This window comes from Tachysurus vachellii, chromosome 1 (genome assembly GCF_030014155.1).
Source record: "Tachysurus vachellii isolate PV-2020 chromosome 1, HZAU_Pvac_v1, whole genome shotgun sequence".
Taxonomy (NCBI): domain Eukaryota; kingdom Metazoa; phylum Chordata; class Actinopteri; order Siluriformes; family Bagridae; genus Tachysurus; species Tachysurus vachellii.
The window spans coordinates 20,116,610-20,179,220 of record NC_083460.1 but is presented as its reverse complement, the minus strand read 5'-3'; the positions used below and the strand labels follow the sequence as shown (position 1 = coordinate 20,179,220).

The following is a 62,611-nucleotide window of genomic DNA, read 5'->3' as shown; positions in this document are numbered from 1 at the left end:
TTCTTTCACCTTAGGAATATTGCCAAGCTGAGAAACATCCTGTCTGTATCTGATGCTGAGAAGCTAGTTCATGCTTTCATGACCTCTAGACTAGACTATTGTAATGCATTACTAGGTGGTTGATCTGCATCTTTAATAAATACACTACAGTTAGTACAAAATGCAGCTGCCAGAGTTCTTACCAGGACAAGAACATATGATCACTCTCACTCTCACTCATTTTCTACCGCTTATCTGAACTACCTCGGGTCATGGGAGCCTGTGCCTATCTCAGGCGTCATCGGGCATCAAGGCAGGATACACCCTGGACAGAGTGCCAACCCATCGCAGGGCACACACACAACATATGATCATATAACCCCAATTTTATTATTTATTATTATTGTTATTTTAAAAAATTAATTGAACTGAATTGAACATTGACATACCAAGAGCACCACTGGATAGGCAAGATGGAAGGTGGAGACTCAATCAGTACTCAACAGAGGTACCTGGGCTTTGCTACAGGTGGTGTGGAACTGAGCTGAAACACAGAGCTTTACTTGGAAAGATCGTGATGGAGGTTTGTGGAGGCTCAGAATCGTTGGAGATGGAGAGCACGATACAGAGCATGACAGCAGCATGGTGCCACTGACCTGTCATATCTTCATAGGTCCGCAGGATAATGAGGACCAATGACTGTACCATCAAGGCACTGAAGCATCAATCAAGAGACTGAATGGTGCATTAATCAGTAACAAAGCCCTTCATAAATTGCAGCACAGAAATGAGAAATAACAGGCTACCAGGTTAATAATCGAACCCAAATCTTGCTGGTAGCAAAAGAGTATTTTTAAAGGCTCCAAAATTGATGAAATTCACTAGAGCAGATGAAGTGGATGACAGAACATTGTAGGAGGCTTTCACCAACTTTGCAGGATAACTCTTACCATAGTAACACAGAGAGCGCATGTTGCACAGGTCTGTCATTTATACAAAGTGAGAATAAATGGTTGGTTTGACAACAAAACAAACCATTAATTAATTAAATACTAGTTCAGATGGTCAGTGCATGTGTCATTCTCTTAACATGTATTTTGCCCATGGTGAAATGTAATAGAATGCTAGTATACCATCATGCTTAGTGAAGTATAGTGGTGCTGCTGGTAGCATTGGTGTTTTACAGATCCAGGGTCACCTGTTCGACACTGAGCTATGCTAAATCACCCATATGTGAGTGAATGTCCATGTTCATGGTTTCACATGATGAACTGGTGTCACATCCAGGGAGTGTTCCAGTGTGACTCTCAGTATTCCTGGGACTGGCTTTGTAACTTTAACCCGAATGAATTAAAGTATGAATGAATTATGCCGTGCTTGTCATGTACCATGTTCTTGTATATATCCTTCATGAATGCTAATGTACACATTCATGGATAAACACATATGTGAAGCTTTATACTGGACTTCTTTGGAGTAAACAATTTATAGTTTGTTTTATGCTGCACTGGAAGTACAACTTTAACCATTTAAATTAACTACTGTCCTTAAAAGGACCAGCGACATAACTCAACATTCTTTACAGAGCTTTTATGACCTTCTCTTATATAAACCTATCAGTGCAATCACTTTCAAGAACCGCAGCAAGGTCTAACCTTGCTGCGTGACCCTGAATGCTCTTTCCTGGCCTTTGACTAGTCACTTTACTTAAAATGGTACAAATTTGTAGGCTAATTAAAATGTTGTGATTTCTTTGTTTTTGTAAACTATTGAATGTCTGATTATTCAGTGCAAAGACAGCAGTCTTGTGCAACATTACACGCTAGAGTACTTAACATGTGAAAATAATAAGATTATACTTTACTTATTCAAAGTCATGTTAATAATAACATCTTCAAATAAATCAATGAAAATGAAAAGACAAATATTACAGTAAAGGACAATTTACTGTTGTTGCTGACCCCAGATTCCACTCCACACACACACACACACACACACACACACACACACACACACACACTCACACACACTCACACACACACACACACACACACACACACACACAAAACGAATGAAAGCCTGCAGCTGCCAGAATATCTCCAGATTTACACTGAGCCTCCAGCATTAAATACTGATTAGTACCAGATGGCTTTTTCTTTCCTGTTCTTCTCTCTCAGTACAAAATGCTTTCATGGGTTGAAAGCAGAGAAAACAGCAGAAGCATGAGATCAGTGGAAAAAGCCTGCACTCTCCTGTAATAGAATTTTCAAACAGAAAAGAAATGCTGCTTTGGGAGAAATCTGTTCGCCTAATTTCCTACATTTACCACCAGGCAACAGTTTTCCTCAAAAAAAAAAAAAACACTAAACAAAGCAACAACAACAAAAAAAAAAGGTCAACTCCTCTCGATGACTCATACTCACTGATGCCTGACAAATTTGCATGCACCAATCTGAACATGTTGCACATTCATCACCTGCTCATGATCCAGTGGCTTTCCCTGTTTATTCGTGTAACATCGAAACCCAAACTTTCTCCTTTACCTCATCTTCCTTTGCAAGAGCTCATAACGTCTTCATTACTCTCAGACCTCACCGTTGACATTAACATGGGAAAATACTGTCCTGTAGGAAAGTTTGCTAAGTTTTTCCCTCTGCTTTATTTAATCACAAGGTACAAAGTGCCCAGTGTGTCAAGGCTCACTTGTTATTCATTCATTCATGATGTACACTTTATGGTGTTTTATAATTACACTGTTAATGTCATAGGACCATTACATATTATTATTATATGCATATATATATATATATATATATATATATATATATATATATATATATATATATATATATATATATATATGTATATATTAGTGAGAATCTTGAAAAATCTCACCACTATGATTCCAATAGTGAATAATAATAACAATAAAAATATTGCAAAATATAATTGCAAGGGCTTAAGGGGAAAAAAGAAGAAAGAAAAAAAATGTATTAGATTTATTGTGCCTTGTTTTTTTTCACACATCAACATCCAAACGCATCATTCAGTTAACAGTTTACATAATTATGACTCATACTTCTGACTACAAATTGGTGGCGCTGTTTCTCTTCCAGAAACAGGTATAAAAGCCTTGGGTTGTCTATGGTTTTTTGAATCTCATCCCAGTCACTCCCATTTTGGCGTTCAGTGAGTTCAAGGTTGCAAGTCTAATGTTGAAGAGAAGCAGATGTTTGGAAAGCTCTTCCATTGTGCAGCAAAAAGATCTATCATCAAACAGCCTAGTTCCTCTTTCTCACATGCCCTGTCTGAGAATCCTTTTCTCTCTCTACAACTTGTCACCTCAGTACTCTTAATATTTAACATGTTCCAGACACAAATTCTTCTGCGTCCATTTTCTGCTTATTCTTGATGAGACCAAGAATTAGACTGAATTCACTAGTATTTCTCTTACACAGGGAACAATTAAAGGAATCTGTAAAGGAAGTTAGTTTAGATTAGTTTGAGGACAGAACAGTGCAGAGACAAGGAGATGAGAAACATGCAGTGTTCAGTTTCAGCAGTAACCAAACATCTTCCTGAGGTCCACTACGCACCAGCACCATGTGCAATCAGCACCATTTTATTTTCACAATAAATTGTGGATAGCACTAAGGATTTCGCCATTATGTCTCTATGCTTTGCAGTAAAAAAAAGTAAAGAATGAAGGGAGGAAGATGATGATGAACTCCACCTCCTGAAATCTTGGGCTGGGCTTTAAGGCGCTCGTGTGGACCTGCGTTCTGAGCGGACGCGCCATCCCGCCGTCCTTATGCGCGTTTGCATCCATTAAATCCAAGCAAAAGTCACTGAAAAAAAAAACCTTCTCTCCGTCATCACTGCGTTTCCCCGTGTCTTTCCCGTCAAAGCTCTGCACGGTCACCGTGCAAAGACTTGCAGAAGGACCATGGCGCACTATGGGTTTATTTTAACGTCTTTTCTCTTTTGTGCGGCGTGGTCAGGACTGATGGCTGATGACAAAAATAAGTTCAGAGGTAACGTTGTTGTCTCTCTTTTCTCTTTTCTTCGTTTGAATTGTAATCAAGAGATTGGCATTTGAACAGTTGCATGATTTCTGCTTATTTGGACATGTTTCTTGCGTAAAGCTTCCTGGAAGCGATACTTACTTATGTAGTAAGTATAAAAATATATCATCTTGTCTGTCATGGTGATAGAAATAATCCATCATTTAAAGGATTAAAATGTGTTTTTAAAAAAAATTGAGAAAATGATGAAGGCGATGCGCTCTGAAGACATGGTGTCATGGTGAGATATTGGAGAGATGGTGATGGTGTCATGGTGACATATTGGAGCAGCAGTTTAATGCCCAGGTCCTGGTTTCATTATTGATGCGTTAAGAGAGTTTTTGTTTAAGTTTATGCAGATAATAAAGTTTAGCACATTGTGCGTTGATTTGTGTTGAAGTGCTGAAAGTACAGAATACTACAGTAAAGGACAGGCCCTAAAATACATTTACGTTCATTATACTACATATTGTATTATATATGTTGGCCAAATATGACAGGAAACAAATATTAATGTGAAGTTAATGTAATGTAAAGACTGCTAAGATTTTTTAAAATTGTACTATCAATTATGAGTCATGTGAACAGATCATGTGATCATATACATCCGTGTAGGCAAGATGGTGGCTTAAGGCCATGATTTATGGTATTGGATAGTATTTGTTTTGGGTTTATTCTACTGTAACTCATACTGAATGAAATGTTCAGATAAACACATTTGTGCTCATTCAAATACATCAAATCAATATTTTTAATTTTATATTGACAACACAGCAGGAGTATTGGTTTCAGAATTCCACACACAATTGGCTCTTCAGGATTTCTTTAATCTATCACTTCAGTGTAAACTCCACAACATACACTCACTCACTGTCCACTTTATTAGGAATGCATGTACAACTGCTCGTTTATTCGGTTATCCAATTGTCGTTCATGTTGCAGCAGAACAAGACAAAACCTCATGCTGATACAGGTAGGTAGATAGATAGATAGGTAGATAGAAGATAGAACGGGGGCATAGAAGCTCTTATTATCACCACATATACTGTACATTACAGCACAGTGGAATTCTTTTCTTCACATACCCCAACTGAGGAGGTTGGGGTCGGAGTGCAGGGGCAGCTATGACACAGCGCCCCTGGAGCAGGGAGGGTTGAGGGCCTTGCTCAAGGGCCCAGCAGTGGCAGCTTGGCAGTGCTGAGCCTTGAACCCCGATCCTCCGATCAAGAGCTTCAGTTAGTGTTCACACCAAATATCAGAATGAAGAAAATGTTTGATTCTTGGTACCAAGATGGCTGTTTGAATATTTTAGAAAGATATCCTTGGATTGTCTTTAGATCTTAGACAGAATGATAGAAAAATAAACAAAAATAACTGAGTAGATTAACGTGGTTGAACCTCTTTACAACCACAGTGGGCCGAAAAGTGTCTCGTGATTTCATCGGACCGTGAGGTGGATGAGCTACAGTGAAAAAAATGAAAAAAATGTAATGTCTGCAACACTGTTTATACTCCCATATTTATTAAATCATTAATAAAAGCAATGCTTCAACCATACTGGGTCTTCTTCAGGTCGATGAGCCACAACAGCAGAAGATCATGGATAACTCCACTGCTATCAGCCAAGAACAGGAATCTGAGAACCATGGGCACAGAAACATCTCACAAAGGACTAAAACTACACAGAAAATATCCACGGGTCATATTCTAGTCTTCACCTGTGCAGTATAGTTGAGTCTGTGTCCCTGATGACCTCAGGTTCCTGTTCTTCACTGACAAGAGTGACACTTGATGGGGTCTTCTGCTGTTGTATGCCAACAACTCACAGTTATATATGTTGTGTTTACTGAGATGCTTTTCTGCAAAGTGCGGTTGTAATGAGTGATTATTTTACAGTAGATCTTATAGACTTCTTGTCGATCTCCTCTGATCTCTCTCATCAACAAAGTGTTTAAGTCTGTAGACGCTCTGCTCAAAGAGCTGCGTTTTTTGGGGTATTCACACTATTTTATTTTTTGTGTGAAAATCCTGGGAAATCATCAGTTTCAGAAATACTCAAACCAGCGCAACTGGCACCAACATCCAAGTCACTGAGATTAGACTGTTTGATGTGAACATTAACTGAAGCTCCTGACTTTATTCTGCATGACACATTGTGTTGCCGCCATGTGATTGGCTGATTTGGTAACTACATGACTGTACATGACTGTACGATGTGTGGAGTGTAATTAAATCAATATTCTTCTTGAATTTCACACAGTAATTGATTATTCCTCTCACTACAGAATGCCCTGTGGACCTGTTCTTCGTGTTGGACACATCAGAGAGCGTGGCACTCCGAGGAGTCGCACACTATTATTTCAACAAGATCAAAGAATTTGCCACGCACTTCATCGATGAACTGAAGGATACGTACGTGACATAGATCGATATGATGCTAGTCGTTTAACAATGAATTATATTCACTTTTGATCTCTGAAGGAACTGTGATATGATCTGATCTGATTAAAACTTTCCTCAATACATCGTCACAAACTGCAATTCTAATCCAACTCATTCATTCATTCATTCATTCATCTTCTACCGCTTATCCGAACTACCTCGGGTCACGGGGAGCCTGTCTCAGGCGACATTGGGCATCAAGGCAGGATACACCCTGGACGGAGTGCCAACCCATCGCAGGGCACACACACACACTCATTCACTCACGCAATCACACACTAGGGAAAATTTTTCAGAGATGCCAATCAACCTACCATGCATGTCTTTAGACCGGGGGAGGAAACCGGAGTACCCGGAGGAAACCCCTGAGGCACGGGGAGAACATGCAAACTCCACACACACAAGGTGGAGGCGGGAATCGAACCCCGACCCTGGAGGTGTGAGGCGAACGTGCTAACCACTAAGCCACCGTACCCCCCTTCTAATCCAACTCATTACGCCATTTTTTGGATATTATTATTATATACATATATATAACATTAACATACAGACAAGCGTTCTTCTGCTTTTATTTATTTATTTATTTATTTGTTTGTTTTATTTTATTTTATTTTTTTCCAGTCGCCAGCCATGTGACCGCTATATAACATGGAATTCTGGAGCTTTGCACTACAGTGACGAGGTGGAAGTGGTGAAAGGCCTGTTGGAAATGACGCCTGGTGGTAAAAGTGCACTTAAAAAAGCCATAGATAACATTAAATATATCGGCAAGGGGACATACACCGACTGCGCCATTAAAAAGGGTGTTGCAGAGCTGCATATAGGGTATGTAATGGCACACACACGTACATGTCAGATTCAAGAACACTGATTGTCTGTATATTTGCTTGACAACGTACATCAGTCTAACAATGATACATAATCTATTAAAAAAACTGTAATCAGTAAATTGTCTAGTAGAACTAAAAATAATCCAGTGTTCTTTTACTCCAGTGTTTTACTGATAAATTAACAGATTGTCTAATTACTGAACACTCAGTGATAATGAAGATCCATCAGAACAACTTTATAAAATGTTAAGGGTTTTATAAAAGATGTGTGAAACATAACCCTTTATCAAAGCTGTTCTTATGTTATGAACAATTAGCTCTGGTTGATTTTTCATATCAGAATCACATAAAAACTTCCAGAATTAACACAAATTATGCAGATTTGTGTCCAATTTGTACTTATTTAACTCTGTAGGTTTGTTGAGTGAGATTGAATACTATTTTTTTATTACATCCTATACAAAGATGTTGATGATGGAAAAGGCAAAGAATATTAAACAAATTGAATTTGTTTTAGAATAATGATTTCATAATAATTGAATAACTTGGTAATAATTTTCATATAAAGACAAATCTTCCCAGTAATAAAGCTAAGATAAAATTTGCAGTGTGAATTAGATGAAATAATAATAATAATAATAATACAAATTACAAATAATAATAATTTGCTTGTATATATGCAGTCGGTTTTAGACTGTTAATGAACCTGTTGCTGGTTTTCTTTGTTTTTACAGTAGATTAAAATGTGGGTTTAAGCATAAAAACTCTTAGAACTTTATTCTAAGTGCATTGAGTACATGGAAACAGTGAAATTCTCCTAAACTGATATTGTTGATCAATCATAGATTAGATTAGATTAGATTAGATTAGATTAGATTAGATTAGATTAGATTAGATTAGAATTGGCTGCGGTGGTCCTGTCTCGTCCTAATTCCACCTACTGTTTTTCTTTCCAGTGGCTCTTACTATAATGAGAATAAGTACATTGTGGTTGTAACTGATGGTCATCCTATCAGCGGTTATAAAGAGCCATGTGGAGGGATTCAGGAAGCAGCAAGCGAGGCCAGGCAACATGGCATCAAAGTGTTTTCTGTAGCCATCTCCCCAGACCAGGAGGTACTGCTTTCTGACTTAATCATTATTTCTTGAATTTGGGAAAAAAAGTTCATGAATGAATGAATTATTTAATTGAAAATTGATAGTGGGTGTGACTCTTTGATGAGTCTCAGTATTAACCACATGCATTTAGATGGAGGCATGACTAAGTCTTATAATCCTTATAACTGTTCTTAATGCTTTTTTATTTCTGTTACGTCTCTCTTAGGAATCCAGATTGTCTGTCATTGCCACAGACTTTACTTACAGGCAGAACTTCACCGCTGTGGACAACACCAGTGACCTACACATGCACACCATTCGCACTATCGTCGAAATGATCGTGAGTCCCACTTACAGAGAACGTCACCATGTTCCTCTGAATTGAAGTGAATGAGTAAAATAAGTGATTAGTGATTAGAGACCACTGTACTGTATAGAGCGTTTGGATCAATATTTTATTTTTGATTTGTTTCTCTTGTTATTTCTGTTCTCCCAACAATGACCAGACCAATGAAACAAAGGATGTGGTACGTTCATTTAACTTATTTTGTTTTACGATCATCTGTGCATATATTATATAGTATATATTTATTCATGTAAAATGTCCTTTTTTCTCTCCTCTTCTTTTGTTGCAGTGTTGCTCTTTTGACTGCACAGTAAGTATTACTGCTGATCCTCATCATACACCTGAAGAGAGTCTATATTACGTTCATTGCTTTAACGTTATTTTTTAAATTATTTTAAAAGGCAGCCAGCGGTGATCCTGGTCCACCTGGTGAAGCAGGGTACAAGGTAAACCCATCATTAACTACCAATGGCGTTTTTCTTCTTCATTTATTTATTGTTTCTGCACCCAGATCATTTTTGCGAGTCCTTGAGACAGGATGTACATGGCTAATGTTCCTGTTATGTCTCGACAGGGGGAGCCTGGTAGACAAGGGCTACCAGGAGAGAAAGGAGAAGCTGGACTACCGGTAACCACCAATGACATCATACTGCCTTGTTTTTCTCCAGGAAATGTTCTCTCCTAGCTTCACAATACCTCCAGAAGATGTTCACATTCACACCTGGTGGTGTGAGTTAGATAAATGAGTCCTGAATATTTTCAGCAGTTGTTAAATGTCCCTCATCCTGGCTGTCTAATTCCACTGGAATGACTTATCAAAGTGACAGTTTGCAGCACTCACTGCTGTTACAGTAAGAGTCACTCTTGTACTCATGCAGTTCTGGAACAGGACCAGCTTCCCCATTAAACAGTATATGTTTACTAAGCCAGAAACTCCATTACGTTAAGGCGATGGTTTACAATTGCAGAGACTTGGTGTAATTTATAGTAGAGGGCAATTCTAAATAGAGAGACACACAATCCTGGGTAAGCCTACAAAAATTTAGGGATTAGATATTAAAGACCAGTTTCTTGATGAGAATTAGCTTATACATTCATAATACATACAATTTATCCAAAAATACATCCAAAAAAAGTGTCTTTATAGACTAACCAGCCATGGATTTCCTATTGCAAACCTGTCCTGGTGATGTTTATTGCTTTTGTTGTTTTTTATCTGACAGGGACGGCCCGGTGACCCTGGACCAGTTGGTTACCAAGGCATGAAGGTTTGTCTTTGTAGATATCCTAATAACGGAAACATTACCGGTTTAAGATGTAAGATTTTATTCATGTTCTAATACTGTATATTTGCTTCTGGACTGACTTTTAGGGAGACCAAGGAGAAAGAGGACATAAGGTGAGAAGTTTCACTGTCAAAGGAAATTTCTTATTTTATATGAATACTTATTTATTTATGTATTTAGATTTATTACCTGCTAATCTAATCTAGCTAATCTTTTTACGCAGGGAGAAAGAGGTCACAAGGGCTTCAAGGTGAGGCTACAGTCACTGATTAGATCTCGTTAGATTTTCTGTAAATTTGTACGTATATTTTGCTCATGTTATAATATAATATTCCTCCTTCCAGGGTGACAAAGGATTTCCTGGAAGAGATGGAATTGATGGGCGTAAGGTGAGTGTGTGTTTTCTGTTTTTGTCCTTTTTCTTTAATTGTGTAGATTGTACATAGTAACATTATAGAACGGGGCATAGAAGCCTTTATTATCACCACATATACATATACACAAGGGCATTGATTTGGGTAGGGACGGTAGGGACCAATATCCCTACCAATATCCAGGGAACACTCAATTGTCCCTAGCAATAATTCGACCAAGCCTATATATATATTTATACATAACCACTGATGTCCGTCTGTGTATTGTGCTTTTTTACTTATTTTCATTTATCTCATTTAACATTTATCCAGGAATCATTAAATAAGATGAAAAATATTTTACAATGGCGTTCTGTAAAAAATAGCGCAACTTGTGGAACACAACCGGTTAACAGATCTACCCCCTGCAATGAATCCCGCCTCTGTAACCTCTCTAAAAGGATTGGTCTTTGCCTTTTTTGAGTCCTGCCTCTCTAACCCACGTCGCTGTTTGATTGGCTTTGTCTTTCTCGCTAATGTGTTGAGGTAGGCTGCAGCTATATTCCGTTGTATGAAGCAATATGCAACTTGATTATGCAGCTACCGGTATGTGAGTAAGAAAGTATTCTTATAACAACAGTTTTATGCACAAAATACGGGGAATGTTGTCCCTACCAATGTCAAATAAATTATGTCCCCACCAGTGTCAAATAAATTATGTCCCCACCAGTGTCAAATAAATTATGTCCCCACCAATGTCAAAATCAAACTTACGCCATTGCATATACATTACAGCAGGATTCTTTTTCCTCACATACCCCAACTGAGGAGGTTGGGGTCAGAGTGCAGGGGTAGCTATGATACAGGGAGGGTTGAGGGCCTTGCTCAAGGGCCCAGCAGTGGCAGCTTGGCTATGCTGGGCCTTGAACCCTGATCCTCCGATCAACAACCCAGAGCCTTAACCAGTTGAGCCACCACTGCCCCATTAGTGTTCCTCAAGTGTATAGATGCTTTGCTTCTCTGTGTCTGAGAGCTAGAACTACGTAATAAATTTAACAAAAAGGTGTTGAGTGTAGGGCGGGATCATGTAAGAAGGAAAGAGAAAACGTAACATAAACCATGTGCTGTAAAGTGCAAAAACCGACTGGAGACGCCTTCACTAACGTAACAGCGTTGGCACTTTTATTTAAATCAGCGGGTTATTTTAAAAGACTGCTGTTATTTTTTGATAGAGGTCGATGACATTTATGCTTCATCTGCACGCATGAAAAAGGACAGATGCAACAAGACAGATGGCTAGTGTTTGTTCCACAGCTGGTGCACATTTAAATGCTTGTTAAAATAGAAGCACAACTAAAAAGAAGATTCATAAAGGCTTTCTGTTTGAAAAACGTGTGCATAAGAAGAGCCTGTCATTACAGCTGGCGATAGAAAGTGAAATCCACTAAAAGTTAAAAAGCAAGAAGAATATACAGTAAATAAGCGTATAATACAATCCTATTCTACAGTATTTTTCCATGAGGTTTTATTCCTCTCCTTAGTGGGATCCAGTAACCTTCACCATCTGTATTACAACTGAATTTTATGCAGCAGCCACATTGAAATAAATAAAAAAATCATCAAACCCACAATAAAATGAATTAATAAACTTTCCCAGCACAGATACGTTCTAGCCATTTGTCCTGTATCTTACTGTCTTTTAGTAAAAGGAGCTTTGTAATGATTTTTGGAAGTTTGTAAACGTGGATGAAGGAAGACAGAACGGATGACGCTATATTTCTATAACGATAAATAAGAATTAAAGCATGTTAAGAAGAAACCTGTATTATTGTCACTTCTACATTAGAGTGCAGTGAAATTATTTCTTCGCACATCACAACTTTGGAGGTTGGAGTCAGAGCACGATACAGCGCCCCCTAGAGCAGAGAGGCTTAAGGGCCTTGTTCATGGGTCCAACATGTGCATAAAGTGAACCCTGATCCTCTGATCAATAACCAATTGAGCAAGTTGCAGCATTTTTAATGCGTTTTTTATTGAGTCCAGTAACGAAATACTGATTTGTGTGAAAAATCATTCAAACTTCAAAACAGTTTAAAGTTTCCTCATTTCTGTAAGTTAAATTTAATCATGTCACACTTTGTAAACCCCACAATATTAAGTAGATTTGTTATTGTGTCTTTAATGTCAGTTATAATTAATTGTTTGTCCAATGAGCAGCTGCTTTAAATTCCTCCAGAGGCTTCTTTCCATACTCGAGCTGTACTATGTGCTTCTCAGTGTTACACATTTCCTTCATCTTGTGCTTCACTGTTATCCATATCAAGCTCAGTATTTATTGTGGAGTGTGTTTTTGTTTTTTGTCTTACAGGGTGAGCCAGGGTTTGATGGTCTACAAGGTTGTAAAGGGTCGCCAGGACAGGATGTAAGTCTAAAACCTTTTAGGATTTTGAAGTGTGAATGCGTCTTCTTACTTTTTGTCATTTTATTTCTGTGTAAATGACAGTGTGAGATGTTTTGAGAGGATGTCCTTCTGGATGTTGACGTTAAGAATGAAATAGAAATTAAAATGAAATAGTTTATTACGTTTGTGACATCGTTAAAACTAAAATGCTAGAAACACTTCGATAGAAGGTTGCTGTTAGCGATATTTCAACTAAATATTAAATTGTAAACTGTGTTTAATATTAATAATAATAAGAGCCCCAGTGAGTTTCAAGGAACCCCATAGGAACCCTTTGAGTTTCAAGGAACCCTATAGGAACCCTTTGAGTTTCCACGAACCCTTCTATATACATAAAGAACCATAGTAGGATGGATAGAGAGTCGGTTCTCATTCATTTGAAGAGATTTAGGGTTCCTACTCTTCAGCATGACCTCACTGGACCATAACGCTGCAGAAGTAATAATGTATTAGTAGAAGTAATGCAGTGTTGCCATGGCAGCATGATAAATATTTATAATGGACATATCCCCCCTCTGAGGATTCAGTGTATATGAGGGATTTCTTTCCCTATTAAACACCTGCTGCTGAAAAAAATCTAGCCGTAGAGTCTGTTTGAATCCGTAGCCGATTGGATAAATCTATAGAAGTCCTGCCCCTAAGCCAGATGATTGCATTTTTCTTGTCAGTCAGACACTATGTACTGAACAGCTGTTTATGCTCAGCGTGCATCTGGAGCGCAGGATTGAGGATGTTTGCCTCTTACAGAGCCAAACATTTACCAGACCTGACATCCTGGCCACTCTCTGAGATCATGCACTAGACTGTTTATACTTTATTTACATTCTTTAATGAGTTCGATCATAGACAAGCGTGGCTTTTCACTCCAGATCTGGTGACAGTGAATTACAGTTCCTAAGCAGTCTAATGGGACATTTTTTCTTTCTTCATTAAAGGGTTCACCAGGAGAACCAGGCCCAAAAGGAGATCCTGGTCCTTATGGACAAAAAGGAGCAAAAGTAAGGAAGGGATTGTAAGAATTTAACATTGAAGTGATGACACATTGATGAAAGTTTTCTGCTATCTGAAGCTGAAGGTTTGTTCCTCTTAGGGAGAGACTGGAGCAGACGGTGGAGCAGGAAGACCTGGTAACTATGGAGCCCTCGGACCTAAGGTGCAAAGCTTACAATATTTACTATAGTTCATTGCATCTAACATCATTTTAGTTGCTCAAGGCTGTGAGAAATCTTTATGACCCATAAAAACCCCTCAACTCTTCTGTGATTTTATTTTAAAGGGTGACAGAGGACCAAGAGGAGCTGATGGGGATAAAGGAGAAAGAGGGGATGATGTAAATGATTTTGTTCCTTCTTCTTGTTTTTCTTAGCTGTATGTATTTGTATTTATAGGTTTTACATTTTATAGACTAATGATAAATAACAGATTATATGCTTTCTGTTTTTAGGGACCACAAGGACCCGACGGCCCGAGAGGCGATAGAGTAATATTTCTAATATTATTTTTATTGGTTACACTAATGCTTTTTAGTGGTAAAGTAGATGGTGTAGACATGTCTTGTGGAAATGGCAGGATTACCGTGAATAACATGTTTTGTTTCGAATCTCTTTGTAGGGTATAGCAGGTGAGAAAGGTGAACAAGGTGCTCGTGGGAACAGAGGACCCAGAGGAGATATTGTAAGTTTTTACACCACTCTAGAGTTATAAAAGAAGTGTATTGTCATAAATGAGCTCCATCATCAGGGATATTATGGATGGAATGAAGCAGCTGCAAAAAAACCCAGAAATATTGCATACCAAACTTGAATATCTCAGCAGTAAAGTTTTTTGGGTGGAGTTTTGATGGCTTTAGTCTTCAGTCGCTACTATGGCTTATGTAAAAAAGAGATGGAATTTTGTACTAATTAGACCAGTAATGTAATAATTTATAATAATTAAATTTGGTGACCTTTGTCCTTTCCAGGGCGAGCCAGGTCCCCGGGGCGAGCCGGGACGTGAGGGATCTGCTGGAGCTAACGGTGACCCAGTAAGTGAGAAAGTTGTGCATGCGTTAAACATGTAGGTTTTAGAATCCTTAAACATCACCAGCAGCTTTTATAATTCTCATTACAAAGAAGAATGTTCTTTAAAAACATGCTTGATATATTTAAACATGAGATCTGAGGATTTGTTTGACTAGATGATGATGATGTGAGTCTTCTATTCTTTCGAAAAAGTTCTGAAAGCTTGAAGCTGATCTCAGAGCTCAGGCATGTTGTGAGGCTCCCCCATGTGTCTAAAGTCACAGATGTTGGATGTTGGTTATGAGCCACTCTGTAGAGCTGATGGGGAAGAGTCCATTTCAACTGATTTAAATGATAAGATGATAAGATGAAAGGGCTAAGAACAAAAATAAAGGTTTTAAGATTTAGAATTTCAGAAGTTCCCAGATGTACACAGTAACTCAATCCAAAACTAAGAAAATGACTCAGTTTAAGCTTTAGATATCAGTTATCATAGATCATTTCGAATTATCTCAAATTATCTCAAATTCGTCATAGTTTTTCATGTTCATGTTTTTCTAGTACACACATGTCTTTTTTTAATTGCAACAGACAAAGTATTTAGGATTATTACTGACTGATTACAGTTTTACTTTTTTTTATTCACTGGCACAGCATTTTTTTCCAGTTGGAAAGGATAAGGAAGTAGATGAAATTGGAAATCTTGATGTGTTTTTGTGATATATGAGTAAAAGCCACTGCTATTTCCAAATCCTCCATTTGGTTTATTTTCTCATGTTACAAGGTTCCTACTAAGGAAAAATAAAAGCTGTATATAAACAATAATGAGGTTTCTATGGAGTCAGAAGGGTATTTCTGGCTTATGACTAGATTCAAAAATCTAGTCATTCAAAAATCGGTAGAAAGTTGAATGCAAATTTGTGATGGTTTCCAAATGGCATGTAAACCTTAATTTTGGATTTTAGGCTTGAATACAGATCCCTGCTTTAGATGTTAGACGGTAATGCTTTAGATGTTAAGCCATGTGATAGCCGTCGACAGTTCAATTCAATTTAATTCAGTTTATTTGTATAGCGCTTTTAACAGTTCATGTTGTCTCAAAGCAGCTTTACAGAAGTATAAAAAAGAAGAGAATATATATATATATATATATATATAGCATCTAACAGAAGTGAGTACACCCCTCACATTTATGTAAATATTTATATAATTTTGTTAGTATATTATTTCTTTTTATGTGACAACACAAGAAATGGCACTGTGCTACAATGAGGAGTGAGTGTACAGCTTGTATAACAGTGTAAATTTGTTGTCCCCTCAACACACAACCTCACACATAAATCAACACACAGCCATTAATGTCTAAACCGCTGGCCACAAAAGTGAGTACACCCCTAAGTAAAAATGTCCATAATGTGCCCAATTAGCCATTTTCTCTCCCCAGTGTCATGTGACTCGTTAGTGTTACACGGTCTCAGGTGTGAATTGGGAGCAGGTGTGTTAAATTTGGTGTTATCGCTCTCACTCTATCATTCTGGTCACTGGAAGTTCAACATGGCATGGAACTCTCTGAGGACCTAAAAAAAAGAATTTTTGTGCTACATAAAGATGGCGTAGGCTATAAGAAAATGGCCAAGACGCTGAAACTGAGCTGCAGCACTGTGGCCAAGACCATAAAGCGGTTTAACAGGACAGGTTCCACTCAGAACAGGCCTCGCTACAGTCCACCAAAGTTGAGTGCACAAGGTCAGCGTCATATCCAGAGGTTGTGTTTGGGAAATAGACGTATGAATGCTGCCAGCATTGCTGCAGAGGTTGAAGGTGTGGGGGTTCAGCCTGTCAGTGCTCAGACCATATGCCGCACACTGCATCAAATTGGTCTGCATGGCTGTCATCCCAGATGGAAGCCTCTTCTTAAGATGATGCACAAGAAAGCCCACAAACAGTTTGCTGAAGAGAAGCAGACTACAGTAAGTACATGGATTACTGGAACCATGTCCTGTGGTCTGATGAGACCAAGATAAACTTATTTGCTTCAGATGGTGTCAAGCGCGTGTGGCGGCAACCAGGTGAGGAGTACAAAGACAAGTGTGTCTTTTCTACAGTCAAGCATGGTGGTGGGAGTGTCATGGTCTGGGGCTGCATGAGTGCTGCCGGCACTTGGGAGCTGCAGTTCATTGAGGGAACCATGAATGCCAACATGTACGGTGACATACTGAAGCAAAGCATTATCCCCTCCCTTCGGAGGCTGGGCCGCAGGGCAGTATTCCAACATGATAACGACCCCAAACACTCAGGTTTACCCTCAGCTTCTTTAGCAAGGCAGTGGTTGCATGGACTGGCCAAGCATGTCTCCAGACCTAAACCCTATTGAGCATCTGTAGGGCATCCTCAAAATGGAAGGTGGAGGAGCGCAAGGTCTCTAACATTCACCAGCTCTGTGATTTTGACATGGAGGAGTGGAAGATGACTCTAGTGGCAACCTGTGATGCTCTGGTGAACTCATGCCCAAGAGGGTTAAGGCAATGCTAGAAAATAATGGTGGCCACACAAAATATTGACATTTTGGGTCCAATTTGGACATTTTCACTTAGGGGTGTACTCACTTTTGTGGCCAGCGGTTTAGACATTAATGGCGGTGTGTTGAGTTATTTTGAGGTTACAGCAAAATTACACTGTTACACAAGCTGAACACTCACTACTTTACAGTGGAGCAAAGTGTCATTTCTTTCCCGGCAGAGTGACCACTAGGCAACGAGACTCCAAACCGGGGTAGAACATCAGGATTGACGAAATAGCTACGTAAGAAGAGACAATCAGACTACGAACTCGGAGCTCAGGAGGGGCATATATAGCTCAACAGAGAGAGTGTGTGAGAGAGAGAGAGAGAGAGAGAGAGAGAGAGAGAGAGAAAATTGTTAGGTATGATTTTAATCAGGTGAGGGACAACGTAAATTATGTGCAAAGTGCAGACAAAGACTCCATCAAGACTAGCTATGACAGCATAACTAAAAGGCTAGAGCCAGAAGGTGACACAAACATGAGGGCTTCCTGTAATGTAAAGCATCCCACCACTCCACAGTCTGCAAACCTGAGTGACTTGTGAGGGTGGTAAAGAGACATCCAAACACTCTATGCCCATGAACCCTCCAGATCTGCTCCTTTTACCTAAGAGAAACTATTCATAAAAAGCTAAACTAAACAAATGTGTTTTCAGCCTGAACTTGAAAACTGAGACTGTGTCTCAGTCCCGAACACTAATTCGAAGTCTGTTTTATAACTGTTGGGCTCTATAAGAAAAAGCTCTGCCTCCTGCTGGAGCCTTTTGTACTTGAGGTACCAACAAATAGTCTACAACTTTTGATCAATGTAGGCATCACTCAGGTACTCTGGTGTGAGACCATTAAGTGCTTTATAGTTTAGTAACTGTATTTTATAATCAGTGCAAAACTTGACTGGGAGCCAATGCAATGAGGATAAGATAGGAGTGATGTGTTCATGTCTTCTAGTTAGGACTCTAGCTGCTGTGTTCTGGACTAACTGGAGCTTGTTTATGCTCCTACTGGAACATCCAGACAGTAAAGCATTACAATAATCCAACCTAGAGGTAACAAATGCATGAACTAGTGTTTCTGCATCATGTAATGACATCATATTTCTTATCTTAGCAATGTTTCTGAGATGAAAGAAGGCTACCCATGTGATATTATTTATGTGAGCTTCAAATGAGAAACCGGTATCAATAACCACACACCGAGGTCTTTTACTGCTGCACATGATGTAATAGAAAGACCATCCAGAGTTACTCTGTAATCAGAAAGCGTACTTCTGGCTGCCCGTGGTCCTAGTAAAAGCACTTCTGTCTTGTCAGAGTTCAGCAGGAGGAAGTTAGTAATGAAATTACTGTCTTAATCTTATTAAGCTGGTGACTCACATCTGACTTAGCTGAAACATATAGCTGCGTGTCATCAGAATAACAGTGGAAGATAAAACCATGTTTTTACGAATAATTGCACCAAGGGGTAGCATATATAGGGAGAAAAGCAATGGGCCTAAAACAGAACCTTGTGGAACACTGAACATTACCTTAGTTTGTTTAGAGTAGTAACCATTTAGATTTATGAACTGATACCGATCCGTAAAATAAGACCTGAGCCAGGAGAGGGATGTCAGTCACCAACAACATGTTCCAATCGACCCAGTAGGTTAAGCCATGTAGAGAGGGGGGATGGATTTCCAGGTCACCACACATACATATATGGTTGTTTTAGTCATGTGTAATGAAGTGTAAATTGTAAAGTGTATTTATTTTTACACCATTGGATTGTTGGTAACTACTTAATGCACTGTACATAATTTATCATCATGAATGACAGAACTCCAGAGGTAGAGGTTGTGCCAGAATGGACAATTATCACTACAACAAAAGGAAAGTTTTAAACTCTGGACTAAATGAACTGTATGCCAAGAGTTACATCATCGGGTGTTAAATTCTTCAGTCTCTACATTGAATTACAACATTTATCATGGGAGGCTTGTCAGGATTTAGGGAAATATCAATGAAGCACAATACAAAGATATCACTGATGAAAACCTGCTCAAGCTTCACATTTCTACACAAAAATGAGCTGAAATACTAAGCCCAGCCATGACATATACGTGGTACAGTACAAAGCTCTGTGCTTGTTAAGACTCAACAACTTCAATGCCGTACAGTATGAAGAGCATGAATGCTCAAAATTAACTTTACATTTACTCTTCATTAAAATGTACATTTTTATTAACTCTCAGGGAGAGACAGGAAAACCCGGGCTTCCAGGTTACCGTGGAGATGAGGGACCCCCAGGACAAGAAGTAAGAGATTTTCTGCTTTCTTTCTTACGGATCCCAAAAAACACACTCACTGTGTTTATCCTTTCTTGTCGTTTAGGGTCCCAAAGGACCCAGAGGAATCAAAGGCGCCCCAGGAGACAGAGGCCGTATGGGAGAGAGGGTGTGTTCACTTTCCGTGTAAATTAAGCAAAGATAATAACCAATTTCTACAAACAAGTCTCCAAAATGGCCAATTTGATTGTGTTGTTTAATCCATAGGGAGAAGACGGACCACCAGGAAACGGAACAGAGGGTTGTAATGGTTTCCAGGTATATCAGTACTCTCAGGAAAATGCTCTCAAAAAAGCTCTATTGTTTCATTAGAGGTTGATGTCTTGGTCTTTCACCTGTGTTAGGGATATCCTGGTGTCAGGGGCGATGCCGGAGAGCCTGTAAGTATCAAGTTTTTCTTTCTCTCACTTCTGATTGATTTACTAGCGTTTTGGCTTATGCCAGATAATATTAATGGTGAGATTATACGAGATGAAAGGTTTGTTGATTCTTCTAGACACTTCATTCATTCTCTCATCACCCTTAGGGAAGCAGAGGAACACCGGGACCCAAAGGGGATGACGGTGAACCTGGTGAACCTGGTTTAGATGTGAGTACCTAAGAAAAGTCAAACTAGTTCAGTGGCTCAAAATTTGCTGTTTTCTTACCACAAAATATATTACAAATACCTTTCTCCACCCACACCTACTGTTTTATTTCTGACCACCATATGGGGATCACTTCCTTTCCTCTTCTTCCTACCGCTTAACTGTCTGTCTGTCAAGAGTTGTTCTGGTTCCAGATCTGAGAGTAAGCAGCTGTGTGTGTCTTGTTATGTCACTAGAAAATACATAGCAAGAGAAAAACTTGGTGACCGGTGGCCCATTTCTTTAGATAAAATAGACTTTGATTCGAAAGCACTTTGCGTTTGGTGATTTGGTAAGAAACATTTTGAAGAGTTGCTTTGCTCCTGGCTTTTCTCTTTTTTAACCAGAAAAATGAAACTTATGGATCCTATGATAAACAGAAACTTAATGCTTAATGACTAAACTGCTGGTGTATTATTTCTAGATAAATTGTTTTGGTAGAACCTCTTAGATTGTTCTCCATAACGTGTGTCTTTGGAAAGTTTAGGTTCAGCCAAGAACACATTTTATTGACGCCAAACTCCTCAGCCAACATGCTGGTTGTAATAAATACCATATGTTTCAGTCGGACTGATGAATCTTCATCTCTCACAAGACATCACGTGTATAGCCAGTCAGGTCTGGATATTAGACACAGCAGTGTTTTTTTTAATATATATATATATATTTGGCAACATCTGGCAATATTATTATGGTATTGCCGTGTTATTTTTTATTTGTATTTGGTTTAAGTCACATCAAAGAGCTTATCTAGATTCAGTACAAATTATGACTGGTGTAATAAATGTTAGCATAAAAAAGTAGTGTGAATAACAATATACAAAAAGTGTTGGTTTGGGAAAGCTGCATTATTGGCTACGGTATGCAGGATGAGCTGAATGAATGAGTGCTTAAAAGGTAAAGTGGAAGACAACATGACTGCAATGGTAGCTAGGTATTTTTGTAGAGAAAGCTCAATTCAGAAGATAATGAATTCAGATAAATATTCCATCATTAACTTGAATGAAACACAATTACACACTGGTGACAACGCTTCTGTTTGGAACATAGTTGTCTTTAAAGCAGAATGTTTTGTGCTCTTTAGTAGATGTTATATTTTCACATGGCAGCTTCAAATCTGCTTTATGCAATGTGTAACCATTCGGTTAAACAGTATTGAATCTCGAGCATTTTTCACTCTGTCTGTGTTTACATGATGCTAGAAATGCAGTCCATTTGAATAAACAGCTCCGTCCTTCTGGGTCATAACAAAAATGGCTGAACGTATTCTGTAAAGAGTTTGTCATAGCGAGGTCATGTTTATTCTACATGAGATATGGAAGCTGGAGAAGTCTAGTTGGAGAGTTTAGTTCCAACAAGACAGCCTGAGGAAGTGCTCGATTAAGTGTTATCAGATATTTGGCTCTTTTTCCAGTTTGTGTACTTTGATAAAGTTTGTGTTCTCGGATCCAAATAAGGTAATAACAAACGTTGGCACTCAGACTAGGACTCGGGCCAACTTTCCCGCACAATACAACATAATGTCACGCAAGTTTTGTCTTACACCTGGAGCCCATATGGTGATTTCACAGTTGGTTCACAAGTATGTTTTGCATTTGATGGAATGTTACACATGTTTGTATTCCAATAATGAGGTCTTGTTTTGATAGCTTTAATGCAATTGGTTATTCGTTGTTGGTCATAATTAAACATGTTGTTTTCAACATCACAACATTCAACTGAATGTAATCAGTACACTTGAAAAGCAGTCTTGCTTCTTTAACTGTGTCAAAGACAGTTTGAATGTTCATGCACATCAGGCAAAAATTCTTTGTGCAAATCCTTAATCTCAACATCTGTACCTCTCCAATGCTTATGGGCTGAAACTGACAGCCAATGAATACATGAGGGACCTTGCAAAAAAAAACAAGGAATGTTGTGTCTGAAAAAAGTGAGAGAAAAGATTTGTACCAGAAGTCCATCCATCCATCCATCCATTTTCTACCGCTTATTCGGGGCCGGGTCGCGGGGGCAGCAGTCTAAGCAAGGACGCCCAGACCTCCCTCTCCCTAGACACTTCCTCCAGCTCTTCCGGGGGAATACCGAGGCGTTCCCAGGCCAGCCGAGAGACATAGTCCCTCCAGGGAGGGACATAGGCCCCCCAGGGAGGCGTCCAGGAGGCATCCGGAACAGATGCCCGAGCCACCTTAGCTGACTCCTCTCGATGTGGAGGAGCAGCCGCTCTACTCTGAGCTCCTCCCGGGTGACCGAGCTCCTCACCCTGTCTCTAAGGGAGCGCCCAGCCACCCTGCGGAGGAAACTCATTTCGGCCGCCTGTATCCGGGATCTTGTCCTTTCGGTCATGACCCAAAGCTCATGACCATAGGTGAGGGTAGGAACGTAGATCGACTGGTAAATAGAGAGCTTCGCCTTGCGAAGCTCGTAAACAGTGTGAGCAGGGCACTGCTTCCCCCACTGCGCCGGACGGTTTGCCAGAATTTCTTCGAGGCCAACCGATAGTCCTTCTCCATGGCCTCACCGAACTCCTCCCAGACCCGAGTTTTTGCCTCCGCAACCACCCGGGCTTAAGCTCGCTTGGCCCTCCGGTACCTATCAGCTGCCTCTGGAGTCCCCCGAGCCAACCAGGCTCGATAGGACTCCTTCTTCAGCTTGACGGCATCCCTTACTTCCGGGGTCCACCACCGGGTTCGGGGATTGCCGCCACGACAGGCACCGGAGACCTTACGGCCACAGCTCCGAGTGGCTGCATCGACAATGGAGGTGGAGAACATGGTCCACTCGGACTCAAAGTCTCCAACCTCCCTCGGGATCTGGTTGAAGCTCTGCCGGAGGTGGGAGTTGAAGTTTTCTCTGACTGGAGACTCTGTCAAACGTTCCCAGCAGACCCTCACAGTATGTTTGGGTCTGCCAAGTCTGTCCAACTTCCTTCCCCGCCATCGGATCCAACTCACCACCAGGTGGTGATCAGTTGACAGCTCCGCCCCTCTCTTCACCCGAGTGTCCAAGACATACGGCCGGAGGTCAGATGAAACAACCACAAAGTCGATCATCGACCTCCGACCTAGGGTGTCCTGGTACCATGTGTACTGATGGACACCCTTATGCTTGAACATGGTGTTCGTTATGGACAAACTGTGACTAGCACAGAAGTCCAATAACAGAACACCACTCGGGTTCAGGTCGGGGGGGCCGTTCCTCCCAATCACGCCCCTCCAGGTGTCACTTTCGCTGCCCACATGAGCGTTGAAGTCCCCCAGTAGAACAATGGAGTCCCCGGTTGGAGCACTTTCCAGCACCCCTTCCAGAGACGCCAAGAAGGTCGGGTACTCTACACTGCCATTTGGCCCGTAAGCACAAATAACAGTGAGAGACCTATCCCCGACCCGCAGGCGCAGGGAAACGACCCTCTCGTTCCCTGGAGTGAACTCCAACACATGGTTGCTGAGCTGGGGGGCTATGAGCAAGCCCACACCAGCCCGCCGCCTCTCACCGCGGGAAACTCCAGAGTAGTAGAGTCCAGCCTCTCTCAAGGAGTTGGGTTCCAGAGCCCAAGCCGTGCGTGGAGGCAAGCCCAACTATCTCTAGTCGGTATCTCTCAACCTCCCGCACCAGCTCAGGCTCCTTTCCCCCCAGCGTGGTGACATTCCATGTCCCTAGAGCCAGATTCCGTGTCCGGGGATTGGGTCGCCGAGGCCCCCGCCTTCGACTGCCACCCAATCCACATTGCACCAGCCCCTTACGGTCCCTCCTGCAGGTGGTGGGCCCACAGGAGATCGGCCCCACGTCGCTCCTTCGGGCTGAGCCCGGCCGGGCCCCGTGGGGTAAGACCCGGCCACCAGGCGCTCGCATGCGAGCCACAACCCCGGGCCTGGCTCCAGAGTGGGGCCCCGGTTGCGCCATATCGGGCGACGTCACGGACCTTGTTATTAAATTACTCATAAGGGGTATTTGAACCGCTCTTAGTCTGGCCTGTCACCCAGGACCTGTTTGCCTTGGGAGACCCTACCAGGGGCAGAAAGCCCCAGACAACATAGCTCCTAGGATCATTCAGGCACGCAAACCCCTCCACCACAATAAGGTGGCGGTTCGAGGAGGGGTGTACCAGAAGTCGTGTCATTTAAAAAATAATCTACTTGTTAGTGCTCAAATAATCATCTAATGAATAATCAATCTGAACAATAAATGTTTGCTACTTTGAGTACTTTTTTGCTGCTAAAGAAGGCTGGATAAACAGGTTGATTAATGAGACTAAGTTGACCACTTCATTGTGGCAAGCAAGTTCTTGGTCAAAATCTGCTTGTTTCCCAAGTGGCAGAACTGAAACACATTCAGTTTATCATCTTGAGATCATCAGTGTGAATCCTGAAGAAGCCACAGTCATCTGAAGCCAGGAGCCCAAGAGAGAAAAATTGGCCATGTTGTAATGAATCACAGTGACACTAACCAATCATGTAGTAATGGTGTTGTACCTGTGCTGTTTTGCTGCCCCTGATGTTGCATGAGCAACCTTTCAAATACGATTGTGCTCAAAATGTTTTTATATCCTGAAAGAAATGGTTAAACCTTCCCATTTATTTTGAAAGAAATACTAATAATGCAAAATATGTTTTTCTTATTTAATAGTAGTGATGAGAAATCATTAATTATTACATAGTTGTTTGACTCCTATTTAATCCCTAATGATAACTGAAATCACCTAAAAGCTCTGATCTGATTTATCTTCATGAATGCTTGGACACATTATAAGCACACAGGTTGACAAACAGAGCTCTAAATGGACTAAAGGGACTTTTCCACACGTGACCCGTTGTAATTGTAATTAGTTTCTGTATATAAATAGTCAGAGAGTTTCTCAGCTCATGAGGTGATGCACTGACTTGACTGGATCCTGTACCATGGGGAGGACTAAAGAACTGCCAATGGACCTGCGTAATAAGGTAGAATATAATGTAAATTGCCAGTCAGTGCTGTTCAAACTCTGATAAAGAGCTGGAAAATAATAGGTTCTGTTGATACTAAGCCACAGTCTGGTAGAACAAGAAAGATTTCACCCACTACTGCCAGAAGAATTGTTCAGGATACAAAATAAAACCCACAAACTCCTGGAGAGAAATACAGGCTGCTCTGGAAAGAGGAAGGACTTGAACACAAATGACCTGGATGGTCGAGTTGTCAGGAGAAAGTCGTTACTGCTCCCATGCCACAAAAAGACCCTCCTTCAGTACACCAGACAGAACCTAGACCAGACTCACAGCTTCATGTGTCAGAGTCATGTGGAGTGATAAGACCAAAACTGAAACTTTATACACAACCATAAATGCTATGTTTGGAGAGGAGACAACAAGGCCTACGGTGAAAAGTACACCATCCCTACTGTAAAGCATGGTGGTGGATCTCTGATGTTTTGGGGCTGTGTGAGCTCCAGGGGCACTGGGAAGTTAGGAGAAACTGATGGGAAGATGAATGCACCATGTTATCAGAAAATACTGACAGATAATTTGCATTCTACAGCATGAAAGCTGCACATAGGACGATCTTGGATGTTCCAACATGACAATGATCCAATGCACAAGACAGGGATGACCCTCTAATGGCTACAGCAGAAAAAGGTGAAGGTTCTGGAGGCCATCACAGTTTCCTGACCTCCATATCATTCAGCCACTTTAAGGAGATCTCAAACATGCAGTTTGTGCAGGACGACAACCAAAGAATCTACAGGAACTGGAGGCATTTTTCCAAGAAGATTTAGCAGCTCTACCACCTGAGGGAATTAAGGACCTCATGCACAGTTATTACAAAAGACTGCATGCTAACATTGATGCTAAAGGGGGCAATAAACCATATTAAGAACTAAAGGTGTGCAAACTTTTAATCAGAGATTATTTACTTATTGCTTTTTATATTTAGTTTGATGCTTGTTCCATTCTGTTATGCCTTACATAGTAACTTGAATCCTATAAGAAATAAAATATATTTTTTTGCCTTCTCACTCATGTTTTCTTTAAAAAATGGTTCACATCTTGCAAATTCTACCAATGTATGCAAACTTTTGAGCACAAATGTAGATGCCTCTGAAGAAGCACCTCCAGCCCCCCTGGTTAGTAGCTGTTACATGGTAAGAGAGAGCTGCCTAATACATGGGATTTGGCCAAGAAATTTGGCCAAGAAAATATTGAGAAAATCAGGGAACGTTCCAAAAAGAAAATCTGCTCTTTATAAGCTACCAACAGCAAAGTCTCATTCCAGCTGTTACAGGTAACTAAGCAACCTATGCATTACGGTCAAACACATTATGGAAAAAACAGGACATGGGAAGATGTTGAGCAACATACAGTGAGTACTTGAACAAAAACAACTCACATTCTGAAGGGTTGCTGTTGTACAGGGTGATGGGAAAGTTTTGGCATTATTTTTGGCTCAGAGGCGAACTGTTCTAGTATGTTTGTGAGAAAGGGATAGATGTCAGGAAGTCACCACTACAATGGGACTGATGGAGGACGTCTGAGACTGCAAGGATGGATTGTTGTTGTTGTTGGCCTTGGAATCTTTCTTGAACAGCCACGGCTTCCAGAGAGTTTCTGAAACTGCCATCTCCTTAGATCTTTAAATCTTATACCTAGAGTTGGCTGGAATAAATGAGCTACCAAAGCAAAGCCCCAGGATTTTTGTTTTTTTTCTTTCAAGAGTAACATAACCACCATGCGAAACAGATCTGACAACAGATCTGATCTGTCATCTCATGTGTTTACCCAAGTGAAGCCCTGGATTTCATGTGCATGTGAGCTGATTTTTTTGGTCCATGTTTTCTCATGTTGTCCAGTTCAAGTGCAAATTTTGTCATATAATTGCAGGTTTAGTTTAATCGGTTCGAATAAAAGGGCTTCTGTTTGCCGTCTTTGGTATTCAGAGGAAACATAGGCTTAAAACACAAGACACAGCTTCTTAAGTTATTGATATATTGATAGTTATTGATCAGATTTTATTCCTTATTTTTTTATTCCTCTTATCTAATGCCACCATCAACCATCACTTTAGATGATTAGACTTTTGGACACTGAAACTTATGCAGGTTAACACTCAATAATACACAGTAAACAATTGCTATTTTTTTTCCTGGATATCTGATCAACTTGAAAAGCATTGCAAAGTCATTGCAAGTTGAATTGGAACATCAGAAGCTTATTTGTTGACACTTTTATTTAAAGTGATATCAGCTTTTCCAATAATGTATTGCATGAGATGTACTATTGCACATGTGTTTACAGATTCCTCATTATCTCTCTCTCTCTCTCTCTCTCTCTCTCTCTCTATATATATATATATATATATCATCATTCATCTTCTACCGCTTATCTGAACTACCTCGGGTCACGGGGAGCCTGTGCCTATCTCAGGCGTCATTGGGCATCAAGGCAGGATACACCCTGGACGGAGTGCCAACCCATCACAGGGCACACACACTCATTCAGTCACGCAATCACACACTAGGGACAATTTTCCAGAGATGCCAATCAACCATGCATGTCTTTGGACCAAGGGAGGAAACCGGATTACCCGGAGGAAACCCCCGAGGCACGGGGAGAACATGCAAACTCCACACACACAAGGTGGAGGCGGGAATCGAACCCCGACCCTGGAGGTGTGAGGCGAACGTGCTAACCACTAAGCCACCGTGCCCCTATATATATATATATATTTATTTATATTCATATTTATATTTATGAAATACTCAGGTTTCTTACTCTGAATAGTGACATCAGTGAGATATTTGTGTAATTCTGCAGTATTTCATAGTGCATAGTTCATGCAAAGTTCAGTTTCAGTCATCTTTCTGTCCTTGGGCTGCTTCCTGGGCCTCTGTGTCTGTGTTTCAGATATGTTCTATCAGATTATATTACAAATTTGAACCATGCCTGAATCATACCTCTGCTCTAAATCTGTAGTTGTGTGTGATGTTCTTCTCATGAGGGCTGTTTGGCAATGTTCATGTTCATGGTCAGAAATATTTCATGGGGCTTGTGCTGCGTCTTTCATGTCCACAGGGTTTGACATGGTTTTTAAGATGTCTGTGTAGGTTATTAAAGCAAACAAAACAATCTTTCACGTTATGATCTGATGATAATTGTTGGCTTTAAGGAGAAAAAACAGCAGCTGGTTGGTATTATTCTGATCCTGATGCCATGATCTGGTCTAGTATGGATTCTAAATAGGAGCTGAAATTACACATAAAATGACACATTATTAAGATTATTTTATGTTGTTAGTCAGTATTTCTGCTGTTCTTCAGTTTTATATGTTAACATTTATTAACTTTCATATTTTACAGAACAATGAACCAGGAGTGTCTGGGCCCAAAGGAGCAAAAGGACATAGAGGACGTGAAGGATTACCTGTGAGTTAAAATAAATAAATTTCACAGATAAACGCATACATTTTGTTTTTTGTCCGGTCTATTTTTTCCCCCATTATTCCCTAATCTGGTCTTGTTCCACTAGTTCCCACCCACTGTCCAACTTTTCCTTATCACATGGCAATTAGGAAATGCATGAAGGCAATCTCCAGCTCCTTGCAAACTGCAGCAGGACACTTTGACCTTTTCTGCATATTTGACCTCACAGACAAAAATGATTGTCTGGTGTTAATGTGATTGACAGTCTATGACAGAGAGAGCACATGCTATCCAACTCACAGTGACTTTAACTATCATGGATAGTTCTGGCATTGTCTGGATTCAAATCTCGATCTCCAGATGATCTGCTGAACACTTCTGTCCCTTGTGCAACCCAAGAGCCTTTTTTGCAGTTCATAATTGACACAAATGAACTCAAGCTTGAGAACACAGTGTTCGGTCCACAAATCTTTCTCGTATTTTTGCCCAAATGTCAAATGACAAGCCAAAAACAGATTCATTGTAGGTTAAAATTTTTTTAATGGAAAAAAGATCATTTATGTCTGTAGGGTCATGCATTTAAAAAAATATAGCAGTAAAAAGTTCTTTTTCTGTGCTGGTGCTGTGTGTATATACCGGACATACATTTTGGACGAGGTTGGACTGAATGTTGTCTCATGAGTTAGCCTGGGGGAAGATCCTGCTTGCTCCCAGGCAGAAATTCCACCATGCTTTCCTCTGGACACCATCCACGAAGGTGGAGACTCTTCTACCTCAAATATGCTCTTATTTGGAGCTTGATGTCTTTAAAAGCCTGGATAAACTTCAAAAGGCCAAAGATCCTTCTGTGTAAGAGGAATGAAAAGCTTGTTGGTAATCTACAGGCCAGTGCTATAGAAGTAATGTTAGTGTGATCAGTAGTGCAAGTGTATTAAAGGGTATTTAACATATTTATATTGTATTCGATATGTATTGTCTGTATATTATATTCAATCTTTCCTTTCTAATGACCAGGGACCTCCTGGACCTCCTGGGCCTCCTGGAGTTGATGTAAGTTGGCATCTACTACAATAATCCTACAACAAAAATGTTCAGACTCCTGAGAAAATAGATACAAATGAGAAACTACAGTTTGTACTGAAACATCAGCATGACTGCCTCGTTAACATGAACATTAGTAACATTAGGTTTTAGGAACAGTGGTGTAGTCCAGTTTGAACTAATAAGGATTGTTTTCTTAATTTAATTCACTCTTTGAGAAGGAATCAAAGTCAACGAGTCAAAACCAAAAGTGTTTTAAAAGCAAGTCTGAAGTAATTGTTACAGACCAGCAGTTTAGAGTCCAGGACAGTTTCTTGCAGTAGAAATAAATGGATTTGAAATATTTCCACCTCAACTTCCAAAACGTTGGAATAGATTCACGTAGCTGACATTATCTGATTAAGTTTTATCTAACATTTATCTACTTGCTTGTTATTGAGCTCATATTGCATACCATCTGGTTTTTAAATGAAAAAAGGCTACAACTGTCTGTGTTTTATAAATCTCTGACTTTAAGGTAAAGTCAGCCTTACTTTAAGGTAGAAATTAGACAATATGCATTATGGCGTGTATTTTAAATACACTGTTAGTTACACAGTAGCGTAGCTTTACGTAGCTTTACGTAAAAGATCTGTAAATTACTTGCATCTACCAATACAAGTTATGAATATGTTTTAATAGTAACTAGAAGAGCTTTAGTGTAGATTCTCATGCTGTATAACATAAATAAAGTTTATAAGTTGGAAAATAAGATTTATTGTGCTGCAGCTTAAAGTTTTTTTGTTTTTTTTGTAGGACTGTGAGATCCTGGATATCATCATGAGGATGTGCTGTGAGTAATTGTAACCGTTGCCATATTTCAGAGGTCTTTTGACCAATAATATTTTTCTTAAGCCTCCTCCATAAATTCAAACTGAGGACATTTTATCAGCTTAAGACAAACTAGGGGAAAGTTACTTATAAGTAAAGAAAGACAAGGCAAGCTGGAACCTAAGAATATGTCCAGCTGTTGGTTTAAGTCTCTGACTCAGTACAATAACAGATTAACAGAAAGGCATTTTTGTGAATTCCTATTAAAATGAAACACTAGTTTGGGGGAAATATATACATAGAAGGCGGAAGATTTGTCTAAACAGATGGGTGTGAATTCAGATTATTTTTTGAAGACTGTTTCTATTCACAAATTGTTTGAAGAAAGCACATATTACTTTGTCCATGATGTGTTAAATTTTAATCTGTTTCCTTTTGAATACTTCCTTTCACTTAATGCAATGGAAAGTCTAATTCTCACGGGTTTTCTCTTTTTTCAGCTTGTTGTGGTAAGTCGACTTTTTTTTTTGCTTTGAAGTGGGTGAGCGGAAATAGCTCTAACACTATTTGGTTTGGATTAAAACTGGCTGTGCTTTGAAACAATAGAACGAGTTGTTCTTAGAAAAGTTTTACCGCTTTGTGTTTGTTCAGAGTGCAAGTGTGGACCCCTGAACATCACCTTTATTGTGGACAGCTCTGAGAGTATCGGAGCTAACAACTTTGCTATCGCTAAGGACTTCATCGTAGCTGTCATTGACCGACTGGTCAGAGATCAGCAAGTCAGAGTAAGGCTCCTTTAGTGAATTATTTCATATGTACGTGGACATACAGAAAAAAATAAAGCTTGTGTGTTCTCTGTAGTCAAATGTCTCCTTCTATGTTGTGTGCAGTTTGGTTTGGAGGAGTCTCATGTTGGTGTGGTGCAGTACAGTGGAGCAAAGGCTCAAGAGGTTGTGAAGCTTGGAGACCCCAATATCCGGGACATAACATCACTCAAGCAGTATGTTGATTTAAAAAAAAAAACACTTCAATGGAATTTTACTTACTTTGCTTTTAAAGAGTTGACTGTCTGTATTTCTTTGATCATTGTTGTTTTTTATGGCAGGGCTATTAAAGAATTGCGTTGGCTGGCTGAAGCTACCTACACTGGAGAGGCCCTCGAGTTTTCATGGAACAACATGATCAACCAGCTGGGCACAAACCACTCGAACAGTGTAGTCCTGGTCCTGACTGATGGCCGGTCAGATACTACAAGAGATGATGTGCCTCTAAACGTACTGTGTGGCCGAGGGCTACAGGTACTGTGTGGACAAGGGCTACTAGAACATTTAGTGTTAACAGTTTTTGACTTAATACCTTTATCATTTAAAGCAGCGGTCTCCAATCTTATCCACAAAGGGCCGGTGTGGGTGCAGGTTTTCATTCCAACCAAGCAGAAGCCACACCTTGGCTTTTTTTTCTTGGCTTTTAGTAGACTCTGGTGTGGCTTCTGCTTGGTTAGAATGAAAACCTGCACCCACACTGGCCCTTTGTGGATAAGATTGGAGACCGCTGATTTAAAGCATGATAAGTTGCATATCATGTTAAAAATGTCTTGAATGATTCGGTGCCTTTTTCGCGGTACTGTAGGTTGTCGGTGTAGGTGTTCTGGACTACTCGGGTAAACAGCCCAACAGCGATCAGGTGGGGGACGTGAGCTGTTCAAGTGATCCAGGCAAACCAGGCATCTCCTTTGTCCTTAACAACTTCGGCATGCTTTTGGATGATACATTCCTCAAAAACTTGACCGACAACATGTGCAAAGGTAAGGCGCATAGAGTTATGCATAAAGTTTTCCTTCTTTAGGGAAAATTGGCCTATATGGGACATGAAAATAACGTACACCATGTGTTTGTTTGGTTTTGTTTTTCTTTTTCAGACAAGAAGTGTCCCACTTACACTTGTCCAAGTAAGTATTATAATTTGCTGAAATAACATGCTAAAACTATTTGGTCAAAAGTATGTGGACTCCTGACCAGTACACTACAGTTTCCCTTCACTGGAACTAATAGACTCAAGACCTGTTCCATCATGACAATGACCCTGTGCACAAAACACAAAGCTTCATGAAGACATGGTGTGTTAATGTTGGAGTAGAAGAACTCGAGTGTCCTTCACTTCAATTTAGATTGATTAAGAACTCAGACGTCCATCCCAAGCCTTCTATAAAGCTCTTGTGGCTGAATCCCTATCAAAGTAGAAGATATAATAGCAAAGGTAGACCAAATTTGGATAAGATTGTTTATTTGTCAGTAAACTGACATTTAATCGATTAGGTGTCCACATATTTTTGGCCATAACTTCAATATGGAACCAGCATCAGAAACTGGATTAATTCATTTTAAATACGTAGACATATTTATATTTACGAGAAATTTATATTTTTTTTATATAAAAATTCTAACAATGTAATACATCACAGTGTTCAAACTATAAATTATTAAGTCTCAGATTTCATTCACTTTAAAACACATGTTGAATATGTGTGTTTCAGTTTCCTTTAAGGAGTCGACAGATATCCTGATTATGATGGATAGCTCAGCTAGCGTGGGCGCCAAAAACTTTGAGTTGACCCAGAACTTCACAGATAAGCTGGTAAAGCGCTTCCTGACCGCAGATAAAGCAAGAAACATCCAAGTCCGGGTTGCCGTTGGGCAGTACAGTGACACGGCTAAGATAGAAGCAAGCTTTTCTAGCAATTACACCGTCATGGCTGCTCAGATTGCAGAGGCCAAGTTTCAGAATACCGGCACACAGGTAACAGAGGCACTCAGTTTTGCCATTAACCAGTTCAAGGGACCCCGGCTCAGGAAGAAGAAGCTGCTGCTGTTTTCTGACGGGCGCTCACAAGGCATGAACACGAAGCAATTAGAAGATGCGATCGCAGAACTGAACAGACAAGGCATCGAGCTTTTTGTTCTGGCCGTTGAGAATCAGCTGAATCAATACAACCTGCATATCTTGGCAAGTCGTGGACGGCCCGATGACAACATCTACGCTTCCCGCCATCTAATTAGGGCTCCTGACTATCAGTCCATGGTTAGGGGAGTCTTTTACCAAACTGTGTCCCGGAAGATGTCACTGGATTGAGTAGGAAGGTCATGTCTTGTCTTCTGAGTAAGCAGAAGCTGATAGGGAAGTCAAAGGGTGGATAAGCAACAAGTACATAGGGGTGGGGGGAATTGAGCACAAGTACCTTTTTTCCATTAAATTGTGATCCATATTTCAATGTACATCATGTATGGTTTCTCTGAGTTATATATGTCATTTGTATGGCTTTGGAAGCGGGATTAAGAAAGGGAGTAGTCATCTTTTAACAGCATATGCGTTTCCCAGATACCGTTCATATAGATCAGATTTGTTTTTGAAAACTTTTGTTTATAGGACAAAAAATGTTAAATATTCTTTCTTCAAATCATCATCATCATCATCATCATCATCATCTTTTTCTTTAAATATGCGTGCTCAGATCGTCTTTCTGTAGCCTGAATAAATCGATTCCTTTTTGTATCTCCTCTTTTGTATTTCATAAAAATCACTTGAATGTAAATTTGGTGCTAATAATGTACACTCAGTTTCAAATAAATGCAAAATAGATTTTAAATTTGTCATAGTGCCTTAAAACAAAGATTTGTCATAGTGTTTTTAAACGAATGTTTTTATCACTGGGAACGTGTACAATTTTCTATGATAAAAAATGTATTTTAAATTAGTCATGGCGATTCTGTAAGAAGGTTTTTCAATAAAGAATACTTCACCCACTACATCTGTGTCTTTTGTCAAACTCTAATCAAAATCCCACTGAGCAACAGTGACTAAAACCAGTTTGCCAAATTCCTAATGTTGCTTTCAGGCAACGCCAATTCACTGTTATTAAAAAATCTCATGATGGATTAATAAAATTTTGAATGCAGAGATGTATAAAACATTGTATATAAATTTGCATTAGATTCACTGTATGGGGCATTCAGTAAGATTACATTACACTTCAAGGCTGTAGCTTTGACTTATGATGTCCCGCAAGAGAAGTTAATAATGAACAGTCACATTCTGGAAAAATGATAATATAATTCATTTATGTAAAAAAATGGGTGATTTTGGGTGATAGATCACAGCTGAAATCCTTCCTGCATCTACCTTTATTCTCTATATATTTCCATCTATCCATATAAATCAATGTCAGGGATAGTTGTATATTAAAATGCTTGTATTGAGGCTCAGGTACACTACAGCTGTGCAATGGCCATTCATTATGTACAGGTGTTGAGCTTACCTCAATCTTTGGGCACATAATGTTACTGAACCTAGTGAATCAATCCTAGATCATAACACTGCCCCAGCAGGCTTGTATGGTACAGTAGGTGATAGTCATGATGGGTGGATCACGTCATCCACTACTCTTCTTACCCTGATGCACCATCACTCTAGAAGAGGGTAAATCTGGCCTCATCGGGCCACATGTCCTTTTTCCATTGCTCCAGAGACCAATCTCCTAGCACATTGAAACTTGTTTTGAATTTAGACTCACTGATAAGTGTTTCTATCTTAAGGATGCACAGCTGTTTAGTTCAAATCCTTTGAGATCTCTTTACATTGCACATGTGATAATGCTCTTACTTTCACTAATAAACCTAACCGTGAGTTTTGATTGTTTAATGTTCGGATTTCACTGAAGGTTTAACTGATCTCCGATCACAATCCTTCAAGATTTTTTCCAACCACATTTCTTTCTTAAACATGTTGGTTCTCCACTATCCTTCCAAGTTGTAACCATGCATCAGACATTAGACGTTTCTTTACCCAGTTTTATTGGTTTCAGCAAATGTCTTAGTTGTTTTCGTTGCTTGACGCAGGCTAATAATTTAACCTGTCTGAAACAGAGTAACATCTTTTCCATGACCACAGGATATGTCTTCTAACATGGTTGTTTAAGAAATGAGAAGCTAATCAAGTCATCAGTTAGGGTTACAGTATATAACTTGTTGCCAGATGAACAAATAAATGCCTGCAGTAATTAATTATTCAGTGGAAAACTTTTACCTTATTTGCTTAGTTAAATGCAGGTGGTGACTTTTATATTTTTAGGTAAAATACAAATACCAACTGTATACACTAGAATGTACAGTCGCATGCAAACAAGAGTTTTTAAAGAAAAAAATCAATGCACATGCCCTTTTTACAAATATTCAATGTAGCCTTCGTGTCAGTTTCAAGCAGTCCGGCCATTCACCTCTGATTTATGTCAACAGGGCTTTTCTGCAAACTGGTTGATTTTTTTTGTTTTTTTACTGCGTGAACTGCTGTGTGTGAAAATTTCTGAAACACCAAAAACAATCATTTTCTTCTTACGGAGCTACTTCTTCAATCCTGATGTTCTACCCCTGGTTGGAGTCTTGTTGCCTGGTGGTCACCCTGCCAGGGATTGATCTGCGTGGTCAGCCAGTGACTCATGGTGAATCATTTGAAGACTTTGACAGGAAGGAATTAGTGTTGGGTCTGTGCTCAACTCAGAGTTTGCGATGACCCATTAGTTCCTCAGGAGCTCTCGGTTGCACTATTATAAACTGTTATAGAAAGGACATTATTTACATTTACACTATTTACTGTAGAGTGTCACCCAAATTAGGAGAAGGTTCACTTCTGAACCCTGGTTCCTCTTAAGATTTCTTCCTCATATCATCTCAGGGAGTTTTTCCTTGTCGCCATCGCCTTTGGCTTGCTCATTAGGGATAGGGATAGATATATACATATATAGTATTTTAAATTATAAATTAATTTTTTTAATTAAATTTCAAACTTTAAAAGTATGTATTAATTAATTTATTTTTATTCTTATTTTTTCCTTCTTATTATTAGATATATTTATTTCTTTTTTTTCCTTCTGTTTCCTTCTGCTTTGGGACAATGTGAGTTGAATAACAAATAAATTGAATTTGAATTTGAACAATCATCTTCCCCTAACAATACTGCCACAGTCAAAGACCATCAGATCATATTTTCTATCACTTCTGACATGGCATGTATTTCTATTAAAGTGTCCAGTAAGTCTTTCTTGAATTTACCATTGGCAAACAATTTTTAATAACATTCCTACATGTCAAGTTTTTACGTAACATTTAAAATCATGTTCTTAAATGGTTTAAAAGCCAATTCTTACAATACAGTTTTGTCAATGTTCACAATTTATGTTACTGCACATCATGTACATCTTCACCCAGCTGAGTGGATCACGGATTAATCACTACTTACTGGATCGTACATCGTTTTTCTCCTGCACCCTTTAGCTGTTGGATGGACAGCTCTCACTTTTCCTCCTAGAATGTGATTCTCCCACAACTGAAACTTTCTGGTCCCCTTTCTTTAATAAAATTAGGGGAAACTATCCACTGAAAACAGATTTCAATCATCCCTGCTACTACGAAGCTTTCTATCAGCCAAAATGACTTTAACCACTAAAATAGACTCCCAAGTACCAAAGATGTCTGGCAGAATTTTAGAGTGTTAGAGAAAGGCAACATCCACTGGGTTCACGTAAGTTCCTGATGGTGATCCTTCTGTTGCTGAACAATATAGTAGAAGTAGAAGTTTTTACCCTAGCAGAGGTCAACAGTTCCTCACACTATCTAATGTTTTCCAGTTTGCAAAAACATCCTTAAGGTCACTTAAGTCACAAAAGTCTTTCTTAAACTTTCACTTAAACATTCTCTCATACCACAGCTTTGCTTCTGTAGCTGTTTTGTTGCAGCCCTTTCTTTACAGTATGTTTCAGATGAATTAGGACAGCTCTCAGCTTAACAGATTCAGACTTAATCTTCTACCTTACTCAGGACAAGGGAGAAAATGTCTCACTGAGACTACTGTGAGTGGCTCTGAAACAACCCATAAGGTACTCCTGGGTTTGAAAGGTACATCTCACCGGTGCCCTGTGTGAAGATTCCTCCAATGGGGCCACCTCCAACAAATTAGGATAGACTTTTTGCATAGAAAGGGGACTGCCAGACCTTGCAAAAAAACACATTATGCCTTTAGAGCAATCTGATAACATTTATTGGATTTAAAACAAACCCACTAAAATCACTGTGTTGTCAAGGAACACAGGAACATTACAACCATCAAAATTTAAGGAAGAATTTCGGGACAGCTAAAGTTCTGGGTTCTGACAGATTTGCTTGATCTGGTAATACAACATTTGTCTGATACGCAGTTGTCACAACTGTTCTTGAAATTCACAAGAACACCATAGTACCTAAAGGGTTGCCATATACATCTCTACCTTCCTTTTAAAAAGCGGAACCGTCTAGAGATCATCTGGAGAGACAAAATGCAAGGGTTAATGGGGATATACCATGGGATTGTGGGTTTACTTTCAACTGTTAATCTTCAAATTACAGTAGGTATAACATTGGGATTCTTTTCCTTTTGGATGGCAGATTTGCCACTTTCTCCAAAAAAGAGGAAGACGCTCCTGTGAGCACATCAGTCTGCATCAGAGCTCTCAAGTCTCTCATGACGGCCTGTGCAGGCTTCATAGTGATCTTTCTCATGCAGAGAAAACCCACAGCACATGCACAGGGTCGAATGCCCAGTATGTCTAAAGTAAGGTTGGACTACTGTATGGAAAACTATTAGGAAACTGAACAGGAGCTAATTTGATTTCAGGACTTTCTACAGCTTAAAAATGTTACCAAAAACTCTCAAAATGAAAGCTCTGTGGAAAGCCAACAAGCCATGTCAGGATGCTGTTCTAACAAATGGAGGAACTAGCTGTTGTGAAAGATACTAGCTAGCAAGCTGGTGTAGCTCTAACAGACATGATGATACATATAGAAAATTTTGAAAAATAAAAATATAAAAATGTAGGCATGGAATAGATGATAGGTTATCCACAAATGAGAAAATTATCTGCAGGTGAAGGAGTTGTCGACAGATGAGACAGTTATCCACACAACGTCTGATCCCTGACACCTTTGCCGTCATCCTCCTCTCTTCCATTGTCTCCACCATGTCTAAGTTATCCCAATCTGTTCATTCTTTAGTTAATTCTATTAGTGTCCTACTATTCTTAATAAGGTGAAGAGTATGACAACTAAACTAAAAATATATCTAAAGGGGTTTATAGCTTTCCTAATTCCCTTCATTACCACAAATCATCTGCCTTACAGACACGAGGATACAGCATGTGTGATCAGCCAAGATAAACTAATCCATTCCATCTAGATTTCCCCTTAAAATTAATGAGAAGATCCTAGTAAAGATAAGTTATTCATAAATTATCTTAACCCTTAAAAGATCTCATAAGGTCAAAAAGTCTTAGGAGTAGTGAGGAGGACATTTAAGGGGATTAAGAGTTTTTTTACTAGAGGAGAAAATAACTGAAAAAAGGTGAAGAGGGAGAAGAAATGTGTTGTATACAATATTTAATAATGATAGTGAGTTAATAAGATGATACGGATTAGATCATGTAGGGATTATTGTTGTGATCAATCATATTATAGATAACATCACTGACACAGCACACACACACACACACACACACACACACACACACATATATACACGTATATATATATATATACAGTCGTATGCAAAAGTTTAGGAAGCCCTGACAATTTCCATCTTTTCCATTTATAATTCACTTATTCATTTCATCAAATAACTGAAGGACTCAGTAATATTTCAGTAGTGAATTGAGGTTTATTGGATTAACAGAAAATGCACAATATGCATCAAAATTAAATTAGACAGGTGCATAAATTTGGCCACCCCAACAGAAAAATCACATCAATATTTAGTAGAGCCTCCTTTAGCAGAAATAACAGCCTCTAGATGCTTCCTATAGCCTGTAATGAGTATCTGGATTCTGGATGAATGTATTTTGGACCATTCCTCCTTACAAAACATCTCCAGTTCAGTTAGGTTTGATGGTTGCCGAGCATGGACAGCCCGCTTCAAAATCACCCCACAGATGTTCAATGATATTCAGGTCTGAGGACTGGGATGGCCATTCCAGCACATTGTACTTGTACCTCTGCATAAATGCCAGAGTAGATTTTGAGCAGTGTGTTGAGAATCCATGTGACCCTCAACTTTACCCAGATTCCCAGTACCGGCACTGGCCACACATCCCCACAGCATGATGGAACCTCCACCAAATTTTACTGTGGGTAGCAAGTGTTTTTCTTGGAATGCTGTGTTCTTTTGCCGCCATGCGTAACGCCCCTTGTTATGACCAAATAACTCAATCTTTGTTTCATCACTCCACAGCACCTTATTCCAAAATGAAGCCAGCTTGTCCAAATGTGCATCTGCAAACCTCAAGCAACTCCGTTTGTGGCGTGTGTGCAGAAAAGTTTTCTTTCGCATCACTTTCCTTTACAGCTTCTCTATGACATTTCTGTGTTGTGTTGGAGATGTTTACATTTACATTAGTAATCTCTAATATCGGTCATGATACATTATATAGTCTCAAATATATCAATATACAGTATAATATCTTAACACAGAGACAAAGTGAAGGCTAATAATAGACAATATTTTAAAAGTGAATCACTCTTAAGCTAAGGTTCATAGTTTTATGCTAAATTAGGAGCTCTCTGAGATCATTCTTACAGTCTTTATGAATACGGGCCTTGGTGTCTTGTGCATGTATGCCTGCCAGTTCATGGGTTTATTAGTCCTTCAATGCTGAATATAGCCAAGTGTACATGGAAAACCCAGATGTGCTTATTTCCCTTACTTTTGCTACAAAGTTAAAGGAGAAAATCGTCTAGGATTTTTGTGTTCTGTAACATTACAATTTATTTAAGCAGTGGAGGCTCAAGCGGTTTCACAACGTATATGTGACAGAATAAAGGTTTCTTCTTTTATAGAACTAAAGGGGCCCAACTCCATTCTGCTGCTTATTGTGTTTGGAATGTTATGTATAGCAAGTACCTTGGTGTGACGTTGTCATGTCCACATACTTTTGACATCACAGTGAATAATTGCATGCGTATTACTATAAGGCAGATTTTACTTATGCATTATTTCAAGCAAAATCTTTACTTATGAAATATCTGGTTTTCTTGTTTGCTTGTTTTAATCTATATACCAGTTACATCCTACTGTTTTCTGTTAAACTTCTTTTTACTTATATCTTCATCTGACCAACCAATTCACTATAGTTATTCTGCTTCACAGCAAAAAGTCAGTACTTAATGTTCTATGAGTTACATGTCCAGTAAGGATCAAAGGTTATATTAAAGGCTAAAGGAGACTGAACCTGGAATGCATCTTTATTGTATCGGTATGCTAACATAAAGTACTGCTGTCTTCATTTTGTCTCATAATTTATCTATTTTGTTGAAAATAAGCCAGGAGGTGATAGCGATGTGCTTTCCTCTACATGAGCCGAGCAAGAGTGATGTACCCCCACACAATACCATAGAGGGTAGACTACGGCTCTTCTGTGGAAATTGGGCCTCCTTGATGCGGGAGTGGTTTAGTAATGGGGCGTAGATTTGGCAGAACACACTAGGCTAACAATTCCCAGCTGTCAGGTCTCCAAGCACAAAAATCCAACATCTGCAAGAGATCGTCTCCAGAAGGGCTTTAAGGTTGTTGGATGAAAGTAACCTAGAAAAAAGAGCTGAGCTACAGAAACTGGACAACAGAGACAGAGGAACAATAAAGCTGCAAAAGAGGTTTCTACAACAAAAAGAATAATACATTGTTGTAGTGAAGTGAGACTGAGTAATGTGGAGGAGTGAAAAAATTAAAGAGTTGTAAAGAGAAAGGATGAACTTTTATATATTCCAACCTCACAAAGTGTTTGAAATGTGCTTCAGTCAGTTATAACATTTTGGAGAGCTGGTGGTCTGATGGTCAGGGTTTCACACAAAAAAATTCAGGTTAAATGTAGTAAAGAGCACTTTGGAAAATGTGAGTCATGCACTAACCGCTGAAATTTGGCCCTCCACCAGCAAACAGGAGCAAGATAAAGAGTTTCACATGGCTGGACATTTCTGTTTTTAGATGATTCTTCTCATTCTGTTTTCCTGATTTAGTCTGAAAAGTGTGTCAGATGGCTGGTTCACATAAATACTGCAAAAATGCTAAAACTTACTTTGAAAAATAGATTTTGTTTCATAATTTCAGTCTGTCAGCACTCAGGAAACACCCAGGAAACTCCTGTATTTCCTCTGGCTGGTACAACAAGTGACGCCCAACCAACCAACCGACCGACTAAACAAGCATAAAACCACAGCTTGTTTGCATCAAGGGGTGACTCAGTGGAACTACGTAGTCACCCATTAATACTCTTCTAAACATAATTTTTTCCCATTGAAACAACAAGACTGTTTTTTTGAATAGACCTACTGTTTAGTAGACCTCAGGGAGCAAGCGGTCCCAAATTAGCCAGCAGTAAGCAAAATGGGAAATGATTATGTAACCATACAAGTTGGATGTCTTTTATATTATATTATATTGTACGCTCCATGTAACACGCTCACATGCAAATTTTCACTGCAAATTCTGGATACGACTGTCAGACTTGTTTTTTTCTGCAGCTTTACACAAGCATAATGATGACACACTGGGAGTGAGCGGTACTAGCTACGTCAGTGTCTTCTGTCTTTGTAGGGGTGTAAATGTATACGCATACATTATTCTGATTGAGCAGGTGGACGCATCCTTAATGAACACAGATACAGATCTTAACCGCAGAATTAGTATTCGTGGCTGGTTTGGTTTAGTTCAGCTCAATTTTGATATATTTTTTTGCTTTTCTTTTCTTTTTAAGTCTAGCTGTGTGTGTTAGGATTAAAGAATGAAAAAAGAATGAAAAAAATTGAGCGAGCACAAGGTTTATACTTAAATGTGCATTTTTTAAAGAACAGCTGTTGCGGAAGCTTTTAAGATGGTTGCCAGGTTTTTAGGATTAAAAGCCCATAGGAATAGACGGACACATGTTTCTTCTTTTTCAAGGGTAACAAGCTGACAGTGGTACAAAGAAATTAGTAACCCTGCTCATAGAGTTTCTTTACATTATATGATCCGCTGTTCATATTTTTAGCAGTGTTTTACTACAGTAATCTGAACGAAACTTTGGACAAGATCCAAATAATGCCATGTTTCCACAATTTTCTTACTACTCGGGACAATGGGAAGCAGTAGCTCACTGGTTTAGCTGCTGAACTGCTTCTTGGATAGTTGTGAGTTCAAATCACAGCACTGCTGCAGCTGGGCATTTAAACAAGACACTAGATCCATCAACTACTCAGTTGTCTGCCAACTGGTGTAAATGTACAAACAATATAAATGCTTCTATTTGTAAAGACCCTGCTCCGTATAGACTGGGAAGTAAAAAATATCTCTGCTGGGCTCAATTAATTCAATCATGAATAACTGAATCAATTACTTCTTTTTAAAATATACTTGTCTGTTTATTGTGCGTGATGCTCATGATCGTTCGTCATCGTTATTATTAGAAAACCATAGAGACGTTATAATAACAAACTGTTTGAAAGGTCATCCAGATTTATGAAATGTTCTGACAGCCAACTATTCTGATTGATCGTTCTGTAATGCCAAAAAACCCAAAAGGAAATCATAGGAAATATTATTAGTTTTATTGTTGTCAATTTTACATTTTTTACTGTTTTAAAACACAGTTAGCTTACTTTCTCAGTCAGAAAGAAAGAACAAAAGAAAGAAACAAACAAACTACAATAATACAGTAATAATAATATAAAATTAATGAGTCAACAGTAGCATTAATAAACATGTTAATCAAAAGTGAATTAATAAATGTTATTGGAACATATTGCTTTACTCTGACAAACAATAATATCTAGTTACCGAGAAATGCGTGACTTATGTGTGACTTATTGAAGAGAAGAAATCCAAACCCACTGACAATTCATGAAAGGTCACTGCAAATATTTTCAAGCAAAATCAATCAAAATACTTCTAGACATGAGGAAAGATTTGCACAAGAGTTGCACAAGCTGGGCATCATCACCATACCTGCAGCCTCCTTTAGATCAGAACAATGTACTCTATAGTATATGCTAACTTTTTTCTATTGACAATGCTTTGAAAAAGTATACAATCCCATTAAAAATCCTCTAGATTACAAATGACATGTACACAGATTGTATTTATATTTAATACATATTTCTACCTGGTAGAAGCTTCATGCGTGTCAGAGTGTCATGTTACTACCAGCTCTGAGGTTAAGGATTTTAACCCATTATACCTGGCAGATTTGTTCAGTGGTGTTAGACTGTTTGGTTGGACAGATTCTCAGTAGGATTCAGATCTGGATTTTGGCTCGCAGCGTACAACATTCACCTTCTTGTTCTTAACCGCTACTACACCTCATATGTGGGACCATCGTCCTGCTGAAAGTTTCTCCCAAGCTTTATTGTTTAGTAAAGCAGATTCTCTTGTAATATGCCCTGTATTTTGTGTCATACAGTCTCTCTTTGGGTTAACATGATGCCCAAGTTTTGAAGATGAAAAGACCTCAGAGTATGATGCTACCATCACCACATTTCACTAAAGTCATGATGTTAATTGAGGCACGGTCCATGTCAGGTTAACCTAGGTCTGTTTCCAGTCCCCTACTGTACAATCCTTAATTATACAGAGCTCTTAAAATGATTGTCTGTTGCACCTTCAGTCTACTCTCTTTCACTGAACTCTGTAACACCCGACCACTGGTTGGAGCCTCATCAACTGACCCATAGGATTGCTGTTGATAGAACCACTTAGAGACTATCATGTTGTCTTTGGGGAATTAGTGTTGTGTTTGTAATGAACTCAGAAATGACACAGTCTTATTAGTTCCTCAGGAGCTCTTTATTGCACAATTCCACTCGATTAAAAACTGTTGTAGAAAGGACATTATTTACATTGACATTATTTCCTGTCCAGTGTCACCCAAGTGAGGATGAGGTTTACTTCTAAATCCGGTTCCTCTCAAGGTTTCTTTCTCATATAATCTCAGGGAGTTTTTTCTCGCCACCTTTACCTCAGGCTTGATCATTAGGGATAGATGTTAGGGATAAATAATAACTTAATTTAAAAATTTTACAATTTTAATTCTGTTTCTATGCCTCTGAAGCTGCTTTAAGACAACTCCAGTTGTTAGAAGGACTGTAATTGTTCTTTAATTGAATTGAATTATGAAATAAACTGAAAATTAAAAAGTTTTCAGTTTACATTTTTTAAGAACCTGAGTTTATATTTTGATCAATTCCTGAGGCAGTAAATACTTTTGCAAGCTGTATATGATATCAAGTAGTTTGTGATTCAAAGATAAATTAGTGGTCAGTATGGAGACTAAATTAGTGGTTTTAGTAACTCTGCACACTGTTTTTAGTTTATAAATATTTCATTGGAAAGTCTGAGAAATATTCAGCAAATATTTTGTGTGTATATACGTGTGGAAATATAAGGCTTGTCATAATTCTGGGTGGAATTTTAGTCAGTAGAAAGCATGAGGAAAGAGCAGTCATACCTTGATTATGAGTCATCCAGGGCTGATTCAGGGACAGAATACACAGTCCCACCATCTTCTGCTCTCTCTCTCTCTCTCTCTCTCTCTCTCTCTCTCTCTCTTTCTTTCTCTCTCTCTCTCTCTTTCATGCTCTCCTTTTTAAGAAAATTCACTCCCTTTGCCAAGACAGAGGAAAATAAACTGCAGCCTACCAATCCTGGCGGTAATCCATCTACAGTCTGAGCTTGAATACCTTTTCCTTTCCATTAACTTTTAAGGAACATGGACAGTTAAAGGTATGATCACCACTTTAGCAGGCAGCAGGACACACAGCAATATGTTCATGAGATATTCCATGCTTTGCAAAACCTTCTGTTTGGTAAAAGGGAGAAGACTGAATTATGATGAATGGATGACTGGTTTGAACACGAGCCCAATGGTTTCAATGGTGCCGGTAAAAACAGTTCTTGCTGCTGCATTGATGGATAATATTAAAAAGCATTATGAAAAAGACTTAGTGTCATATAGCCCTCAAAGGCACAGTCAAATAGCAGCATTTTAGAGAACCAAAAGCCTAAGCACAAGCATTATCTTACCACACATCGCAACGGTCTTGACAACCACAGCCACACAGCTGTCGAGATGTAGTCTGTTGCTCAGGGCTGTGCTTGATGACCCAAGTTTGCATGTAAACAATCAATCTGTTCTGCACGTTACATGTATTTTACCACACACAATCTGTTTGAAGATTTAAGGAAAGAAAAGGGAGGGTTAAACACACATGAAAGTTCATTCAATTGGTGTGCTTTGTAATTAGAATTGTTTGAGAGAATGGAGGAGGAGGATGAAATGAGCGAATGCCTAAAAGTGTGTGTCTGTGTGTGACAAGGGGATGTTTTGGGTGTTTGTTTGTAATGTTGATATTTTAGTTGTATATGTTATGTACTGACTTCTGATTTGTCCACAAATATCCTAGTTATAAGCACTCACCATCACTATATACATTTTGGCATCCATTTTTCTATCTTGTTTAAAGCCTACTAAAACATTGTCATTACCACAGTATGTTTCACCAAACAGAGCCAGTAAAATGTCTCCGTTTATGTCTTCATGCCTTATTTGTAACAGCAGAGCTCTTTGCGGTATACCATATAAGGCGATGTGATTTACACAGTATAATAAACACTCTATAGGGGAATGCTACAAATGCCAGCGCGTATGTGTTTATATATCAATATTCTCTAGCTTAGTTCTGCACAATATATCACATAGCTTCCTCAGGCCCAATGATGACATTTAGTGAGTGCTAGACTCCTCCAAGCTCTTACGCAAGACAAGATTAGAGGGGGTCCAACTTAGACCTGGAGTGAAAACACATGAGATGAGATGTGTTTTCCCGTTTTTCAGTGTCTTTAAAACAAGGAAGGGGCAAGCTAGCACTTTTTATAGAGTCTCAGCTACACATCTGTATGGAGCACAGCAAAACTGACACAAATTAAGATATTGTTACACATTAAAATTAAGGAAAGAAAATGTACTTTATGTTTAGAAAATGTACACCACATGGCACCTTTTTTTATGCATAAGGGTAATTTAGTGTAGTCAATCCACCTACCTGCATGTTTTTTTAACTGGGGATAGCAAGCTGAATTTGAATTTCTCCCAAAGCGAAAGCATTTGAAATGAATAAGGTATTAACACTGCTTTTCTGTAGAACAACAAAACCCAAGCTGCTTTAGAAACTTTTGTATGTTTGGCAAATACCTAACAACGTCTCTGGGGACCTGCTCGTCAAATGAAGTGTTTCCATGAGTCACAGTAATTGAAACAGGGCATTGATGCTATGATGTTCTGTGAAAATAGCTGCTCAAGGGAGAAAAACTCAGAATCAGCAGCTCTGCAATGACTAGTGATTTCAGGCACATTTACTGTTTTGTCCATTAAACACTTCTGCCAAGACAGACTTCATATTCTCTTAATTGATAACAGTGACAAACTATAATGACTGCTTTGTCAAAAACACCCCAGTGTTAAAAAACAAACTTATCTCATCGGAGCAACCAGATTGTCTTGTCTATAACACTCAAGTCTGAGCATTCAGATTTATTAGCTATCCGAAGGTATCTAGAATCTAGACATGATTAAAAAAAACAGTATTAATGAAACGCTTAGAGCTTTTAGATGAGGCTTCATTTTTAACTTTATGAGACTTATGTAATATTACTTTATGACATGAAAGCTAATAATGTGCAAATCTTTGATTGATGGTGCTGGCACCAAATTCTGACCTCACCATTTAAGTGCCTCAGATGAAATTGAGATTCACCAGACCAGGCTACATGTTTCCAGCCTTCGGGTGAGTCTCTGCTGAATGCAGCCTCAGCTTTTGGTTCTTGGCAGAATTAGACAGGAGTAGAACCTGGTGGTATGGTCTTCTGCTGTTGTAGCCCATCCAGCTCAAGGTTTGATATTTTGTGTATTCTGAGATGTTTTTCTGATCACCACATTTGTACAGAGTGGTTATCTGAGTTACTGTAGATTTCTATCAGCTTGAACCAGTCCTTGAGTAAGACCCTTAACTGAATCATGATTTATTTTATGTTGTAATTATATTTTGAAGTATTTTACTTGCAATAAGTAGGAAAAAAAATTATTATTAATAATAATAATAATAATAATAATAATAATAATAATAATAATAATAATAATAATAACAGGAATGATTTGTAAAGATATAACAGTACAATACATTAGATATGTTATAGTTTCATTCATTCATTCATTTTCTACCGCTTATCCGAACTACCTCGGGTCACGGGGAGCCTGTGCCTATCTCAGGCGTCATTGGGCATCAAGGCAGGATACACCCTGGACGGAGTGCCAACCCATCGCAGGGCACACACACTTTCATTCACTCACGCAATTACACACTACGGACAATTTTCCTGAGATATCAATCAACCTAACATGCATGTCTTTGAACCGGGGGAGGAAATGTTATAGGTTATTTACTGTAAATTTAAAGGCATTCTGCTGCCAACAAATTGTTGTAAATTTTACAGTAAATGTAATGCATGTTATTGTATACCTGTTAAGATGTACTGAAATAGGTGTCACCAAACAAACCCTGCACTTTTTGGTGAATTTGAGAATCCGTCCCCATCAATAAAATATATTATCGCACAAGATTTCATTCGCAACTGGAATGTCTAAGGAACAACAACATGGTATCACCATCTCAAGAGATTTTCTTCCTTTAAAGGAAGCAGTATTAACAATTTGAGTGTTTCTTAAGTTTTTGCACTTTGTATGTGTGCCGTCTGCTACTTTTTTGGAAAGGTGTGCTTTCAGGATGTATTAAAAGCTCACATGATGGCTATGATACATGGCCTCCAAAAGAAAGTAAAACGGAAGGTCATGAATGCAACTGTGGTTGTTTCTTCTGATTGGACGACCTGTGCTGTTTCCATTGAAACTAGTGGAGCATCTTGTTCCCTTGGACACTCGGCTGTAAAACTACAGCTTCATTTTTAAAGATGTTTTTTCTTATTATCTCACTATAAGCAGTCAGTCGAATGTTTTTAGCTTCAGCTGAATGTGTGTTCGTTACTCGGCCCAACTATAAAAAAGTAGATAAAGAAATTAAGTCAAAACTAAGCTAGTTAGAATGATAAAAAACTGTAGGTTTATTTGAGTTCATTTGATATTATAAAAGATCGATGTTACAGTAAATTCAGTGCTGAATTCTTCTTGCTCTCCTGAATTCCCATTTCCTCTCATCGGAAAGCAAAGCTGTCCAACAGTATATTTGTGCATATTTTCAGTGTGAACTTAATTGTCTTTTCCAAAATCACAAAAACAGATTGCAGCTGTATTTATGGTTATCTTTGGCTACATTGACATCAAATGCCTTTTACATATTGTTGCTCTGATTTGGTGTACTCTTTAAGAGAAGCAACAATCACATGTTTTCCAAAAAAGTCCTCGTCATTCATCCCAAACAACAACAGCAGCCATGTTTTCAAGACAAGTCATCATCATAGGAGCAATAAAATGATCAAAGTAGGAGCTAGATTTGTGCCAGCTCATCTGTTAAAGATTATGGTAAGACGGCTAAAAGAGACAGTGATAGTTTAGACACAAATACAATATTAGTTGTAGCTATAGAAGATTCCACACCTGAAGTTAAATCACAACTAATAGATGAACTTTCTGAGCATAAGACCTCAGTCTGTCAGGATGAGAAACACCTCCAGAACAAACACACCGAACAGCATTGTTCCCCAAGTCTGTGTGCTCAGTCCGGTAAAATCCCACTTGAAATCCCATAGCCCACTCTTAAAATTATCTCCTAAATGGCTGCTTTCCAGCTTTTTTCTTCCAAAACCAGGATGTTGTTTTTGGCTTAGCAATAATCTAAATTGTTTAGTAAAACCTTGTGCTAGATTTTAAATGTTTATAATGAATTTTAATAAAATAACCTCCTTCACAGTTGTAGGCCCTGTTTAGGGAGGAGCTTCAGCTTATCTCAGTCCTTCATTTTTTTCTAATTTGGAAAAAAAAAGATGACAAACATGGCACTGTAACAGGAAACTGTGCCTACTCTCCTCTTTCCCTTTCACGATTGCTCAGTTTGAACAGTAAAATCTGTCTAGCACATGGTTAAGCCGCAGCCCTTTGATGGTTTAACTTCACCCATGATGTTTGTTTTGTATTTAAAACATTTGTTATTTAATTCCTATTCTTGTTCAGTATCAGTGAAATGCTGCTTAAGCCCAATCTGAAGGTCTGCACTGTAGTGGTTTAACGTACAGCATATAAATCCACTAAACCTACCTGGTGACTTCCACATGGTGAGTCACTCCAAACTCTTATCTAACCAGAGCTTTGGACATTTGTACTGCTACAGAATTTAAAAAATGTCTGTCATGTCAGTTGTCATTGAAGTTGTCATTGTAGTTGTCACTACAGTGGTTTCATCTTGATCAGCCTTCATGTCACTGCCTTGCATCCGGAACAGATCTCCCTCTTCCACACAGTTATCACTAAGTTCTCTGCAGTTCTTTGATTCCCCTTTATGCAGACCCATGACCCACAGACTTCAAAAAGAAAAGAATGTCACTCACTGGTCAGCACATTGTCATGAAAAGTACCTTCAAGTTTCTTCGGGCTTTCACTTCCATGACAAAAACCCTGAGTTTCAGTCCGAAGTGGTATTTGCCTCTAATTCAAGGAGGATTTCAGTGGGGGAAAAAAGCTATCACTGCACTGGGCATACAAGTGTAAATCAAGCTCTTGGCTGGAACCACCTTGAAATTGCAGTTACCACTGGTCAGGCTAAGAAACACAAACCACTAATAAATTCATCATGGAAGTTCTGCTACAGGGATTAATGCATCCCTCAGCATTATCAGCATCTGCTGGCTTTGTTTTTGTGAAGACAAAAGGGAGCATGCATTGACCCACACTGAAGCATGGTGGTGGCAGCATCATCAGCGCTGATGCTTTTCCCTGACATGCATTGGAAAACTGGTCAGAAGTGAAGGAATGATGGGTGACACTAAAAACAGGAAACCGGGTTATTGGGGATTCCCAAACTCGCCCCCGTCCCACCATCTCAAGCTCCATTCTTCCCTAAATAAAATTGTATGGAATATAAAATGGGAGCGGGCTGAGGGTTCGGCTGCGTGGACACACAGCGCCCCCGTGTGCCCATAAGGTTCTCCACTGGCGCGCGTAAAGAAGGAGGGAGTTTCTGGGTGGAGGCGCGCACACACACACACGCACACACACACACACACACACTCTCGCAGTGAGTCCTCTTTTCTCCTGCAGAGTTCCTTCCCTTTTCCAGCTTCACCTTCTGTCGGAATGTGCGCTCCATAGCCTGGATCTTCTAATTATTCCCGGATATCCTGACTGAAGGATTTCTGATCCGGTTGTGGTTGAGTTGAGGTGAGTATCAACTTTTTATAAGTTCTTACAGACAGTGTGATGGAGAAAAGATTGGAAAAAAAAATATTAAACTTTGCTTTATGAGTTTGTAAATCTCAGATTAAAACTTCTCCCAATGCTTGGTGATGTATCACACAATGTTGTTTGTGATTCTTCTGCATGATAAACATTTAGTTTGTGAAATTTTATAATTTATAAACTCTGTAAGCAAAATGCATAGACAGTCTTTTGCTCAGATCAAGATGAAGCGCGTTCTTCATCATCCATCAAGCAGAAGTTCCATTATTAATCTATTACTAATGAAGGTCATCGGTCTTGATCAGTTTAATATAATAAAGTGCATCAGTGAAATTGGTCTGTTGTGCGACGCATGTGAACTTTTCCAGATGAGATGGTTGAACCTCTTTCACTGTTTAACTTCAGCCTTGACAGTTTTAATAGTTCCACATTTATACATCTGGACATTTTAACTGAATTTGTTTACAGTTTAGTAATAATGAAGCCCATCTTAGGCACCAGTCTTAAAGCTGTATTAAAGTTGTATTAAAGCTTTATAAACCTTGCGTGACTAAATTCTACAAAGTTACTGGCAGCACAAACATCTTAAACAGTATAAAATAACACAGAATCCAGTACATTTGCTTATTTGACTTATTCTTTTTAGACAATGAAGCGACTTTAATCTTTAATCGATGCTGAATGTTAACCATAGGTGGGATCCTACTGACCCGTAGCTTAAAACCCACCCACAGCTTCCTCAGATAAGTTCAGTGCCGCCTTTAAGTGTCAGTTAATACAGCGGTAGAAATGGTAGAATGTGTGTAAACTAGTTGAGATGGTTGTTGTGGCCCAGTGGTTAAAGCTTTGATTCACAGCTTAGACGGCAGTCGGTTCAAATGCCAACACTGCTAAACTTGTTAACTTTTAAAATGATATAATTATAGCTCAGTTAAAAATTATATCATTTTTCACACAAATAAGCAAGTGTACCATACATTCTGAGCTATTTGAAACTATGTAAGATATTACTTTATTGTAAATATAATGTTGTAGAGTTGTTTACTAGGTTTTTGTCACAGAATACTTCTATGCGATTATATGTGAAGGGATGTCATATACACTCTATACAGTGAACTGATACATTGGCAAAATGATTTAATACAACGCATCAGTCATGATGCTGTGAGGCGTCAGGCAGCTGAGAGTTCTGGACATTTGTCTCAACACAGGCAGCTTGGCAAGACTGGGATCTCTCAAATCCTCACATTCACTAATGAAATCACCAAATTTTCATCCAATATCAGACGATTACTTGCAGTCATGAGGGCCACCAGCATGGGAATTTTGAGGTCAATGTTCTAGATGAAATTGGTGCAAAGCAAAAGAAGTGTAAATCTTTTACTCAAATTTGCTAAACTCAAAGGTCAAAAATTTTACCTTTGATAAATAAAAGATGTTACAAGCCAAATATTTAGAAGTTTTATTTAATGAAAGAAAAATGCACTATATTTATCACTAAAAGAGGAATGAAGTGAATTTTAATATGAAATCAGCTGCTTCCGTTCTGTTTGTTCTGAAATCTTTTATATGATTTTATCTGTGATATTGTCTTTTTTTATTAATGTATCATTCCTGTGTCTGGTCTGGTCAGAGAACATGTACAGTGAATATGTTCCTAAAATATAAACACCATAAAAAAGTAGGGTTTGTTAAATTTTTAGATTTAATAGCGTCAAAGAATTTGATCAGTTATAGTACAGTACTGTATCTACATTTACTCCATTTAGCAGAGAGCCTTAACCTGAGCAGCTTACATTTATCTCATTTAAACAACTGAGCAGTTAAGGATTAAGGGACTTGTTCAAGGGCCCTTCAGTGGTAGTTTGGTGGTTCCTGGATTTGAACTCACAGCTTTCCATCCACTCCACGGGGTCGAACTCCTCAACCACTCAAATAGCAAGTATATGTAATAACAATAAAATCAAAAAATGTTTATAACTGCAATTACAGAGGAATCTAGTACTTGAGAGTAGGCATGACCGAGAGAACTTAGTGCTAATGTGATTTATAAAGTGCGGACATGGATCTTTATTCGTTCATTAGTCCTTTAATTGATTAATAGGTTCATTTATTTTGCCAAATATTGGTGAAAAGGACTGAGAATATTTTTCGGTGCATTTTATGTCACACAGTGTTGTGCATTTACACGTTTGTGTTTCACCATGGACCTGAAGAAAGGACATTTTATTCCAGTGTTTGTACAAGCTCAGTAGAGGACAGTAAAACCCACATGCCCTGATTGACCCCGGATATTGCTGTGTGTTTTTGAGGTTATTACAGACTTCATATCAAGACTAAAATATACCAGATGTGATTTTATTGATTTTGTTTTGTTTGATATCTTACAGTGTTAATATAAAATAAAATAAAAATTCTCAGGGGTTTGTAACATGTTCTGATGGCGTGAAAGATGTTTTTGGAAAAATAAACATTTTTTATATGATATATATGATATTTTTATATTTTCCTCTGGGCTACTCTGTCTTTAGAAAGCTAAGCCCCTAAAAGATGCTACTTATAACATTGAACAGCTTGTCAGTTGGCTGCACATTTACAGTTACTGTACATCCACAAAGCACTTGAGATCCATCGGTGGATAAAGGACTGACCTGGAAACTGAGATAACTTCTGAATTCGGCTTGACACCTTATATTTCCCAATAACATATCAAACTCACCAACTTCTCTGACTGTAGACATGCAGTCTGATAAAAACTTTGCTCACCTTCGCTACACCTGCATGAAGTAAGGCAGATTTCAAGTAAATTCGATGTATGTGAAGATAATTAGGGGGTGTAATAGTTGATTCATCACTTCATCTCATACATTTTTGCTTGTTTTGATGTCTTACATAAGTGGAATAAATTAGATCGATTTTTTCATACATCATACGTTCCATGTGCACAAATCGGCACTGATTTCTGTTGAAGAATAATGGCCTTTAATCCAAATTATATATTTAGTGTATATTCATGAACATGCAAGTGGAATGGAACATGAAAGTGGATAGACATCAGACATTCTCAATCAGTATAAACCAGAGGTGGGAGTAAGTCACACATGTGAAAGTCACAAGTAAGTCTCAAGTCATGAATGTCAAGTCAAAGTCAAGTCGAGTCTTTTTTTAATATTTGTCAAGCGAGTCTTAAGTCTCAAATTTGCGACTTAAGTCTGACTCGAGTCAAGTCGAGTCCCCCATCTCTGAGTAATTTAACTCAAGTCTGAGTCAAGTCTCAAGTCATGAATGTCAAGTCAAAGTCAAGTTGAGTCTTTTTTTAATATTTGTCAAGCAAATGTCAAGTCTCAAATTTGTGACTTAAGTCTGACTCGAGTCAAGTCATATGACTCGAGTCCCCATCTCTGCTGTGATTCAGCTATTTGTAGTTAAACAAGTTAGAACCACGTTGGCTTTTAGCAGGAGACGTTTTTTATTGTGTTTTTCTGTTGTTGATAACCTTACACAATGTTTTAGTGGTGAATATGAGCTGCTTATGAACAATCACTTGAAGCATCACAGAGAGCAGAAATGGGTTTGATATCACCACTTATTTTGAACACCCAAACTCTTGTGTGGAAAAATAACTGCTTTTGGTCTTTTTAGAACTTTTCTTTGTATAGATTGCCCCTAGTTGGCTCGGTAAAGACAGAAATGTGTATGAAAAACTATTTAATACTGAACCTGAGCTGCACAAAACAGGCAGAAATTAAATTTTTTGGGTTAAGAGGTGTGATCGAATGACTGTGACAGCTACCTGAAATCTAAGCTTGTTTACAGCTAATGATACATTATAAAAGCTTCTCGTGTAAACTGACCTTTAGTAGCTACAACTGCGTTGTTTCTTAATGTCTATTAAAAAATAAAAAATAATTCTTATACAGTGTGTAAGTGACTTTTCTAGTTGTAGTGAATTGGTGTTACATAAATAGTGAACATCCAGAGAACAGGATGTAAGAAATGAGACTAGACTTTACAGCCTGGAGGAAAGCATAATACCGTCTTATCCTTTTGTCTGAACTATGAATGGCTCTCTGGTCTTTTTCCAGCCTTCAGCTGTCCAGTATTTGTGAGTCTATGTGTAGCCTCAGATTCTTGATACCTATCTGCCTGAAATCACCATGATTGTAAAGGATAGTAATTTGAATTAACTTTAAACGTCCTCTCAACTAGAGACTTTGATAACAATTCATTTAAATAATTTTTGGTCATGTTCTTTGAAATCTGTAGAAGTTGTTTTAAAGAAATAATCAAACCTCAAGCTAATTTAGTGCCAGCAACCATGCCACAAAGTCAGTGAGACGTCTGGTGTGGATAGCTTGACCTGTATCTGCATGATTTTATGCATTGTGCTCAGTGTGTTCAGTGTGAAAGCACTGTCATGGAATTCCATATCCACATGATTATAAGAAAATGAACCAGTTATACATGTATGCAGGATCGATCATCTTTGTGTGTTATACTGTTGGCTTTTTATCCGTAAGAGCAAGTAGGATACACCAAATAGTGTTTATAAGGTCAGTCCTCATTAATAACTCTATATATTTATAATACATTTTTAACGTATGGACGTGATGGACTGGATCAGTTCTTCCACTTTGAAGGGATTTGAAAGGAAATAGAAGTTAGAAACGTGTCTCCGAAGAGCTACACGTCAAAAACAAGCTCATTTTCTCAACAAATAAGGCTAAACAGTGAGGTGTCAGATTTGCATCAGAGAGTTTCAAGTCTTACTGTATTGTAAATGTATTGACTCTTTGCCTGGCACATCTGATGTGTGTTTCGAAAGACACACTACTGTCTGTCAGGTGAAGTTCAGCAGTTTAGACTGAGTGATTTTAGTCTTCACATACAGTATGGGCCAGATGTTCCAGGTGTGGTCTTTGGTAGTGTTTCTGAGGTTCTTCATTACTGTGGATGTTAGAGCGACTGGTCTGTAATTGTTCAGGTCACTGATTTCAGGATCTTAGGAACCAGGATGGTTTCAGTTATGTTTTGTTGAAAGCGAAGAAAGGCTTACGATAAGGCAAGAAGTAGGACCTAAACACTGTTACTAGCAAAACGTGGTTGTAGCTGCCTCTCTACATTACTATGATAGAAAAGAGGTGTTATTTGTGTAGTAACAGCGTTTAGCTCAGTTATTGACTAGTTATTGACTGAGTCATTGACTCGGGAAACTCTAATCTGTGAATATGTGGCCAACGCAGTTTTCTGAAGCATTTCTCAAATATCGGAGACCCCACCTTTAATGGACATTCTGGATACAAAATTTTCTTTTAAGTGTAGAATCTGGGTTTTACACCAGTTCACACTTCCTCAAAGATCTTGAAGCAGACATGAAAAATTTGAGTGAGTGTCGAAGGGGAGATGAGTCACAGCAACACTAACCAATCATGGGCAGCTGTGAGTTCATGCATTTGAATGGTTCAAGTTTGTTCTACCACCCTCTGAATTTGCATGAGCATCAGTTCGAACAGATTCATTCTGCTGGCCTCATATGTCTTGGAGGAAGCATGCGATAGCCTCCATCCTGCCTGGTTGGTGTTGTGTGATATGGAGCAGCTGTCTGAGGGGTGGGATTTGGACACTAAATTACAGATAAAATAGGGAGGGAGAATGATAAATAGAAGTGGTTTATATGATCACGTGGTTAGAGGCATTTGGGTTAGAGAAGATTGTGCAGGTGTTCATTTTGTACAGATACAGCAGCAGTCTGTAGCAGTATCTGTTTATCCGAGTACCTCGGTTGGCTGATCTGATTTTTTTCTTTAGGTTTTGACTCTTTTGTAGAAGATGTCTGTTTTATCAGTTCTGAAGTTGTGTCAAAGCACAAACCAAGGATAGCTTGGGTTCATCTGTAACTCACTCATTCCTCATTCCTGTTTATAGTTCCATTTAATTCCCTACGGTATCATCCTGATCTCAACACACACAGGACACATGACAGGACTATCACAGGACAATCTCAGGACACATGAAATCAGTTATAAATATGGGATGTAGTAGTTACTGATGATAAGTTTTTCCTGACCAAACGTATTCAATGTTATTCAGTTAGTGTGAAATGGCTGATGCAGCAGATTTGGTGTTGGTGAACCTCTCGTTGAAAAAAGTCAGGAAGACCCCAACAATCAACACTGAGACCTTGTTATCCCAAAAGAGATTTCAACCTTATACCTCTATAAAAAAGAGGACATTTATATTATAATATTCATTCATTCATTCATTCGTTCATTTTCTACGCTTATCCGAACTACCTCGGGTCACGGGGAGCCTGTGACTATCTCAGGTGTCATCAGGCATCAAGGCAGGATACACCCTGGACAGAGTGCCAACCCATCGCAGGGCACACACCCACACACACACTCTCATTCACTCATGCACTCACACACTACAGACAATTTTCCAGAGATGCCAATCAACCTACCATGCATGTCTTTGGACCGGGGGAGGAAACCGGAGTACCCGGAGGAAACTCCGAGGCACGGGAGAACATGCAAACTCCACACACACAAGGTGGAGGCGGGAATCGAACCCCCAACCCTGGAGGTGTGAGGCGAACTTCTAACCACTAAGCCACTGTGCCCCCTCTATATTATAATATAATTATACAAAATAACTATTAAAAATGGGTTTAGCGTTTGTGCAAATATTGTTATAAGATTTTATCTCTCCTATTTAGATACTATTTTATATATATATATATATATATATATATATATATATATATATATATATATATATATATATATATATACATATATATATATACGATGGTTTCTTACAGTAAGAATGGATATAGTCTAATAGCACTTAAAAACTAAGGTCTTGCAGACTTTAATACTTAACACTGTCAAGCAATGACGATGAGGAATAAAATTTGCAATAAAAAAAAACTGTAATAAAATTTTCCTATTCTTACTTAAATATTTTTGCATATTATTGAATGACTTTTATTAGGTTTAATACCCAGGACAGATTTTAAAAGAACTGATGCAGGAAAGTTTTTTTCCCTAAAGTTTCTTAACTCTTCTAATCTCCTGACCAATAGATATAACCTGCTACTGATGTGGAAAATACAGTATGCGTCTGTGCTATTTTGATGCAAGGAAAGAATTTTATTCAGGAATTGGAAAAGCTTTCTGTGGAAGGTCAAAGTTGTGATGATCTCAGGACTGTTTCATTTTTAAGATTTGTGTTTAAACTGTAAAGCCATACTGTCATTGATCATGTGTTTTCCTTCAGGAATGTGGAAGAGGAGGACAATGCTGTTTAAAGCGATTATCCTGTGCTTACTGCACATGGCGTCAGTCGGCCAGGCGCTGGACTGTCACAGTAAGTTCTGCCCACTTCACTGATCACTCCACTGCTTCACTGCTTGATATATTTAGTGTGTAACAGCAGATTTATCAGTTGAGCATGAAATACTTTAATAACTTTAAACATGAAATAAAAATAAAAATTTATGCTGTTATTAAATTTTCTCTAATCTGTTCCAACAACTCTAATATACTCAAATATCTACAACAGAATACATTTGTGATGAATGAATACAGTTTTTTGTAATACATGGTGCTGTTTTATGAAGTATTGTGAGATTTTCTTACCCGACTGCTCGTGTTATTTTCTTCAGAATCGGACGAATGCCCCATAGACCTGTATTTTGTTATCGATACATCAGAGACCATCGCTCTCCAGGAGCCTCCACCAGGTAGCCTGGTTGACAGTGTGACAAATTTCACCAAGAAATTTGTTGAAAAACTGGAAGACGTAGATTACAAAGGCAAGGTGAAGTTTAACTGGGCTGTGGGTGGACTGCATTTCTCCATGACACAGTCGATCATTAGCAAACTCACCAGCAAGGATGAATTCATCAAGAAACTAAGAGAGATCCGGTACTTGGGCAAGGGCACCTTTATTGACTGTGCCATCCAGAAAATGAGTGAAGAGATTATGATTCAAAGACCTGATTCTCCGAGCAACGCCAAGACACAGCGCTACGCGGTCGTCATCACAGACGGCCATGTGACTGGGAACCCCTGCGGCGGCATCAAGGTGGCAGCCGAGCAGGCTCGGGACAAGGGCATAAAGATATTTTCCATAGCATCATCCAACAGTCTAGAGGAACTAGGCCTTAGAGAAATTGCTAATTCTCCTGTCGGGGTTTACCGCAACAACTACATGGCAGTCGATCTCTCCAGAGGACGACCTGAGCTTTTAACAGAACATATTGATCGCATTTACAACACCATGGTAATGTCTTGCTTCACACCCTGGATTTGTTTTTGTCCTGGCTTTTCAGTTTATCAGTTTGTGTTCACTTGACATTTTGTTTGTACTTTGTGATTCGAGTGTGTGGAAGTGACTCGTTTTAATCCGCCTCCCTTTTTGTTGTTCTCCAGCTGCATCTAGCTTATCAAGAGGTAAGATCCCTCGAGTCGTTTCACACCTAATATACCAAAACCATATGCTGTATAAGAGTAGCAGACCGTTAATGCACAAAAACCTTATTTTACCTGTAATTGTGTATTTCTAACAGTGCTACAGTGTGAAGTGCCTGCAAACACCCGGACCTCCTGGTCCACTTGGTCCCAGGGGTCAGAAAGTGAGTTGGGATTTCATCACATTCATTACATTTAATATATATATATATATATATATATATATATATATATATATATATATATATATATATATATAATTTTTTACATTTACTGTAATATTATCTATTACAGGGTGCCAAAGGAGACAGTGGTTCTACAGGTCCCAAAGGTGACAGAGGCCACCCTGTGAGTACAAATGTTCTCCAGTCACGTCTCAAGTATTTTATTGTTCATAGTTAATGCTTCAGTGTCATTCAGTGTAAACATTTTATAAGACTTTGGTGTATTATTTTTAGAGAATGCACTGCAATACAACCTAACGTACGAAGTCTAACAAAATAAGTACAAAACAAATGTAATAACTGTCAGAAAAACTAGGTGACTTCATGGAGAAAAACCAGGCCAAATGCAGAGATAACTAAAAAACACTTTATTAACAAAACAAGAAACACAGACATGGAAAAAAACAACAAATTTCAGGAAAATGACACGGCAACCCAAGCCAAACGTGGCAAAGATGAGGACTCGACGTGGAGAAAATAAATAAGCACGGTAATAGACGCTCAATTAAAGAACAGGTGAGAAGAGACGAGAACACACGTGACACATGTGACATGTGACGCTGCCGTAACGCCCCCTAATGTTCCGGCAGAGAATGTCCAAGCAAAGTCCTGACAATTACAACCTTTAAAACATCTTTTTATTTTAAATATTTTACACAAATACACCTGTTCCTGCTGGTCAGAACTTCCCACACAAAGGCCGTAAACATGAACATCCATATGCTGTAATCTTCCTGCACATTTTTGACATTCCATTAATTCTACTTTCTTTATTATACAATTCTATGCTACAAGCATTTAAATTATTTAAAAAGAACGTTACTATCAATATACAGTCAAGCCCGAAATTATTCATACCCCTGGAAAATTCTGACTTAAAGTTACTTTTATTCATCCAGCAAGTTTTTTCTTGATTAGAAATGACACAGGCGTCTCCCAGAAGATAATAAGACGATGTACATGAGGCATCATTGTGGAAAAAATTATTACTCATTTTTTATTTACATTTGAACAAAAAGTGGCATGTCCAAAATTATTTATACCCTTTGCAAACTGTCAGTCTATGGAAAAATCCAAAGATCTATACCTTTCCAAACAGTCCAAGCTGTTCTAAAGCATCCTAATTACCCTGATTCATTGAGAACAGCTGTTTTAATCAACTCAACCGGTGAAAAACAGAAGCTCTCTTCTGTTGGTTTGTGGACAGTCATGGCTAAGACAAAGGAGCTCACTGAGGACCTGTGGCTGCGCATTGTGGCTGCTCACAAGTCAGGAAGGGCTATAAGACCTTATGTAAATGTTTTGAACTTCCAATGGCTACAGTACAAAGTATTATTAAAAAAATAAAGACGTTCCGCAATGTGAAAAATCTCAGAGGATGTGGTCGGAAGCCAAAAAGTGACACGACACCTATGCTGGCCAGGAGGATAGTGAGAGAGGTAAAAAAGAATCCAAGGAGCATCACCAAGGCCATCCTGATGAATCTGGCTCTGCTGGTGACAACATCTCAAGGCAGACAGTCCAACGGACACTGCACACCGCTGGGTTCAACGGACGCAGACCAATGAGGACACCACTTCTCCAGATAAGGCACATAAAAACCCGCTTGGCCTTCGCAAATGCTCATCTGAACAAAGAAGAAGACTTCTGGTCTTTTGTTTTATGGTAAGATGAAACAAAAGTTGAATTGTTTGGCCACAATGATGTAGCTTTCATTTGGTGTAAAAAAGGAGAAGCCTTCAACCCTAAGAACACCATCCCACAGCACCCAAAGCACACAGCAAAAATGGTGAAGAAATGGTTAGCAGACAAAAATCTGTGGAGGGAGCTAAAGATCAGGGTGATGGCAAGGAGACCCTTCAACCTGAAAGAGTTGGAGCTCATCACTAAAGATGAATGGGCAAAAGTACCAGTGGAGACATGCAAAAAGCTGGTCAGCAATTATAGCAAGCATTTGATTGCTGTAATAGCCAATAAAGGCTTTTCTATTGACTATTGAGAAGGGTATGAATAATTTTGGACATGCCACTTTTTGTTCAAATGTAAATAAAAGATGAGTAATAATTTTTTCCACAATGATGCCTCTTGTACATCATCTTATTATCATCTGGGAGACACCTGTGTCATTTCTAATCAAGAAATACCTTGCTGGTTGCATAAAAGTAACTAAGTCAGAATTTTCCAGGGGTATGAATAATTTCGGGCTTGACTGTATACAATATACTGCTAACAAAACTGTGTTAGTGTTTCTTAGGCATTTGGAATGGACCTGTTTCGTTATACCAAACTTTACACCACTGCCAGCTTCAACATTAACAGTTTTGCTGCATGTTATATAATTTCATTAGTAAACCCTAATTAGGGTGCTATTAGTTTTACTGCATTAAACTGTAGAAAGGCAACGACTTGATTAAGAGTAAAGTGAGTAAGTTTGGGCAGGAAAAATCCTTCTTTTCAATAACTATATATCTTATATATTTATTTCTATCTGACGTGAATGATGTTTCTGCATCTTGGAAAATAAATATTAAAATGTAATGATTTATAAAGTATATAATAAATTAAAGTGAAAAATGAAGTGTACAAATGTATTAAACACTTAAAATGACTGAAAGGAACAAAAATAGAAGACAGAAATTTGTTGTACAAAGTTGCTTTATTTTGAATGATTTTTCTTTTATATTCAGTTTCATTTACATCTCGTTTCATGCGTCGCTCCTTAACATTTTGTGTGTACGGTTGTGCTTTCTGATGGATTCAGTAGTTTATCTTGGAAAGCTGATGATCAAGTATTTGGTATTTAA

General features: G+C 38.8%; 2 protein-coding genes across 3 annotated transcripts in view; both read left to right on the top strand.

Moving 5' to 3' along the window:
- Nucleotides 1-3,754: 3,754 nt before the first annotated feature.
- On the top strand, nucleotides 3,755-34,412 carry col6a1 (collagen, type VI, alpha 1). The gene is made up of 35 exons (XM_060876281.1): nucleotides 3,755-4,013; nucleotides 6,329-6,455; nucleotides 7,107-7,310; nucleotides 8,272-8,431; nucleotides 8,640-8,753; nucleotides 8,920-8,940; nucleotides 9,049-9,069; nucleotides 9,161-9,205; nucleotides 9,334-9,387; nucleotides 9,983-10,027; nucleotides 10,132-10,158; nucleotides 10,269-10,295; nucleotides 10,390-10,434; nucleotides 12,767-12,820; nucleotides 13,795-13,857; nucleotides 13,950-14,012; nucleotides 14,136-14,189; nucleotides 14,304-14,339; nucleotides 14,471-14,533; nucleotides 14,820-14,882; nucleotides 19,651-19,713; nucleotides 19,790-19,852; nucleotides 19,951-20,001; nucleotides 20,088-20,123; nucleotides 20,270-20,332; nucleotides 28,696-28,761; nucleotides 29,773-29,808; nucleotides 30,595-30,631; nucleotides 31,110-31,118; nucleotides 31,261-31,394; nucleotides 31,500-31,609; nucleotides 31,715-31,907; nucleotides 32,239-32,413; nucleotides 32,528-32,557; nucleotides 33,143-34,412. Exons 1-35 carry the CDS (start codon nucleotides 3,926-3,928, stop codon nucleotides 33,736-33,738), a joined length of 3,036 nt encoding a protein of 1,011 aa, XP_060732264.1. The 5' UTR covers nucleotides 3,755-3,925; the 3' UTR covers nucleotides 33,739-34,412.
- A 16,498-nt stretch (nucleotides 34,413-50,910) lies between these two features.
- The window catches only part of col6a2 (collagen, type VI, alpha 2), a 21,222-nt gene continuing 9,521 nt past the window's right edge, over nucleotides 50,911-62,611 (top strand). The window contains exons 1-6 of one of the 2 annotated variants that reach the window (XM_060876269.1): nucleotides 50,911-51,088; nucleotides 58,388-58,477; nucleotides 58,776-59,395; nucleotides 59,545-59,565; nucleotides 59,682-59,747; nucleotides 59,878-59,931. In XM_060876269.1, coding sequence (XP_060732252.1) covers nucleotides 58,390-58,477; nucleotides 58,776-59,395; nucleotides 59,545-59,565; nucleotides 59,682-59,747; nucleotides 59,878-59,931 — 849 coding nt within the window. In that variant the 5' untranslated portion in view covers nucleotides 50,911-51,088; nucleotides 58,388-58,389. The remainder of the gene's footprint in view (nucleotides 51,089-58,387; nucleotides 58,478-58,775; nucleotides 59,396-59,544; nucleotides 59,566-59,681; nucleotides 59,748-59,877; nucleotides 59,932-62,611) is intronic. The other variant, XM_060876261.1, reaches the window with a different exon arrangement.

What these genes read in the sequence shown, in the direction of transcription:
- col6a1 (XM_060876281.1), top strand. Translation starts at nt 3,926, where the DNA reads ATGGCGCACTATGGGTTTATTTTAACGTCTTTTCTCTTTTGTGCGGCG. An exon ending in CCATCTCCCCAGACCAGGAG is followed by an intron (nt 8,432 to 8,639) that starts GTACTGCTTTCT and finishes CGTCTCTCTTAG; the next exon opens with GAATCCAGATTGTCTGTCAT. An exon ending in AAGGAGAAGCTGGACTACCG is followed by an intron (nt 9,388 to 9,982) that starts GTAACCACCAAT and finishes TTTATCTGACAG; the next exon opens with GGACGGCCCGGTGACCCTGG.